The sequence below is a fragment of the Anolis sagrei genome, chromosome 1 (genome assembly GCF_037176765.1).
Source record: "Anolis sagrei isolate rAnoSag1 chromosome 1, rAnoSag1.mat, whole genome shotgun sequence".
In the NCBI taxonomy this organism is placed as follows: Eukaryota; Metazoa; Chordata; class Lepidosauria; order Squamata; family Dactyloidae; genus Anolis; species Anolis sagrei.
In genome coordinates, this window is record NC_090021.1 from 205,260,367 (window position 1) to 205,332,455 (window position 72,089).

The following is a 72,089-nucleotide window of genomic DNA, read 5'->3' on the forward strand; positions in this document are numbered from 1 at the left end:
TAAAATTGTAATTTAGCAAGTGACAATTTCCTTTTTTGGTATCTATATTTGTATCTTTAGTTATATATTTATAATTGTGCAGTCTCGTTAAATGGCAAGGGAGGAATAATGGGTACTGACTTGATCTGCTGGCCCATGCTTTGTGGCAATCAGACAGAAAGGAGAAGAAAGTCTCTTGTGCTGATTGTATTGAGATGGCGGCATTTTAAAAGTAACTAAAATATCTCTTTTAGTTATTTCTGAGAAATGAGAAAGAGACACGATACCTTTAGACTCTGCAACTATAATGGTAACTAAGTTCTTTTTAATCTTGAGATGGTAACTGAAAATACTTACTATATAAAGTAACTTTTCAGTCCTTGAGAACCACTTTATGGCTACTTCACTGGAGATGGAAAAAAGGTTTAGCGAAGGAGACGTGAGAATCTTTGATAACTGACAGTTATGTGACACGTTTTCTCTTGAGGAGAAAGATAATTTTAACTGTCACCAGAAAATGGCAATAAATATTTTACAGGTCTGCTGTGAGCATGTGATGCTTGAATAGTTAGTGTCCAGGGATCTGAGCCTGAAAAGTCTCAGACAGAGCTGCCTAAGCTATTTTAGTATGTTCTTTTATATTCTATAAGCTCTGATTGATTTTTATGTCCATGTTTAATTTAAATGGGGCAGAATGGAAAACTGGCATCCTCATAGAGTTCTCAAGGCTGTCAGGGATAAATAATACAGGTTTACATAACTATTAAAACCTGTCTCGAGTAGAAGTGAGTTTTGTAAATCAGCCCGAGCTTCATGCAAGCATGTGAACAATACTTTTGTCACTATTAGCTTTGTAGCAGCCAAGTCTTTCTACCTGTTGAGGATCAATGCATGTCCATATTAGATCGGTAGTAGTTACAAGGAAAGACAGGAGCACAATATCTACAGAGACTGCCATAGTCATCTTTCAAATGAGAAGCCACAATAGTGTTAACTATTCCCTAAACCAGGGTAAAAAAAGCTGTGTCTTCCAGCTATCATCAGTATAGAAAATGACCACTGTCATTTTCATGACAGTGGTCACCACTAAAGTCAGACTGACAGGGGGAAGGTAAGTGCCATCCTCTGTCCTCAGGCTGCCCAAACTTGGGGAAAGAGGGATGGCTGAGATAACAACTGTGGCCACTTCCAAATAGGAAGTGGTCCAACCCTTCACACTGGCATCACACAACATTTTTTAACATGAGACAATGCTGTGTTAAGTCAACTTCTCCTGTATTAAGGCAAATGGACCCTGTACACCATGTAGATGCCACAAAGTCCATTTATCCCTGCAATGACTCATTTGGCCTGTGTAGAAGGACCCATGGTCACAACAGCCCAGATGGCAGCACTATGCAATGCAAACACACTCATTGAAATTCATGGTTGCAATGGAGTTAAGCCTTCCTTTTTCATATCAGGAATCCAGGACATTATACTATAATCATTTGAGCTGATACATAAATCCAGATATGTTAATCCAAAATGCTTCAAGCATTTTGTCTGATTTTGACAGAGACAAATACAAGTCTGTGAAAAAAAAACACATTTTCATTTATCTAATCTTGTAATTCCTGTAATATCTTGATTTGTCCTGGTTATATAGAGAAATGAAATGTATTTACTAAATGCAGGAACAGCTTTTTCATTGTAATCTTTTATTTGTGGTAAGACCACTTCTTTAAATAAAACTTCCCTAGACCCCTCTATATGGACAACCGCAGGCTAGTCTTCAATCTCCCATTTGTAGGCAAGGTACTGAAGCATGTGGTGGCTTTGCAATTCCAAGGTAGAAGATGGAGTGTGGTGCCATCTATACGCAGATGACACCAACTCTCACTACCTTTTACCTAATTCCAAGGAAGCAGTTCCTGTGCTAAACCAGTGCCTGGCAGGTATAATGAACTGGATGAGGGCAAACAAATTGAAGCTTAATCCAGACAAGACAGAGGTGCTCCTGGTCAGTCATAAGATAGATCTGGGAATAGTGTCAGCTTATGTTAGATGAGGTCACACTCCTCCTGAAAACACAGGCTCTCCATTTGGGAGTACTCATGGATTTGCCTCTGAACCTGAAGGCCCAGGTATCAGTAGTGACCAGGAGTGCTTTTGCATAGTTAAAGCTAATGTGCCAACTGCACCCATTCCTGCAGAACTCAGATCTGGCCATGATGGTACATGTCTGGGTTACATCCTAGTTGGACTACTATAATGCACTCTACATGATGCTGCCTTTGAAAAGTGCTCAGAAACTTCAGTTGGTCCAAAGAGCAGCAGCCAGACTGCTAACTGGGGCTGGCTACAGGGAGTGTACAACTCCTTTGTTGCAACCACTCAACTATGAACCTGGTAGACATCTATGATCTACTGAGGAGGGCCTTCTCTCAGTCCCACCACTTACTCAAGTGCACTAGGTGGGAACAAGGCTTTTTGGTGGCTGCTCCCAGACTGTGGAACTACCTTAAAACAGAAACCAGGATGGCCCCATTCATGCTGGTCTTCTGCAAGCAGGTCAAAATCTTCTTCCAGCAGGCATTTGGGGAAGACTAAGAGGCATGCAGCTGGGGAAGTGTAGGTGGGATTTGGGGTGGGGGGTTGTGAGTTTTAAAGGCTATTTTAAGTGTAATAATTATATTTTAATCTGTTGTTACCACACTTTACTATTTGTTTCTTTTTTAAACTTTTGTATTGAGTTTTTAAAACTTGACTAAAGTGTGGGATCGTTAGGTGCCTTTAGTCCCCACAGGGAGAAAGTCCGGATATAAATAAAGTTAATAATAATAATAATAATAATAATAATAATTTTAGCGAATTGCTGTGACATACTGTAGCTTTATGTCAGTAAAATAATAATAATAATAATAATAATAATAATAATAATCATAGAATCATAGAATCAAAGAGTTGGAAGAGACCTCATGGGCCATCCAGTCCAACCCCCTGCCAAGAAGCAGGAATATTGCATTCAAGTCACCCCTGACAGATGGCCATCCAGCCTCTGTTTAAAAGCTTCCAAAGAAGGAGCCTCCACCACACTCCGGGGCAGAGAGTTCCACTGCTGAACGGCTCTCACAGTCAGGAAGTTCTTCCTCATGTTCAGATGGAATCTCCTCTCTTGTAGTTTGAAGCCATTGTTCCGCATCCTAGTCTCCAGGGAAGCAGAAAACAAGCTTGCTCCCTGTGGCTTCCTCTCACATATTTATACATGGCTATCATATCCCCTCTCAGCCTTCTCTTCTTCAGGCTAAACATGCCCAGCTCGTTAAGCCGCTCCTCATAGGGCTTGTTCTCCAGACCTTTTATCATTTTAGTCGCTCTCCTCTGGACACATTCCAGCTTGTCAATATCTCTCTTGAATTGTGGTGCCCAGAACTGGACACAATATTCCAGATGTGGTCAAACCAAAACAGAATAGAGGGGTAGCATGACTTCCCTAGATCTAGACACTATGCTCCTATTGATGCAGGCCAAAATCCCATTGGCTTTTTTTGCCGCCACATCACATTGTTGGCTCATGTTTAACTTGTTGTCCACGAGGACTCCAAGATCTTTTTCACACGTACTGCTCTCGAGCCAGGCATCCCCCATTCTGTATCTTTGCATTTCGTTTTTCCTGCCAAAGTGGAGTATCTTGCATTTGTCACTGTTGAACTGCATTTTGTTATTTTTGGCCCATTTCTCTAATCTGTCAAGATCGTTTTGAATCCTGCTCCTGTCTTCTGGACTATTGGCTATCCCTCCCAATTTGGTGTCGTCTGCAAACTTGATGATCCTGCCTTCTAACCCTTCATCTAAGTCATTAATAAAGATGCTGAACAGGACCGGGCCCAGGATGGAACCCTGTGGCACTCCGCTTGTCACTTCTTTCCAGGATGAAGAGGAAGCATTGGTGAGCACCCTCTGGGTTCGTCCATTTAACCAATTACAGATCCACCTCACTGTAGTTTTGCCTAGCCCACATTGGACTAGTTTCCTTGCCAGAAGGTCATGGGGGACCTTGTTGAAGGCCTTACTGAAATCCAGGTACGCTACATCCACGGCATTTCCCGCATCTACCCAGCTTGTAACTCTATCGAAAAAAGAGATCAGATTAGTCTGGCATGACTTGTTTTTGATAAATCCATGTTGACTATTAGCAACAACTGCATTTGTTTCTAAGTGTTTGCAGACCACTTCCTTAACAATCTTTTCCAGAATCTTGCCTGGTATTGACGTGAGGCTGACCAGACGGTAGTTGGTTGGGTCATCCTTTTTTCCCTTCTTGAAGATTGGGACCACATTGGCCCTCCTCCAATCTGCTGGAACTTCTCCTGTTCTCCAAGAACTCTCAAAGATGGTTGCCAATGGTTCCGAAATGACTTCCGCTAGTTCCTTCAATACTCTTGGGTGTAGTTGATCTGGCCCTGGGGACTTGTACTCATTTAGAGCAGCCAGGTATTCCTGTACGACTTGTTTCCCAATTTGGAGTTGGATGTCCTCAAATCCCTCATCCACTCCGTCTTGCTGAGGTTGAAGATGACTTTCTTTTTGTGAGAAGACCGAGGCAAAGAAGGTATTTAGTAGTTCTGCCTTTTCCCTATCCCCTGTCAGTATTGCCCCATCTTCTCCTCGAAGAGGCCCTATCGCCTCCTTGTTTTTTCCTTTTTCTACTGACATAAGAAAAGAATCCCTTTCTATTGTTTTTAATGTCCCTGGCAAGCCTGAGCTCGTTTTGTGCTTTAGCCTTGCAGACCTTTTCCCTACAGCTGTTGGCTATTTGTTTGAATTCTTCTTTGGTGATTTCTCCCTTTTTCCAGTTCTTGTGCATGTCTCTTTTGTGTCTCAGCACAGTTAGAAGTTCTTTGGACATCCATTCTGGCTTCTTTGCACTTGTCCTATTTTTTCTTTTTGTTGGCACGGTTTGCAACTGCGCCTTGAGTATTTCACTCTTGAGAAACTCCCATCCATCCGTAACTCCCTTGTCTTTTAGTATCTGTGTAATAATTTGATTTCTCAAGTTTGGTGCAAAATAGGATCTGACTGGATCCATTGTTGGATGGACAGATTTGTGAGTCGGAAATTCCACTCCAGGTTTAATTCAAACTTTAAAGCAGTTATTCAAGGTCCTGAATCTATTTCGGAGGGAGCTTAGCCAAATAAAGCAAGGTACTATGTTCTTCAAACTGCTGTCAAAAGGTGAATTTGCATGGGAGTTATCTGTATTTTGGCACTTTTACTTTGTTTCCTGAAATATACAATATATATTGTTTGATGATTAATAGGCAAAAGGAAAATTCTTCAATATCAACTTTTTCTTAATTTTTTTCTCTTCCTTCTTTCCTTTGTTTTAGGCCTCTTGTCTGATCTCTCCATGCTGGCATGTAGCCCTTGAACTGAAACACTTTCTTTCAGAGAGGAGAATGTTATCCTGGGGAGTCATTAGTAAGCACATCATGGTAGTGGAATATAATAAACCTTTAGTCATTAGGTTAGCTTATTACCAGACAGAACCCTCCCCTATTGATACAGATTACCATTTCACACTAATCAAGGATTGATGGGGGCTGGAGTTCCACGTCAGCTGGGCTTTCTGATAGCTCATTATACAGGTGCCAGATAATTCAGACTGCAGCTGGCTGGCTCCTGACACATACTAATGATGATCAGCAAACGGCTTTAATGGCAGCCTCTCGACACTAAACACACAGTATCATTGTTTAGAATAAATAATGCAGTCCTATTTTGAAAGCAGCAGATTATTGACTCTGGTATCCTTGTCCCTTGCATGTAATTCCCCACCCCAACCCCCACCCCAACCCCCTCCAAGGTTCTGTGGGCACAACAGCTTCATGCATTAGCAGACTTACTCTCTCATTTAAATAGGAGGAAGATATGTTTGCAAAGGAGTGTGTATTCTTCCCATAGATATGAATATTCTTGTGGCTCAGGAACCATTTGATTTCAGACAGCTCCTATGTACCCCTCTCGTTCCTTTTTCAGCTTCTTCTGAGCCTGAAGCAACAGGTATCAAATGGGATTAGGTCACCAACTACAGATGAAGGCTCTGTTGCAAAGGAGTGCCTCCATCTTAGTGGAGCTGTGAATTCACTTTTGAGTTTTTGCCTGGATTTCAAAGCTATCTGAGATTCTGAACCTGTTTGGGGCTTAAGATTTGGTGTCATGGACTGTCTTAATATTCAGTGCAAAGCCTGAAATGAATTAACCATCTTACTGACACTGAAATCATGAGTTGCCATTGCCCTCAGCAGAATCATATTGGACCATACTGTGTTATTTAGGCTATATCAGGAGGCTGCATAACATATGAAACCATATTATGCTTTTCCTACCAGGCACCCATCCTTGTTGATTATATACAAGGAACTTGTGGTCTTTCATGTGGGAAATGAAAGACCAAATAAAATAGAGGAGAACAAATATTTCTGTTCTCTTCTGGTAGCTTCACAAAATCCCAGTGTTTTTGCTTAAGCACACCTTGTCCATTCTGGGGAAATATCCAACACTGCGGGTAGCTCAGTAGTCCTATAAGTTCACATTGCTGCTTAAGATTGATCTAACTCAGTTTCTGATTTGTTCAGGGAAAAATCAGATGTAAGAAGTGATCTACAGTTTCTCAGGAATGCTCTGCAGTTTGTCATCAACATTTTCCCCATAATAATGAGGATTGAAGCATGAGCCTTCAGATTTCTGGGCTCTGCTAGACCTCTGGGCTCTGGTAAAGTTTATCATTATCCTCCATGTAAGAGCCCTGGGAAGGACACCCTCTGAGGATGCCTGCCATAGATGCAGGCGAAACGTCAGGAGAGAATGCTTCTAGAACATGACCATATAGCCTGAAAAACCTACAGCAACCCAGAATTCAAAAGGTTTTAAAGGATTCCTGTTTGAATTTCTGTGCGTGGAACTTTGGTTAAAGAAACTCAAGAGTATAAGTACCATTCTTTGTACTGAAGAAAAGTCTGACAAGTTAACTGCAACTATTACACTTATTGGCTTTTCAAAATAAACAACATTTTCCTGTTTAATTCCAACTTAAGTCTTTGTGTGGCTTCATGAACATCCCAGTAAAGGAAGTGGCCTAATGAAATAATAAATTGGTAGCAGCAGAAGAAATAAATCTTTAATAAATAATTGGAAGGAGCAATGGTTATTTGGGATATAGCTTCGCTATAGACTGGATGATCCTTGTGGACTCTTCCAACCCTATGATTTTATACACAATTGCAGATTTTCCATTCAGGTGAAGAGGCTTTATCATTAGAAGTTTTACTAATACTTCAACTTGTGCCTCCATATGATTAAAAAAAAGATAAGAAATAAAAACCTAGGTTTTGTTAATGAATCAGTCATATGATGAATTTTCACTCTTGAACTATTTTTCAGGAATGCCTTGAAGGAGCGGCATTTTATACCACACTATTACAGGAGTCAAGGAGTGTATTATGTCTCAGTTGTCAAGAACATTTGTAATGTCTGTGGAATTCAAACTGAATAAATCTTTCACTGGACTTTAATTTAAAGTCCAGCTAAAAGATTTATGACATTCCTTCAGTTGCTTTTATTTAGAACTAGTTTCTAGAAACAACAACCTTAAATTTTAGAGCATGCTATAGGAATAAGGCAATGTTGAACTGAATCCATTTTTTAAAAAAATCATTTTCTCAAATTTATGGCTGACTACAGGCTATACTGAGGGAGCGGCAGAAGTGACAACAATAACAATAACAACAAATGTAACTTGTGCTCAAAGAATGTGGATTCTATACAGCTGTGTGGAAGGGGCTTATGTGCTCAAACAACACATAAGCCCCTTCCACACAGCTGTATAGAATCCACATTGAACTGGATTATAGGACAGTGTGGACTCATAATCCAGTTTAAAGCAGATATTGTGGATTATCTGCCTTGATATTCTGGGTTATAGGGCTGTGTGGAAGGGCCCATAGACATCTGGGCACAAAAGTTCTTGTTGAGTTCTATTTCAAAAGCCTCTGTTTTTTTTTTAAAAAAAATGTAGTCCACATCTTATATATGTCTACTTATATCTATGTCTTTTAATATATATGTTTTGATGGTTTTATATTTTTACCTTTGTTGTACCTTGCCTTGAGAAGAGGCCAGAAAAAAATACATTATGATCATCATGATCATCATCATGATCATCATCATAATTGCTGTTGCTATTCAGAAAATTAGAATCTGAGGACTATAATTCAGAATCCTTTTATTATATCCTTATTCCAAAAGGTGTTCAAAGCAGAAAATGTGGGATTTTATTCAGCTGTGTGGAAGGGGCCTGGTTGAAAAAAATATGATCCATGCTACAGGAATAAGATAAGTTCACTACTATTTACATTCCTAAGGATGTGAATGCCTTAGATTGCAAAATGGGATTAGAATTGCGTGGCCTGCAGAAGACATAAACATTTCAATGTCTTTTTTTGTAAGACAATGAGGGTTTAAACATTCATACATCACAAAACATGGGAAAATTTAATGTTTTGGAGATTTGTATGGCTGTAATCTTCTAACTTAAAATTACTTCTAGGATGTTTACTGGAATGAGTGCAGCCAATCAGATAATGTGTGAGTCAGACACAGCTTCTTGTTTGCTTTATAAAAGGAAAGATAAAGTAAAAAAGAACTTTAAGAAAGAGAAAGAAATATTCCTGGGTCTGTGTGTAGAACAAATGATATATAAACCCCATGTTCTCATTCCTGGAAGAAGGAATGTCTAGGGATATTGTTGTAGTTCAGCGTGTTGCTCGAGTTGCTACTCCTAGTAGCAGGGGGAACGAGTCTACTTTGGAGTCAGAGGGAGAATAGCAGCGTCAGCACATTAGAGAAATCATTATGGCTCCAAGTGATACTGACACGTTCCCAGGTTTCTCTGATTGTGAGATGGGGGATGGGGAGGTGAGCAGAGGTGTAAAGAGGGCTGCTCGCGAGCCAGAGTCTGAGGGGGAATTACAAAGGAAACATATTTGGGAAATACTTTGTGCACCAACAGAGGATGAAGATTTCCTTGGGTTTGAAAGGAGTTCTGGGTCTGGGAGTGATATGGAAGACGAGGAGTTAGATTGGACCCGTGTGCAAAACATAAGAGATATCTGTACCCAGCCCACCTCTAGTGAGGAATTTGAGGGGTTCACTTGGGATTGGCAGCCAGGGGACTCTTAGCAGGATCTGAACCCTGATAATTGTTGGCAGAGCTGGAGGGATGGGCATTCAGCTGCTGGTTTGGGAGCAGCTGAGAGTGATGAAGAGAGGGTGGGGAGCTCATCAAGCTCTGAGGAAGAACTTTGAGATAAAAGTGGGTTCAGTTTGGACTACAAGTCACAGAAGGTAAAGTGTCTTCATGGGACATAATTCTTTGTACCTGCCAACTTTCCACCTTGGGTCCTGGGTTACAGCTTCATGTGTTCCTGTACTCCTGTTTCCTCGGTGACTCCTGCATTCCAGCCTTGCTTCTCAACAGAATTGACTATGGACTGGTTTGACTTTGCTTTTGGATTTCTGGACTTTGTATGCTAATATCTTTGTGACTTTAACAACTTTTAGTTTTGAAACCACGTTTTTCCAGCTTCAAAGACTGTGTTTTTGTCCTATTTTGATTTTTAAGCAATTCGCTTCATCTTTTGTTTAATCCAGATTATTAGGCAACGCTATAATCCGGATTATATTTTTGTTTCTCCTATCGACTTATTTTTGGTGCCAAATTGCTCCAGCGGACCTTAGCACTGAAGTTAAGTGCTTTGTAGGTACTTTTGTTTGCAATAAAGCTATGTTTGAACCTTTAATCTGTGTCTGGTGTTGTTTAAGGCTTCTGGGTCTTGACAAATATTTTTACACAGATGGAGAAAGAAATAGCATTGGCAAACATTATAAGAAACTATGACAGTTGTAGTACATTATCTGTATCTAGTCAATTTGGTGATAATGACAATCCTATGTGGACATTATTATACAGCCAGTTGTCTCATGGCATTCATAAAGGTGACATTTTAATGCCTTTTTACACCTGGTAGTACAGGTGTAAAACATGTCCCTGTTTCCTAAAAAATTCTGGTCAGGGACATGTTGGCTTTCAAACTGCAATGATATTTTGTTAACAACTCACAAGAAATTATTGAAGGATCTGGGGTTTAGGGTTTGCAGAGCTTGGAGATACCATGTTACAACACCCTAAGTACACACTATCCAGGCTTCAGAGACATAAATTCTGCAACATCCAATATCAAATCAGTGCTCAGCCTATAGCAACATTATTTAGTTTAAAGTTACCTTTAAGTGTTGCTGGTCCTAAATACGCCCCCCCCCCCCAAAAAAAATCCCCTTTCGTCAGATCTGACGCAAACCAATAGGACCCTGACTAAGCTATGGTGCAGGAGTTTGGGACTCATAGTCCTCTGCTATTTAGTTGCCAGGGTGCATATAAAGCTGTGAGCTTCTCCAGGTGAGAAATTCTACTGTGTAAAATATGTACTATTAATTACAAAAGAGTACAATGTCTTCAGACTTCACATTGTACAATGAATGGCACAGATGCTTGAGGAGAGTGCTTATCTTGCTTAAATAGTTTGCCAAGGACATGAATGACAAAGGTCTGCAAAATTTCATTTTGAACATCACCTTATTTAACATACATTTGTTTCCATTGGATTGATTGAGTGCAGGAGAAATTTGCAATAGATGGTACCCAGATGTTTTGATACATTTCCTTCCAAAGCCTCATGAGAGGGTTCATTGCAATCTTGTAGGAATACAATAAGTTGAAATTAAATTCAGACAAGACAGAAGTATTCCTGGTCAGTCAGAAGGCTGATCAAGGTGTGGGCTTACACCCTGTGTTGGATGGGGTCACACTCCCCTTGAAGACACAGGTTTGCAGTCTGGGGATGTTCCTGTCTTCATTGCTGATCCTGGAATTCCAGGTGTCGGCGGTAGCCAGGAGCACCTTTGCACAATTAAAACTTGTGTGACAGCTACCTCGAGATGCTAGATCTGGCCATGGTAGTCCACGCCTTACCATGCCTTACCCGCTTGGACTACTACAACGCTCTCTATGTGGGGTTGCCTTTGAAGATGGTTTGGAAGCTTCAACTGATTCAGAGATTGGTGGCCAGATTGCTAACAGGAGCTCCATACAGGGAGAGATCCACTCCCTTGTTGCAGCAGCTCTACTGGCTATCGGTGTGCTTCCAGGCTAAATACAAAGTGTTGGCCATTACCTTTAAAGCCCTAAACAGCTTGGGTCCAGGCTATTTGACCGATCGCATCTCCTCTTATAAACCAGCCTGGAAACTGCGGTCATCGAAGGAGACCCTGCTCTCGGTCCCACCCCCATCTCAAGCACAACTGGTGGGAGTGAGAGAGAGGGCTTTCTCCATGGTCACCCCCCCACCTCTGGAACTCCCTCCCTAAAGAAACAAAGCTGCCCCCCTCCTTCCTCTTCTTTAAAAAACAACTGAATACCTACTTATCTTCACTAGCATATAAAGTGGAGGAGAGAAATAGATGGTTGAGAGATCACTGCTGGGCCTCTGGTTGAGAACTTTTTGTATTTGAGCTTTCCTGGTCCATGCCAGCCCATTGACCTCATTTGACCACATAATCAACCCATGCCGTTTTGTGAACCCTTGCTGGCTGTTGAACACTAATGTGGATGTTTTGTTTAGATTTATGTTATTATAGAATTTTGTCTGATTACATGTAATTTAATTTATTAATGTCAGGTTTAATTTACTGATGTTAGGTCTTAATTTGATGTTAGGCTTTAATGTAACTTTTATATGTGGGAGTTTTCTGAGATTTTATGTTAGTATCATGTGTTTTATGTAGGCATTGAATGTTTACCATTTTTATGCTGGAATGCATCCTGCGTCCCCTGGGGAGATAGGGAGGAATACAAATGAAGTTTTATCATCATCATCATCAGGAATACCATTATCTGTGAAGTCAGAAGTATCTTCATATAACCCAGGAGGACACTTACTGTGGTCAGAGACAACAGATATATCAACTTTTTACATTAATAGGAAAAGAACAAATTGTTTTGCTGTTTTGTTCTTTATCAAAGAAATCCCACATACAACAATAAGTGGTACTGCAGTTTACGTACATAGTGCTGTATATGCTTATGTATATTGTATAAGCCAGTCTCATGTGTAAGTCTAGGATGGGTTTTGGGAGCCAAAACTATAAATTTTGATATGACTTACAGAAAAGTTGAGGGGTGTTCTGCAGAAAGGAGAAAGTACCAATGCCAACTCAGGGGAGCAGCTGACATGGCCATTTTCCAACAGTAGATTTTAAAAGGCAGGAAGCAGCACCGTGCCAGAGAGTGGAGAGAGGGATTGGCACTTCTTTAACTTTTCCCAGAATGGCCTTTCACTACTCTACTCAGAGAAGGGGATGGCTCCTTTTTTAAAAAAAAAAGAGTTCAGATACAGTACTTACAATGACCCATGGCTAAATCAGCACAGGTATTTTGGATTGATTTTTAACTGAAATTTCTAGACTTATACATGAGTAAGTATATAGTATAAGTATGTATGCTTATGGGAATAGTATATAATAACGTGGCAAATTTTAAACCTTATTGGCATAAAGAGCTTTGGTTTCAATATATTGTGCTCTGAAATGTTTACAAGCATTTTAACAACTCAGGTTTTTGAAAAAGAAACTTTAGGGAGATCTTATTTCTGAAACTATGTTTTCTAAGGAGCCTCTGGTGGTGCAGTGGATTAAAGTGCTGAGCTGCTGAGCTTGTTGACCGAAAGGTCACAGGGTTGAATCCGGGGAGCGGCGTGAGCTTCCGCTGTCAGTCCCAGCTTCTGCCAATCTAGCAGTTCAAAAACATGCAAATGTGAGTAGATCAATAGGTACCGCTTGGGCGGGAAGGTTACAGCGTTCCATGCAGTCATGCTGGCCACATGACCTTGGAGGTGTTTATGGACAACGCTGGCTCTTAGGCTTAGAAATGGAGATGAGCATCACACCCCAGAGTTGAACATGACTGGACTTCATGTCAGGGGAAAACCTTTACCTTTATCTATGTTTTCTAAAATCATTCTCAAAGTGTGATATGCATTAGCAAAAAATTTAAATCAGCCCTCAAAATTTAGTCAGATAATGCTTTGGCAGGGAATTTTTGAGTGTTGAAACAGCATTACCATATGTCTGACATTTGCATTTTCATTTATGCATGACATGGAAGGCGATTTCTGTCTGTGTATTTGCGAGCCTTTGCAAATGTGCCTAATAGTATAAAACTTCTATTGAAACATTAATATTATTTTGTGAGATCTCACTGACTGACCTTTTTTGTTCAGGCTGGCAAGGTAATTTTATGCATGTCTACTCAAAAGTAAGACCAAGTCCATTGGCACTTACTATGAAGGATGGCAACTTCAGTGAGTAACTACCATATCTGTTTTTGCTTAGTACATAAGAAAGCAAGGCAATATTTTTAAAATGAGTACAGTATTTAAGTAATACAATCTAGCTTTCAATTGTAGTTGAGGGCAATGGTTATCAATGACTAAATGATGTCTGGATTGCATAAAATTCATCTTAATTAGGTCACAGCGGAGCAAGAATGTTATCCTTACTATGATATCTTTAAGTTGGCACAACGCATCAGTTTTCAGGAAATGAAACCTGCTAAAATTTCATTGCGTATGCACATTTTAGCTCAGTTGAGCAAGGAAGTTGAAGACAGTTGCTGATGCAGGTACTTAAGTCGAGTTATATAAACATTATTTTTAGACGGAATCTAAACTATAACTAATGCATTTTCCTTCGCTGGATTTCTCAAGTTTAACACTTGTCATGGGAGGACTTTATTTTAATTTATAACTGCCTTAGTTTAAACATATATGAGAGATCTTATCAGGGTTGGATTAACAATTAGGTGAAGTGTGCTGTGGAGAAGCCCAACAACTAGGAACTTCTTGCAGTGCAATTGCTTTCCCAGGTGGGAAAGGTGGGTGCATTCCGGCACAGCTGAGGAAAAATAGTAGTAGTAATTCCATTATCACGTGACGAAAGTGAGGTTTTGATCGCCTGTCAGTATTTAAACATGTATGTTAGTGAAAAAGTAGAATAATGATTAACATTATGGCATATAAGTGAAGACATTGTAGTATATTAAAAATCTAATTGTCTACATATAAACTCACAGACAGGACGATATAAGCCTTAGTGAAGACCTTTGACTTTAGGCTGCAATCCTACATACTTGTTTCTGGGAATAAGACCTCTTTAACCTTCTGTAAATGCCCCGTTATAGTCAGCCCTCACCTTTTACAGAAGTTACGGGAAATCCCTGCAAAAGTGGAAAATGTTGTTTTTTTTTTAAAAAAAAATACCCCACAAAAATACAATTCTATGCATGCTATGCTTTATTGCTGCAAAAATTTCCTGCAATGTTATCAGTCTTCTCAAGGAAAAGGAAAAGAAGGATGATGATGATACAGAAGATGATTTCTGCAGCATCTGTGGCCTTTGTCCTCCTTCCACTGTTGGCTCAAGTGGAGTAGAAAAACTTTAACTGCCATAGTTCAAAACTATGTAATCATAGGAGCTGTAGTTTGAGGAGATACCAGCACTGTTTGGCAGAGAAGGCTAAAGACCTTGCAAAACTACATCTCCCAGGATTCCATCGCATTCAGCCATGGCAGTTAAAGTGGTGTCAAATTGCATTAATTAACACTGTCAAGGCATACATAGTACCCATGGAAAGCTGGGTTATTTTGACACCCAAGACAGAAATCCCCCCTCTCGCAGTTTCTGGCTCCTGCCAATACAAATACTGTAATAAAATATTGTCTAGCAATAACATTGCTGGGTTGTTGTAGGTTTTTTTCAGGCTATATGGCCATGGTCTAGAGGCATTCTTTCCTGACGTTTCGCCTGCATCTATGGCAAGCATCCTCAGAGGTAGTGAGGTCTGCTGGAACTAGGAAAAAGGGTTTATATATCTGCGGAATGACCAGGGTGGAACAAAGGACTCTTGTCTGCTGGAGCTAGGTGTGAATAATATTGCTGCCCTTTCAGGTCCTCCTTCCCATTAGCTGTTTAAGGCTGGTGTCCTGTTAGTTTGTTCAATCATTTGTTGATGACTGAACACATAAGTAAACAGATAGCTGTAATGCATCTGCTCTAAAGAGGACTAAAAACAGGAGTTAAGCCAGTGTTGGCCAACTCATTTTGTTTGATGTTAGGTATAGCGAAGATGTCCCATGAAATTGGGGATATGCCACCAGGTGCCACCAATTATAACAAACAATGGAGGAACAGTAGGCAGAATTTGATTCAGGCACAACCACACACACAAGATGGAGGACAACAAGGCTTGGCCCAAGGTGAGGCCATGAGGGAACCAGTGCACACACACATCCTCACTCCAGAAAACTAGTCAGTGGGAAGCCACCACTGTATACTATATTATTCCTTTGCTCCTTTCAATTATTTATTAAAAATTACATTAGCTGCCACCAATTTATTATTTTCTTAGGCCATCTCCTTTATTGGAATGTTTAACAACATTCCAATAAAGAAGACTTCAGTTGGAATAAAACAGGAAATGTTGTTTATAGGCTTGGTTGGTTTAAAAAAAATGGTTCAAAACTCGTTTCGGATGTAGGGGGTGCTGGCGGTTCGATTCTAAAGTGACTTCTGAATTTTTCCGAAAAGAAGTCAGAACTTTTCAAAACTTCCGAATCTTCTGAATTGATTTGTTAATGGTGGACATAATTGCGCAATATGTGGAAAACAGCACTGGCACGGGGGGAACTCCAGGGCCTTCTCCCTCCCACATTTTTACACCAATCTTGATGAAACTTGATATACCGCTACAGCACTTCCTCCTTTGTCAGCATACCAAATTTCAACATGTTCAGACAATCCATCGATATTTAAAAAATTTTAAAACAATTTTAGAAATAATTTATTAAAATAAAAATAAAAGAGCTACCTCCTTGAATTTTTAAGGAAATGACAAAAGGTTATAAGGGATCACCCCCCCCCCCCCCCAACTTTCAGACACCTGCATACTGTTGGAAGTCACTGATTATGCAGCTGAGGCCCTCAAGGTTGAGAAATGTAGCATCAAGGTTGGTAAAACATCCGGGCGTCCTCTGGGCAATGTCTCTGCAGACGGCCAATCCTCTCACACCAGAAGTGACTTACAGTTTCTCAAGTCCTTCTGACATGATAAATAAAATAAATTTTGCATAGATGTAGAAATACTGGCCCAGTTATTTTGTCATAGATTGGAGGAGAAACGAGTAATTAAACTGATGGAGGGAGAGAATGCAATTTGAACAGCTTTATTTAAAATAAATTAATGTCAACTGATTTCCATCAGTTTCAGTTACACCATAGAATTTTGTGTTGCTTAACATGGTTCTGTGTATATATGTATTAATTTTTATTTTTGTTTATTTTTCTGGCTTTGGATATGAACATTTTTGGCTCTCTGTATACGGTTAAAAAATGATCACACCTGTTAAATTGAACCACTTGTTTTGAGGGGCAGCTGGTGACATTTAATGGAAAACATAAACAGACCTGTTAAAACTGTGAAATATTAAGCTCTGATGGAGAAAAAAAGAAACCAGTGGAGAATTGTGCTAGCGGGTCAGCAAAATAAATACTCCCCCCAACCCCCCCCTTCCAAGTAATCGAGCTGTTATAATGCTCTGAGCTAAGAACCCAGCTGCGCAACTGCCAAGCAGCAATATGTCAGCTCTTAATCTCAACTGTAATTATTTGTTAGAAATTATTTTTATTCATGCCACCCACAAATATTTATGGCTAGTTTAAGCAGATTCATGCTCCATTAAAGGAAGCTGTTAGCATTGGGGTTGCTAAGCTGCTGGTACAGTTCTTCATTATATCTGAATGGATGGAGAATGCTATCCGAATTGCCTCCTTTACAACACCACAGTTAAATAAACGGATTGCTCACAGGGCTTGCTAGATATAAACCACTGAAGAGCTTTGTCTTATCAGCCAGTGTGGTCAAATCACACGGACAAAGGCCATAATGGAACCACAGCTTGAAAAGTGTACATGCTTTACCTGCAAAATAATCCCGATTTATTTCCTGGCATCGTGTATTTAAATGTAGTGGCCAAAGGTAGCAGGAAGCATACTATGATGTAATACAGTTGGTCCTCTACATTTGCAGACTTCACTTTTGGAAATTTGAGTATTCAATAATTTGGTTAATATGTACTCTCTAAGAATCTCTAGGTTCTCCAGTGTGACTTTGTCAAACTGCATCCATGTGAGACTATGATCTATTAGGCCAACTGGGGTCGGGACCCCTAGGGGGGTCATAAGGGGGCATCAGTGACTATCAGAAAACACAGGTTTTTTTAGGCAATAGATCTGCAGTACTGTTCCCCATTAGCCCCATGCAGGTTTGTCTGGTTCATCAGGAGGAAAGAGAATTTCAAGAACATCTTATTTTTTTCTCCCTTAACCACACTTATAAAAATGCTAATTTCAGCAAGTTATATTTCAGTTTCAGGAGGAACACAATCACATATTTTACAGCTGCCAAAACAAATTGCGGAAAGGTTTTTGAACCAATCTGATTCTTGTGGTTAAGTTTAGCTAGTAGCTCTGCAGAATCTGATTGCAACATCTGATAAAAAGAAGTTTCTAACTTGCAAGCAAAAAGTGCTGGTTAGTGAATTTAGAAAATAGGATTAATACACATTTTAAAAAAGCTGCTTATGCCATTTCAACATTCTGGACAACATTCAAAAAACAAAAATGCAACACATAAAAAAAGCATTTTAAATGCCACTGTACATTATCATTTTCTCCAATCATGTTTTCCTTATCTAAAAGCAATTGCATGCCATGGAAACTGTCCAATTTCTTTAGTTTGGGGATATTTTAGAAATTATCTGCTATTCCTTTAGATCAAGAATGGTTGCTGAGTATTCAGTGTAAAATGTTCACCCTCCAGAAAAAAAAGTTTTCTTTTTCTCTTGCATTTTGTTTAATTAGATCAATGGGGATTGGTGGCTTCCAAGTCAGTGGGCCAATGCATCTGCACCAACTTGTAATTGAGACTTTAAATGAGCTGACCTGGTGATAAAAACAATCCCCCAAACATGTTTGCCATCCTTTATAGCTTCTTTAAAGCTTTGTCTAAAATTTGGAATAGGTTTATTGCCCAACTAACATAGAAGCCTCTGCTGCTCTGGCTTTAGGCACAATTGAGAAGAAAGTTGTTTTTTGTGGTTATGTATAGTCATAACAGTTGCACAAACCACATGCAACCATGTGTTCAAGATGTCCTCCAGAACTATGAATATCACCCTGAGGGGGAGTTTAAATACCATAGCCCTGACTATAAGGTGCACCTACACTATAGAACTAATGCAACTTGACATAACTTTAGTAGCCATGGCTCAATACGATGGGATCATGGGAACAATAGTTTCTCAAGGTATTTAGCCTGTACTGCCAATGAATGCTGGTGCCTCAACAGACTACAAATCCCAGATTTCCACAGCACTGAGCCATGGCAGTCAAAAGGTCAAACCGCATTATTGCTACAGAATAGATGTACCCTCAGATGGTGGATTACATCTCTACTATATCGAGGACAGAGGAGAGAATTTAGCCCTGCTGTCGATGTACTGTCAAAAGCAACTCGCCACTCATGTAATTTAGAGATCCTTCCTAATTAAGAGTTTCCCCAGTATGAGTTAGAACAGGTCTATGCTGTTAGACTTTCCCATCCACTGCTGTGCAGTAGGTGGCCATTGATTACTGTACTGAGCAGCTGCTCTTTTCTGATATCGTCCTACCCCACCGAGCTGATTGAAAATGGATTGGCACATACAGATAAATCATGGCAGATGTGCTTTGTTGATGATGCCTCACTCAGTCAGCCCCAAGAATTCATCTGCTCTCCTGCTTATAAGCTGCTTCAGTGTGATCGGCAGGTACACAATGCTACAATCATGTTTTGTTTCAAAGTTTCATGATTGCTTGAGAAGTATCTTTGCTTCTTAAATAGGCTTGTGCAGAATATAAAGGTCTGAATCCTGTAGTGGTTACATTTCCTCCAGTATCATAAGGCAGTAGCAAGAAAAGGCAATCTAAATCTCAAGCCTTTGGTGAATCTGCTTCCCAGAATCCGGCTGCTTCTCCACATTCTCTCCCTGCCCTTTATTTATGGACGTATTTGAAACAACAGTGGATGAATTGATAAACCCGGTCCCTAAGTGCCTTCGATTTGCTTTCACAACAGCCTCAGTGTTCATTGGGAATTGTGTAAACATTTGCATTAAATAGTGGCCAAAGGCAGAATCAAATTGTTTTGCATGTAAGCATAAATGCTTGTGAGTTTACAGTGGCTGACAAATGGTCCACTTCTGCCTGGGGCAACTTGTATATATGAATGGCTCTCCACCAGCTAAGAATCACCACAATATGGCATTTCAAACAGGCATAATAGAGCTCATGTTTTATCCACAGTATTATTTCTGATGTAGAGACGGTGTTGTGTAGTGATCGTGTGTTGGACTAAGGATATTATCCTACATAAGGTGGGGGGGGGGGGAGTTGTATTACCGTGCCATTATGTCCCATACCATTATAAAGGACATATTTTTGTTTCTCAGATCCCATCACACGTTCCTTCTTGTTTTTTCTCCCAAAATAATCCATTTTTATTTTCAGATTCATCACATGGCCAGTTCCTTCCCACCCCATTAAAAAAAAGGAAAATCTTGGAAAAAATCTTTGGAGATACTGGGCTATCCCCTCCAATCCCGCTACTCTGTAGTAGACCCAAGGCACTGATCTCAGCAAAAGTATGCTAGCTGGGACCCTATGCATGGGGGTATTGGGGTAATGATACAAAAGGTTTGCTAGTGTAGACCCTCATTCACTCAGTCTCAGCCCCCCCCCCCCGAACCAAACTCAGCCACCCCGAACCAAAATCCTGGCTACGGGCCTGTCCCTTCGTTAATTCTGATGCGAGTTGCACAACCAGCGTACAGGTTTCAGCTGTGCGTAGGGTCCCAGCTATCATATTTTTGCCCTGATCTCAACCGAGACACCACTTAGAAGATATTCGGCTTTCCCCTCCAATCTCGCTACTCTGGAGTAGACCCAAGGTACTGATAATAACCCAGGCACCACTTTGCAGGTCCTGGGCTTTCATCCCTCTCAGCAGTACCACAATTTGAAACTTAAAAAGTTAGCAGTACCACAATTTCAAAGCCCAAGTATACTATGAAGAAGAAATCACAGAAAAAAACAGAGTGGTGATATTTTGACATTTTGGTATTTCTTGTGATTGAATTAATTTAAAAAAATTACCATGCCAGGTTCATGAAATAGGATTTTGGGAAAGAAATGCCAATGTTTGGTAGGAGACCACTCATAGGAATGCCTCTTACTCCATGTCACTAAGGCAATTCAACTTAGGGAAATTTGATAGTTCCCATCTCACCTGTTTTTCTCCATGTTCTCCAGTTTCATAGTGATTCCTTGAGCTCAGAAGACAGTCTCTGACCGACTCTCTTTCTTAATGAGACATGACTAATGCAGGCAAGAAGTACCCCTTTGATTGGCTCAGTTAAACATAATTTATTTCCGTTTTACAAGTGTTTAGAAATGGGGAGAGGGGACAACATCCTAGGACTCTAGAGACCAGAGCTCAAGTCCCTGATTGGCCTACTAGGTGCCCTAAGGAAAAGACTCACTCTCTTAGCATCAGAGGAAGGCAAGAAAACATTGTGATAGGATCTCATTAGGGTCACCATAAGGCTTCCTTTGCATTCTCCACCTAGAAGTTGCCATTAACCACTTTAAAGATTTGGTAGAATACACATTTTGGTCTCTGGACTTCCATTCAGATGTTACCACGCTGTATCAGAAAGAAGAAACCAACTGCACCTGGCACAGCATTTGATGTTGCTGAATAATGAAAGAAAGAGGCCCTGTGCAAGAACACTGAATGCACATGGGAAGGAGCACTAGGATCATTAATGCAATCCTCCAGAACTTAAAGAAGTGTTTTATTTTTTAAATTACACTCTATGAATCCACCAGCCATGACCCAAGCTTAGTGGATAGAAAGCTATCATGATTTATATTATGGAATACCACTGAGAAGTTCAAGAGCAATTATAATGCTATATTTGACTTTTAACTGCTATGGTTGCAGCCTACGAAAATCTAAGATCTGTAGTTTGGTAAAGTAATACAGCTCTCTGGTTGGGGATTCTTAGTGCCTTTTCTTAATAAATTCCAAAACAAATTCAATAGGATATTGTTTTGACATTCCAAATGGAATTACAGCTTATAAAGTATGAAAAGGATCCAGAACTAACAGGGGCACACTCCCTCTATTCAGTTCTTCATTTGGATAAGAAATGCTCTTTGTGTTCCAAAATCAGGGTAGAAATCAAACTGGAATGGATAATTTATTTGCTTAGATAGTAAATAGTTTATTATAGTTTATAATATAACATTATAAATGTACATAGTAAGGGTTTTCCCCTGACATTAAGTCCAGTCATGTCCAACTCTGGGGATTGGTGCTCAACTCCATTTCTAACCTGAAGAGCCAGCATTGTCCATAGGCACCTCCAAGGTGGCCGGCATGACTGCATGGAGCACCGTCATCTTCCCGCCAGAGTGGTGCCTATTGATCTACTCACATTTGCATGTTTTTTGAACTGCTAGGTTGGCAGAAGCTGGGGCTATTAGCAGGAGCTCACGCAGCTCCCCAGATTCGAACCTGTGACCTTTTGGTCAGGAAGTTCAGTAGCTCAGCGCTTTGACCCACTGCATCACCAGGGGCTCCATAAATGTACATGGATCCAAGAAATCAACTTCATTCTAAAATTATGGAATTATGCTGCTATCACTAACCCTCACTCTAAGGCATTTATTAAAATAAGGAGGAAAGGAGATTGGCTAATAATGAATGAGGGTGATAGGATGCATAACTGCTTGTTTCAGAGAAAGTGACTAACAACCTTTTTTTCAAAGAAGCTTTCCTCCTCCTTCCTCCTAAGCAGCCAGTTATCCTCGGGTAATTCTCATTAGCCAGCATGAACACAGGTCTAATGCATGAACAGATACTTTTACTCATTAAAAAAGTTTATTCACATCATTAAGTAAACCAAACTTTAAAAAAAAAATCAACAATCAATATGGGTGCTCCTCTTACTCTCCAGAACCAACTTTTATTCCGGAGTCTGTAGTTTGTCAATAAAATGCTTTCCAAATTAATTGTAGCAGGCTGTGCTCCGAACTACATTTCCCAGAATTCTGCAGGAGCAACTTGGGTGATTGGTGGAGAACAGCCTCCATTCTGTAAAGCTTGTGGGAAAATGTCCTTGCGGCATCATGTTTTTTGCAGTACGGCTATAGAAAAAGAACAGCATATGATAAAATCCTATTACAACTTCTGTTTTTGTTGCTGTTGTTGCTGTGGTGGCGGCGTGCCTTCAAGTCATTTCCAACATATGGTGATCCATCACTAAAAGACTACTCTCATGATCTATAGTTTGCTGTCCATCTCCTACACATATTATTGAATAACATTAGGTTAAAAGTGGAATTATACCAAGCAGAGCAAAACAAAACAAAAACCCTACCATGAAAATTAGATTTTGTAATGATTTTGTGTTTCTCTCTATAGAGTTACTGGTAGCCAGTCAAAACATGTTTACTACTTGCATTTAAATGCAATTCTACCAAGCAATTCTGAAAAATGTAACAAACACCCCCATATTCATGAATTTCCTTTTTCTTTTACATTTTGGGAGAGAGGGGAAAAGATTTCAGAATAATTAAGAGTAGCTAGGGGATGAGTCAGTAGCTTAGGGCTGCAATTACTGCCACTGAGCTAAATAGAACTTCTCCCAAGAGATCTTAGGTCTGCTGAAGCCTTGTATCTGGTTTAAAGGGGAGGGGGAAATGATGTGTCCCATATAAAGACAGGCTTGCTTTCTCTATTGAGGTCATTTTTTTCTGCATCCCTTTTTAGTTTGGCAGCACAAGACTGCATTTAAGTCAATTTTCTCCCATTGGTTGTCATTCATTACTAAATCATTGTACTATATTCCTGCTTTGTTTTACTGTATCATAAACACCTTTCAAGATCTACCGCGACACACATTCTTTTCTCCTTAAAGTAATTTTATTAAGTAATGTGTTCTTTGCTGACACATTCTTTCTCCAAAGAAAGGAATCCAATTTTTGATGATTTCAGGAGCATCGTACAGAGGAGGAAGGTGCTATGGGAACCATTAATTCACATTGTACATTTGATTTGGGAGGTTTTGTTTAATCATGAAACTGACGAGGTATGAGAAAGAACCAGATTCTAGTTTGAATATATTTCACACAAATTCTTCAGAAGCCACACACTATAAAATTTCAAATAATAATTGGAATCCCATTGAGTACTTTAGCCAGACATAAATATCCATAACTCTTTGGTATTTCTCTTTATGATTGTAGTACTGTGGACACAATCAAAATGGTCCCCAACCCCACAACATACTTTAACAGTCAGCAGCCACACCAAGCAACAGAGATCTCTTCTGCTGACAACTAGGCCACAGTCGGATTATACTTCCAGCCCCACCCCACCAGCCTTTTGAGGTGTGGCAATCAAATGCAGGACCATTTATCATAGCTCCTTGTTGCACCATAGCTCACCATGGATAACTGGTTGGAAATGGCTGGAAACAACATCCTGCTGTGTCATAATCATCAATAGATTACACTTACTCCTTGTGGCTCCTGGTTGATAAGGCTGATGTTGCTCTCCAGGCCAGGAAAGCACCATTATATGTTGACCTTATGGTTGCCACAAATCACAAATTAATTGAAGGCACTCAACAATAATATGGCAAGGCCACAACCAGAGTTATATCAGTCATTAATTCTGTTGCCTGAGTCTAACTATGGGGCTTCACATCATTTCCTAACACCTTTCCATAGCCTCCTTCTGGAAATGATTTCTCTTAGGCTTGGAATGATTGCTGAAGAAAATTAAAGAAGAAAGTGCAAAGTTAAGTTTACAGGTGAACATTTTAAAAAATGCCACGAATAATTTACATAACTTTAAAGGAGATTATAATGTCATTGAAATAGATCAAGATTTTTAATACACATCTACACTGACTACTTATGTTGGTGTAGATACAGATCAGCCCAATGGCAGCTAAATGCAGATCTGTAAAGCCACCTTAACACAGCCTTACCCTAGGTTAATATAATGACCTAATCACAAGAAATCTGGGCCCCATCCTAGGACTCTTCCAAGACAGAGCCAGACAGAGCCCAATGGACCCCATCACATGACACAGGGATACTTCTGGGTCAGCTCTGTCCTGACTCTGCCCTGGACCACCGTGACAAGGAGATGGAGGAAAGATACCTAGGGTGGCTGCCCATTGGTATCCAAACTAGTTCGGCATGGATGGGCAATAGGGATTCCCACCTAAAAGGCAAGTGAGGGAATCTAAGTGAGGACTCCATATGGGTCCTTTCTGGGCCCTCAGCTATTAGCCAGAATTGAGACTGCAAGCAAGAAATAACAATTTCAGGAAATGGAAAGGCAGCTATGAACAAACTAGAAAAGATTTCTGAAGTGTCAAGATATAGAATTAAATACTAAAGTTAGGATTATCCAAGGAATTGTATTTGCTAATTTTATGCATGGTTGTGAACGCTGGATAGTGAAGAAAGATGAAATGAAAACAATCAACTATTTGAAGTATGATGCTGGAGAAGTGTTCTAAAGATATCATGTAATGCTAAAAAGGTAAATAAATGGTCCCAAAACTAATCAAGCCTGAAGTCTCCCAAGAAGCCAATATGACTAAGTTGAGACTGTCATATTTTGGACATTTCAACAGTAGAAGTGACTCTCTGGAAAATATAGTAATGCTTGTTGAGGTAGAAAGCAGCAGGAACAGAGGAAGACCACAATACAAATGAAAATATTAAATCAAGAAAGCCATGGCCCTGAGTCTATAAGAGTTGAGCAGAGCTGTTGATGTTGAGGGACATGGAAGTCTCTCAGTCAGGACCACCATAAGTTGGAGTCAACTTGATGGCAGTTAACAACAAGATTTTCTTTTGATATTGGAGTTCAGCTGAAGAGAAAAATAAGTCTGTTTATGTGACAGCAATCTACAGCAAGGTGACCCACAGGGAGGGAGAGCATTTAGGAACTGGAAGCCTCTTTGGGACCTCCCCATTGGCCCAATCAGGTAAAATTGGGAAAGGTAATGGCAGCAGTGGCCTACGGTCCAAGGAAGGAAGGGTGTCTTATCCTGAAACTTCAGTGTGAGCCATAGTGTGGTAAGAGGGTGGGAGCAGGGCCTCCTGGTCCAAGGTAGAGAGCCTCCCTGTATTATCATTGGCATTGCTGCAGTGTGTAACATTTGGAAATAGTTTGGATATGGATACTCCCATTTCAAGCCAAAGGTTGTATGATGATCACTAGTACGCAGAGGAATTTTCTGTAAATCCTTTTCTTAAAATCCTTAAATTTGTACAAGTCCTCTTCAATCTAGTCAGTTATGAGAACCCCTCAGCTGTTCTCATTTAAGTTGAAAGCACATATGCAAGATATTTTCTAAAGGAATAAAAAACTCTCTTGGTAGTTGTCTCTTAAACAAATGTGACCTACATTTTAGAAAATGATGTTACGTTCTCTGTTTCTCATTTAGCATTTTTCTCTTCTCTAATTTTCTCCCTGGAGCTCATAAACTTTCATAATGTGATTCCCACTTTAGAATCTAGGGGATCAGTAATCATATCGACTTCGTTTGGAGACACACAAAATTCTTTGGTAAGATAGCCTAGTAAGATAAACAAAGATGGGAAAAACCCACCCATGAAAGGGGTGTCAATAGAACTAGCAGCAACTTGACTAATGAATATCAGGCACAAAGTGTTGCTACTGGCTATGCAGACATCACAGCCACCCTAGCAAAGAGCATACATTCTGCTAAGGAATTAAAATGTTCAATTTGAATCAGCAGCAAAATAAAGTGACATTGGGTGAAGCTGTAAAACTTCAGTGCTGGTTTAGTAAGAATGCTAGTTACTGAAGGACATAAGAAGCTTTCATTTATATATGAAAAAAAGTCAAAGTTTTATACATGGCACTACCATTCTGCGATATTGGGATTGTATGATCCTGTGAAAGAGACTGTGCTGACTGCAACAGTGCTGCCAAGAGGTTTCCCATCTCAGACAAGCTTTGCTGAAGAGGCAGAGTCAATGGTCCAAATGGCTATTGGGCAGCAGAAACAGGGTCTATGCACATGATTTGGGGGGGGGGGGAGCACCAATAGAGGAACTTTTGGAAACAATGGCAGTAGCACCAATACCTTCTTAGTACTCAGCAGAATGAGCCACAATCAGCCCCTTTTGAATGTCTTTTATCATGAAAATCCAAATGAAACAAGAAATAGTGACAGAAGATGACATGCCAGTCTCAAAAGGCACACAACAAGTTACTGGGGTACAGCAGAAGGCAGCTATGGTTTGTGATGTGGCTAATGGACTCAAGACAGGACTTTCAGATGTTGACATATTCCAAGGCAAAAGGAAAGTCTAAGGCTGCACAACACATTTCAAAGGAATAAGGAATGGGAGAAGCATTAATAAAAGGAAATGGGAGAATATTAATTAATGTCTTGATGTTCTGCCATTGTCGTTATTTGCTTATTGTTGATTTGCTTAGTTATTGTGGAGTTATGTTATTTTGCTCATTGTTTGATTTGCTTTGTTATTGTGATGTTACGTTCTTTATTGTATTGTGTTTTGAGGCTTCGGCCTGTGTAAGCCGCATCGAGTCCTCCGGGAGATGCTAGCGGGGTACAAATAAAGATAATAATAATAATAATAATAATAATAATAATAATAATAATAATAGAAAATGAAGTGGAAGTTGCACTCAGGGCGCTAGGGAGAAATGAATCACCAGGGACACGTGGTATACCAATAGGGCTGCTTCAAGCTACAGAGGTAGAATCTGCACCAGTTCGACCTAAAATCTGTCAACAAATATGGAAAACAAAACAATTACTCAGAGATTGGAAACACTTCGTATATATTCCAAATCCAAGAAAGGGGACCCTAGGGATTGCCGTACCACAGGAGTATTACATTAAATTCCCCATTCTACAACAAATACTTTTACCATACATGGAGTAAGAAATGTCATATGTCCAATCTGGGTTTAGGAAAGAAAGAGGATCAAGTGATTCAACATATATTGAACAATGGAGCACACCAAAGAATTTCAGAATAAAATCATTGTCTTGATGTTTAACTCTACTCAGAATCATAATTTGACCAGTTTGGCCCCATCTACACTGCCATATACAATCCAGATTGTCTGATTTGAACTGGATTATATGAGTCTACACTGCCATATAATACAATTCAAATCAAGTAATCTAAATTTTACATGGCAGTGTAGATGGGGCCTTACCAACTTATCATAAAGCCCAGGCAAAGTGACCCACTTGACCTGGCTTCCAGGGAGGAAAGAGGGAGCAGCAAGGAGAATCTGTTGCCTCACACAGAGCTCCCTCTCACAATGCTTTACCCACCACATGAGGAAAACGTCACCCTTCCAGGAGCCAGCACAACATGGGAAACCTCCTGTGTTGCTGGAGAAAGCATCTGGTGGCACTATTATCCCAGTTGAGGGTAGAGCCACAGGTGACATCATCTGATGGCTGCCGTGGAGCTCCATTCCCAAAGCTGACTCTAAGGCCCCTTCCACACAGCTGAATAAAATCCAACATTATATGCTTTGAACTGGGATGTATTGCAGTGTGGACTCAGATATTCCAGTTCAAAGCAGATATTGTAGGTTATTCTGCCTTAATATTCTGGGTGATATGACTGTATGGAAGGGCCCTAAGTGTCTTAGGATGCTTCTTTTGAGCCATGTGATGAGGTTGTTGGTGTCTCTGAACTATAATCTAGCAAGTGAAGAGTGTCATGTTTCATTTTGTTCTAATCCAAGATGTGAACAATCTCAATGTAACTGATGCCTTTCCACATATGTAGATAAAAACTTACATTTAGATAATATTATGAGGAGGAAAACAGATTGAAATTCCCTTAGTAATAACAGTAATATACTAAATTGCACTTGTAATATCAATAAAGTTTGCTTAAATATACATGGTAAGAACTTGGCACACTATAGTCCTTTGAGGAAAACCCAGTGGATGGTTTGAGAGATACAATCCTCACTGACTTTGATAGTACATAAAATCCCAACAATATTGATGTGTTTGTTTGTTTGTTAATCATTGGTCTTTGTATCTCTCCAAAAATTCTGTCTCATTGTGGCAATCTCTATGTAATTTTCTGTGGTATCACTGGGATTATTATTGTATCATCTGAGCTATATTACAGAGTTAGGGCAATGAGATACCACTTTAACTGTCAGATGAAAGTCAGGAATGTACTGAAATATAAAGGTAGAAATTAAAATCAGGTCTCTCATTACTACCAGAAGGAAATTAGGTTAGCATTATAGCCTTTTCTTGTTTCTGAAGACAAATAATGAAGAAGACCAACTCAAAACTGAAAGATGGGTAAAGCTTTTTTAAAAAACAAAACCCAGGGGGATGAGTTGCTATAATATACATATAATTCATCTACATGGTTTTACACTGTATTTTATGTTTAGGCTCACACATTTTAATTATGAAATGCTTTGGAAACAGGCTTCATGTGAAACAGAGAAAGCTTTCATCCCTTTTCTGTAAATAACAAAAACAAACCTAATCCACCTATGGAATAAACATGGATTTAAATTAAACTCCATGTAGCCTATACTTATAAAAGTTCTTTCATGTTTATAAAGAACTTCACTTCAAAAAGCTTACCCATCCATCATTTCAATAATTCTTCATTTTGTAAATATTCTGCTAGACCAAAGGAGAGCCCTTTAATAGCTGTGGTTCTCTTCAGGAAATGACTCCTTTACTCCATATGCGTTTGGGGATGGTAATAGTGGAAAAGTGGCAATTTCACAAAAATTGAGTTTATAGCATAATTACAAGCCCATATGAAGGGGTTGTATCTGACTGTCTATGCACCGGGACTGTGGTGCAGCTGGCTGGGAGTCAGCTGCATTAAGATCACTACTGACCAAAAGGTCATGAGTTCGAAGCCAACCTGGGTCGGAGTGAGCTCCCGACCAAAATTGTGTAGCTTGTTGTTGACCTTTGCAACCCAAAAGACAGTTGCATCTGTCAAGTAGGAAAATTAGGTACCACTTTGTGGGGAGGCTAAATTAACTGATTTACGAGGCCATAAAAAATATCCAGGAGGTATGCAAATATGCAAAGAATGAGGAAGCGACAGCTCCCCTGGTGGCCAGAAGCTGGAAAGTTAATAGCTTCTGAGTGTCTGTCTATATATGTTGTGTGCCTATGGCATTGAATGTTTGCCATGTATATGTACATTGTAATCCACCCTGAGTCCCCTGCGGAGTAAATAAATACTGTAAATAAAATAAATAAATATGCGGCACCTGGCGAGGCCAATATCTTAACAGGATGGCCACTAGGACGGAGGTGAGACTCTAGACAAGATGGCCTCAGGCAGATATCTCCTGACTAGCCCCACTCAGAGTAAATCTAGACAGTCCCTTTAATGTGGAAACTTCTGCAATAAAAAGGAGGCTGTCCATATGACGTCCTAGATGAAACAGAATTAATCTGCCACAAACCAGGAAAACCCTAGTTAATTTGATAGTGGGTTTATTGCATACCTTCTTGGAAGGTGCAGGACAAACCCACTACTTCCAGTTTCTGCATTGCAGAATAGTATTCCCACAGACAGTATTCCCACAGTTTGAACAGCACCAGTGCTTCAATTCTCTAGTTTTTAAATAGAGGCTAGATAGCTATCCTTGGGTGCTTTGATTGTGCTTTTCATGTTTGGCTGAAGGAGGTTAGACTAGATGCCTTTTGAGGGTGTCTTCCTCCTCCTCCAGAGGTAGCTAACACACTCCCTCCAAGTAGCTGCCCAGTAGGCTTTGTTTGTGGGGACTGGGTGGGAGGGGAGCATTTTTCATGTAACACACCTGTGGATTACAGGTGACACACTAATGTATCCCAACACACAGTCTGAAAAGCTGTGATCTAGAGGGTCACAAGTTGCCTACCCATATCAGATAGTTTAGATGCATTGGCACCCCATGGGATATACTGATGTTTACTATGCCAATTGCCAGACTTTCTCAGACATTAAATACAACACAAAAATAATCAGGACTGCATAGAAAGGAGGACGGGGACATGCCTGTTATAACCTTATATCCCACATGAACTTGCTTTTTCTGCACCAACACTTCATGTGTCATGGGATCACCAAACACAGGGGTCCTTTTCTATGTGGGGTTACCCCCAAGACAAAGCCACATGGAAAGAATCAATTATTCTTCACACACACACACCCCCACACCACCACCCTATGAAAACTTCATCCAGTGAGGCTCACATGGAAAGGTACTACAATATTAACAAAATAGTATGAAAAGGAACCATAGTCAGGGTTCTCATCTCTTAGGGTCTGGTTCTATAATCTTAGAGCCTGGCCCCTCTTATCCAGTCCATACGGCATGGGGAGAAATTTCAAGGCAAGAACATGCCTTGAAAAGTGAATATATTTTCCTCATTTGTTAGATGGTGGATTATTGTTGTTATTTTAAAGTGTATTCTGTGCAGTTGCAATTGAAAGTTAAGATATCCTGTTCAATGACATCACTAGTGTCCACCTCCTGTGACATCGTAAAGGTTCATTCTCAGAACCTGAGTCTAAGTACATTGGATAATTCTGACTTGGCAAGCCTAGCTACATTATGCTATTATATTATTTACTATATTTGTATTGTTATGCTCATACAGCCCAAAAAAGCTACAACAACCCAAAGATTTGAATATCTATGTGCAATTACTTGTCACCTCACAATATTTTAATTTCATATCAGGTTGGAAAATTTCATCTACTAGGAATAATTTAGGAAAATTATTTATGTGTTCATGGCAAAGAGTTGGGTTTTCAGATGCATCCTGGAAAATAAATTCATGTCATTGAATCATAGAGTTGGAAGGAACCACAGGGACATCCTGTCCAATCCCATACAACACAGGAATACACAATCAAAGCAGTTTATTTCTGATCTAATTCCAAAGCATCTACAATCCTTGACCTAACATTGTTCTTCTTTGCTCAGTAATTTACCCTGACTTTTGAAAAAGCTTAAGGGCGAACTTCCCCCTCTACTATATTAAATAAGTTCAAAGACTTTCATTTATCTCTGATAATTCAGTTATGTAGATGAAAATAAAGAAAGAACACATGTTATTGCTATGTGGGCCCCAATAGAAAGTAGAAATCTATGAGATATAAAGATGCCAAATACTGCAATTTAAGTAAAAGAGTCTAATTGTGAAAGTTAAAGGGTGGAGGCATCTTTGATGAAACCATAACTTCTTCTGCCCTTTTGATGAGGTCTCAAGATTGCAAAAACAGGAAATATTTTGTTTCCTTTACTGTTCTTTGAATCTAGTTGGGAGGCAAGACATGGGTAATTCATGGAATGTTCTAAAATCTGACAGTGATCATATGTTTTCAGTGATGGAACTGTGTGAGAGCATTATATGTCAAAACTATTGCTATTGAAATCTTTTGTTGTGCAGCTGTGAAATATTTGAAATGCTAAAGTAAGAAAACAGTGAAAATGGTTTACTGCCGCACGGAAAAACACTGGGTTCATATATTAATTCACTTTATATCATAACTCTCCCATGGCTGGTATGCAAAATGGTTTCCAACACAGTTTTTACAAAAATGTGTTAAATCATAGCAAACCAAAATACAACCCTAAACTTGGTATTAAAATCCAAAGTTAAAATACTTTAAAATTCCTCAGTAATAATAAACCAAATTAAAGTATGAAGAGGTCCCACTCCTCAATTTAAAATCAATCCAGATTATTTGGTCCATTGTTAACTTTCTTCAATATTGAAGTCTTTGTCTGTGGGCAGAAAAACAATAGGGATATAAGCAAACCTTATTGTTGTGTGCTTTGTGTGTTTTTCTAACCTTGGGCTGTGAATGTGTGACACTGGGTTTCCATGGTCAAATGAGTCATCCAAATCATTGTCTTCAAAGCTGTAGCCCAATGTTCAAGTCACTTCATCACATTGGCTTTGGCATCCCTCCAAAGGGAATCCCAGGCCAGTTCCTCACAGGCCTTTAACATGTGCTCATTGAGTTTAAGAAACCCAACTGGGCATGGATTAAAGTCCATACACCTTCCCCCAAAACCCACAATTTTGCTTGGGGGGGGGGGGTGTCTAGATGCCATGCTGGGCCTACTGGTAGGGCACCCAGACACCAGACAAAACCCCTCAGAAAAAGTGATTTTCCTTCTCTCTCCCCCACTCCTCCACTGGAGCATCATTTCTACGTGCCAGGAGGACTACTTCAGCAGTTTCATAGTGGCTGGGTGAGTAATTTTTAGGCTGTTTCTGGGGGTTTTTTGGTGTGGTGATTGCTGTCTTGGGTTTTCCAGGCTCCAGCAGCTTAGAAATCCTGAGACAGTTGTGCAGATTGGGCTTGGGGATCATGTGATGTGATCCCTGGGCCCAATCCACACAGGGCCCACACCTTGGAAAGATGCGGATCTCTCCAGGTGTCAGATTAATTTGGGACAATGTAGAGATTTCCTGCTTTGTCTCAAATTAATTTGATTTTGTTTGAACGCCTCTGGTAAAAGCGTGTGAGTTTGTGCATCTTGAGCCCTGTCTGGATGTCTCTTGTGCCCTCAATAAACACGACTCTGAAGGAGGTGAGAGAAAAGCTTATCTCACAGAATTTACAACTGAGTAATGATGCATTAATAAATGTATTTCTTCAGATAGCCTGGTCACAAGCCATATAACACCACATGGATCATAACTAATACTTTCAATTTTTGCTCGATAATTGACCAATAGCTACTGCAAATGTTGTAAACAAGGTAGGTGTAATCAGAATGGCCACAAGATCTTGAACCAACCAAAACTTCTAAGCACTCTTTAAACTCAGCTCCATGTAGATTGAAAGAGGGCACGTGTAGGTCATGAGTTAGATTAGACATCACCACAGGTAGCTTTAATTACAACAAATATACTTCTCACTACCACACAAACATGGTTCAGTGCTGTTTCCAGGAGTACACATAATTTGTGATTTCATTCAGTATAGATTGAATCCCTGTTTCCTGAGCTGCCTTTTGATTGGGCTCAAAATTGCATTATATGGATTAAGATTCAGTTTATTCACTGATTTAATCCTGTGGTTTAGAATCAAAATAGCTTATTTAGATTTTCAATGAAAGGAGAAGGAGACTCCACTATTACGAGTATGAATTGAACCTCAAATCTTTGAACAAAACCTCCCACAGTATAGTCTCACCCCAGAAAGAAGAAGTAGTCAAGAGGCCTTACGTGTCATCAACTAAAGTGTCTAAAAGGAACTTCTCAGCACAAACTTCTGAACCCATCCCTCTGGGAGGGATCAAAGCACACCACAGGAAAGTGCTGACCACTCAAGCTGTATCAGCTACAGTGTCCACATCAGGATAGATACAAGCCATTTTATTTGCAAAGTGCTATATAAATTGTTTATAGTGAGCTGTTAAGTGGGCTCCATTTTCCAAACAAGGACCAGAATGTAATAGGACCTTGACTTTTTAAGACAGCTTAGCTACATAACTTTCAACAGATGTGATGTTGGCAAAAAAATTATTTTCCCTTTCTTTTTCTTTTTGCAGCCAGCAGCACCATGAAATAAGCCTTTCTGTGTGCTCTAGCCTGTTCTTACAATACAGGCCCTGGGTTTTCTGCCACTGTTGCCCTAGTCATTGTCCTATACATTTCATCACCCACATCTCCTTACTAAGCCAGGAGATTGTTTGACCACATACTGTTGAAGGGGAAGCAGAAATAATTGTGTCTTCCACCTTAAAAGCTTGAAATGAAAAAGAAGTCAGAATGTTGGGTTCCAGAAATCTTCTCATAGTTTCTACATTTCATAAAATGCATTTTTCCATTGGACAATTTATACTGTCTCTTCCCTGCCCATGTGTCAGGTTAAATAGTCAATTGTTACCTCATTGTTATCGTTGGGCTCCTTCAAGTCATCCATGACATATGGAGACTCTAAAGTGAACCTACTGTGGAATTTTCTTGGCACGATTTGGTCAAAAGTGTTTGCCTTCTAGTGAGAGTGAGAAATTGCCACCCAAGGGCACCCATTGGGTTTCCATTGTCTTTACTTCATTATCCTTGTGGCAAAAGAATGTTGGCAAAGATTTCATATGTCAAATTCCAAGTTACCACATCTCAAGGCAAAAGAAAAATCTTAAAGGATAGAAAATTTAAGGTTTATTATGAAAAACCATTTCACAAGGCATTTTAAATGCATACAGGAGATGAGTGGGGGGGGGGGGGTCAGTTTTGTGTGAATATATTTTCCAGACAGATGAAGCAAAGTTCAAAACATCTTGCGATGAATGAGGTAGAAAGACTCCTATAGATATTAGTGAGAGATATTAGATAGCTTGTGCCATTAGTAGCCACAAATACCTTGTGAATTCCAGATGCTTGGTGGTGCTCCAGACCTCCCATGGGCAGCAAGAAGAACCCCATCAGCTGGTATGAATCAACATAGGTCTTTGCGGTTTGTATGAATCAACTTAGGCCTTTGAAGTTTGGCAGAAATTTGGGGAGTTGCACCAGTTCAAGGTTTGGCACTCCATATTAAACCTGGTTCCTTTTCCATTGTACATCACTGAGACAGGATCATATGTATATAATTTGGAAAGGACTTAGATTGTAGAAAAAGCATATTAAAATCCCGAACATTCCTTAAGGTTGCTCAACTTTCTTTTCTGCTTGTGGGGATTCCCACACAATTTTGGAAGAGTTGTTTTAGTCTAGAAGAGAACATCTGTATTTCATAATTATATTAAGTATTGATTCCAGCTGTGAGATGTTGGCCATCCTGCTAGTATGTATGAATAATGAACATAATTACTTCCTATGGGTGGGAGGAGGGAGGAGAGAGAAAAAGAGAGGGAGATGGAAAAAGTTAACTAAGGTCAAAGTAAAGCAAAAAAAAAAAAAATTCTCAAAAGATTTTTAAAAATGGCACCAGAATATGAAAATTGAGATGTTGTTTGCTTGTCTGTATACAAAGTCTATAGCATACATTTAGAGATGGGACAAAATATAGATGGAAATAAAGGCAGACTACTAGTAATAACATAAAATTTGTTACTAAGATGTTGATACTGACTTTTTATAAAGAGGACTACTGTACAGAGTGTAGTTTATATCATCCCTCAATAAATACAAGGTTGTAAGGCCTCCATTAGAAATATATTATGGGGAGCCCATTGCTGGCTATGGAAATGAACAATCTGCCAATGTTGGAGGACATGGGACACACATGTATGCCCAAAAAAATTCTTATGCTGCCTATGATGGTACAGGTGGATTGTAATTCACCCTGCCATTTTGGAATCAGGCACTCTCCTTCTCAATGGATGATGTCATCTGGATTGTTTTCCAAACTCAGTGGGTGGTCTACTTATTTCATTTTGGCATGCAAAGGCACATAATTTTACTTATATATTTACTTTAATTTTATCCCATCTTTCTATTAATATAAACTTTCAAGCCAGATAGCAATAAATGTAAATCAATGATAATCCAAACACATTGAAATATAAATATTTGTTATTTAAATCATTTCAAAAGTTACCCTGTCACAGCAAGCTTTTCTGAGAAGTTTTGTTTAATAAATGTTGGTATTTTGGGATATATATATATATATATCTGAATGAAATCGATTTATGCAAAGATGTGTTTTTTGTTAAAAAGGTGAGTTTTGGAGCAGAAAGCCTGGATTTTTCACAAAAGCAGCAATTTTTGTGAGCCACCCCTAGTCCTTTCAGGGAGATTGGGTGGGATAGAAATAAATTATTATTATTATTAATAATAATAATAATTAATTAATTAATTTCTTCAAGAAATTGTGTATTGGTATCAAATACACAGTTTTTTGTATTTCAATTTTTTCTCGTGAAATGACTTTTCTTGTAAATAATAAGAACAATTATAACAAAAGACACAACCCATCTTTTGCACAGAAATATTTTGACATGAAAAAATTTGACAACCATGCACCATTTTTTTCATTGGGTATCTTGATGGATTAATGCCCCCCTTTCTTTCAAAAGTGAAAAATATATGACTATGAGCATAATGCTGGATTACATGTTTGGTCTGATTCAGGATGTCTCTTGTTATGATCTTATCCAAAAATAGCATGCTTTTACTTGGGTCCAGAAAAATATATGATGTAAATATTGCTTTTGAACACAAAGTACCGTGAATTTCAACCGGAAAGTCCTATACAACTTTTCTTTAAGGAAGAAAAGCAACGGGGGGGGGGGGGGGGGTGCCAGCACCAAAAGGGTTAAGCAGTTACTACTTTTCATCAGTCTTCTATTTAATATTCTAGCCTCCCGTGGGTGCTTTCCAATGGGGAAAATAATCCATTGGAGTAGAACTTCATTAAGTATGGCTCAAAGCCTATGGCTTTAATCTTATATCCAGAGACAGATGCGCAATTCCAATAAATGCAATGAATCTTGTGCTATCCAAACTGGATGTTCCTATGATATCATATGTTCCTCATCTGTGTGCACTATTAATGTTAAAGTGCTGATTGGCTGGGAAGTAGGCTTATTGCAAAACTATAGTGCGTACTTGATACCTGATATATAAAATAAAATAAAACAGGCAACATCTTCCAAGCATTTTCCTTCAGATTTGTGCCCTGTTATTAAATATTTTAAAACAAACTCATTCAAGCACATTTACATGGCCAAGATAAACTCGTGGAAATGTCACTTCATTCCTTAGGGTTTACAAGGAACGGTCCACATTAAATTATGTAAATTAATACCTGATTGGATCCAAATGGTAAAGAATTTCTTTGAGTATTCTGCATCTGCTTTGTGTGACAATGGCCTGTTTGAGGGTTTCCAATCACAACACATCTGGTTATGAAATGAACTATTCCGGTTAAAATAAATACTTCTGTCTACTCCTCCTTCTTGCCTCACCCACTCTCTGCTCTGTTGGGGCTCACATTCCAAGAAAGCAGAATATAATAAATCAGCTTCCAGAGTTTAACAGTCTAACTGATGGTTGCTATCAGCAAGGTCATTCAGCAATTCAGGCGGGTACATAAATAATCTCAAGCCTTTGTCCAAATATTATTTATTATGGATTTGTTACACTGGATTCTGTAGGTAGAATGTTTTAATAGTATGCCTAGAGACATAGTTGCACCAGCCTTTCTGACTTTCCAACTAAATGAAGAGAATATTCAACAGAAATAGAGAGTATTGTATATTCCACATCAAGCTTTACAAATTCCCAGGGGGGAAAAGTGTGGCATTTTTTATCATGAAGTTCATTTATACATTGTGACATCATTTGGTAAGGCATATTGAGCAGAAAACATAAAATTAAAAGCCTAAATAGTTTCTGTGGGTTATTTTATATTTTCCCCATGTAATTTGTATTAAGGAGAGCTAGCTATTTAAAATAGGGAAAGTATGTTTTAATGTAAACACTCAATTAACTGTTTCCTGTTCCTTGCTGCTAACAATTCTACTTTAGGCATAGCATACAAAAGCCAACACTGTTGAAACTGGCCTCAAAGGTGCCACTTGACTCCAACCAAAAAGTGTTTGGGGCACGATCCATCTACCTCCCACCAAGGTCAATGAAATAACAGCTCAGTTTTCTATATGTGTAGTGAGATATGAGTCAAAGGGGACTCATTTCCAGGTAAGTGGGTAGAGGACCGAAGTCTTAAATGCCTACTAAACAAGGGCATTTGAAATAAGTGGAGATCAAAATGCATTAAAATGTGTGTCTTGGTTTGAATGAAAGGCCACAAATATTTTTGCTGAAGTGGAGTAATAAGGCAGGTTTAGCTTAGCATTGTTGCTATTATACTATTGGTATTTTAGTGTATTTCTGTGTTTTTGGTTATACATGCTTTTACTGCGACATAACAGTATGATCCTGCACATCTATATATATAAAAAGCTACTGTTCGTCATGAGTAGGCTAAAAACAAAGTAAGGGGCCAAATATCACCAAATTTGGCCTCCAAACGCCTCATACCCCAAGGTATGAACAACAATAAAAGACCCCAAAACAGTGAAAAAAGCTTTAAAATCCTAAAAAAATTAAATATACATTACAACACATGTGCAAAACCTGGCCCCGCCCCCTCCTGTGCGAGACAGGAAACAAACAGCCATTCATAGCAAAGCAGCTGGCCATCCCTGCTTTGGGAGCCAAGCCAGCAGCCCTGCAAACAGCCAGCTGATAAGCCAACCAAGGAGAGCAGGAGAAAGGCCCCCCAGGAAAAACAGCCTGGCAAAGTTGCTCTGAAAAGCAGCCCGTAAATAAAAGCCTCCACACCAACTCAGAGAAAGAGAGAGAGAGAGAGAGAGGAGGAGGAGGAATTATCCCTGGCTCCTTCCTCCGCCAGTCACCTCACATGCGGCTACTTCAAGGAAAGGAAATGACCTTCTGTAGCCATCAAGCAAGGAAGGCAAGAAGGAAAGGGAAGGGAAGGGAAGGGAGGGAGGGAGGAGGAGCCACGCTAGAAGGAGGCCACACAGGCCTCGAAAGAGACACACGGTTCAGTAACAAATGTCAGACTCCAGGCTTGGCCCTACTTGGGCCCTCCAGGCGTTTTGGACTTCAACTCCCACAATTCCTAACAGCCATTCTGGTCTGGCTGTTAGAAATTGTGGGAATTGAAGTCCAAAATGCCTGGAGGGCCCAAGTAGGGCCAGGCCTGCACACATATACAAACAACACACTCATGCACATATACACACACATGTACACTCATATATTTATTTATTTATTATTTATTTATTTATTTCTCGCACTTCTACCCCGCCCTTCTCAACCCCCGAGGGGGGACTCAGGGCGGCTTACAAAAGGCACAATTTGATGCCAGCACAACAACAAGGTAAAAACAAAACATATATAAACAGTAACATATACATACACATATATAAACACATAAATACATATATACATAACACACATATATACATATACACAAGCACACACACACAAATATACACATATACACATATACACACATATGCAGATACATTGCCCATCTTGATAACTTTTGAAAAGCCTTGCAGCCTAAAAGCCTGATTTCTTCCTCCTTACAGGAAACCTTTGTGAGGAGGTGTTCCCTAGCCCACATTGTTTCATGTCTGGAATTCCTGTTTTCTGAGAGCCACAGAAACGCGTGGCCAGGGTACAGCTAGTATCTACTAAAAAATGGGTGAGTAGTCATCAAAGTTAAAAAAGCATAGTTAGGACTAGAGCTGAAGTCCATTTATAGGTTTACTTTTGAGCAGGTGGGGATATAATTATACTGTAATACTTGGAAGCACCCTTGACAGCCCTTTTAAGAACCAAAGGATGGTGATAGGGGAAATAATTATTCTTTAAAATTAAATAAAAATAAAATAAATACTATTAATTATGCTCCCACATCCTTGCCCAAAAATGAGTATTATTACTGCATTAAAATGTAAAAATAGAATAAGAAGATGCTATTTCGTTGATTTTAATTCTCATTTTTATATGCTGCCTCCATTAAATTTGCAATTGTACACCCTATTTACTTTCTCTCCTTTCCCACGTTTGAAATTTGTCTAATTATTTGTTTAATCATAGTGTATTCCATTTTATTTTAAAACCCCAGTAGCTGTTTGGCACATGTCATGAACTAGATGAAATCAAGCAGACAATGGAATAGGATGCAAACATTGATTGAGTTGGTGCTGTTAACTTGGAATGGAAGTGCAGGGAAATGGAACAATATTTTATTTCCTATGTCACTAAAATGGACATTTTGCATGATGAAATGGTATGATATAGAGAAGGAGAATGTTTGGAAAAGATGAGACACTGTTCCTAATTTTGTTGTCATCAACATGCATCCCTAATCATCTGGAGATCAGCCCATGCCAAAACCACTTAGGTTAAGAATACTTTTAAAAATCACAGCAACCCTACTGCATCAGACCAGGTCTCGTATTATTTCCCCCAGTGGCCAAATGGATGCCTGGGGGGAAACCACAGGTACAAGAAGTTATCATAGCCTTCCACTTGTATTTCTCATCATCACTTGCATTCATTCTTATTGTCTATCAATATGTCTCAACTCATTTTAAATGAATCACTTAAACTTGTAACAGCAAATGTTGCTATTAACTTCACATATATTTTTGAAGTCCTTAGTTTTGCTTGCCACTATCTATTTTCTCCTTGTATACTTTTTGATACCTCCACTCCCTGCTTACTTGTTCGCTCTATGACTTGTAGTCCTTTATCTGTCAAAGTAAAGAATAGTCAACTGAAATTACTTTTGATAATAGCATCTGAATAAAGTATACATGTATTTATTTAATTAGTTAGATCTCTTATTTATGAAGAAAAGAGGTTCTACCCAGGACTTGAGTCTGTGAGAAATACATTTTCCCCCATTATTAATGGGTTTTTTTTTTTTTAGAAAAATGCAATTTTGTCATGGTTAACAGCAGTGGTTCTCAGCCTTCCTAATGCCGCAAGCCCTAAATACCATTCCTCATGTAGTGGTGACCCCCAACCATAATTTTTTTCATTGCTACATCATAACTAATTTGACTACTGCTGCTGTTATGAATCGTAATGTAAATATCTGATATGCAGGATGTATTTCCATTCATTGGACCAAATTTGACACAAATACCTGATACACCCAAATTTGAATGCTGGTGGGGTTGGCGGGGATTGATTTTGTCATTTAGGAGTTGTAGTTGCTGGGATTTATAGTTCACCTACAATCAAAGAGCATCCTGAACACCAACGATGGAATTGAACCAAACTTGACATACAGAATTCCCATGACCAACAGAAAATACAGGAAGGATTAGGTGGGCATTGATGTTGAGTTTTCGAGTTGTTATTCACCTATAGCCAAAGAACTTTATGGACTCAAACAATAATGGATCTGGACCAAATTTAACACGGATCCTCAATATGCTCAAATGTGAATACTGGTGGAGTTTGAGGAAAATAGACCTTGACATTTGGGAATTGTAGTTGCTGGGATTTATAGTTTACCTACAGTCAAAGAACATTCTGAACCCCACCAATGAGAGAATTGGGTCAAACTTCTCACACAGAATCCCCATAACCAACAGAAAATATTGTGTTTTCTGTTGGTCTTTGGCGACCCCTCTGAAACCTCCTCATGACCCTCCCAAGAGTTCTGACCCCTAGGTTGTGAAACACTGTTTTACTTAATGAAAGTCACTACAGGAACACAAAATGTATTAGGTATATCTTGGTTTGGCATAGAATTATCAGATTTGGTGCACTAAAAGTACAGATTACTTGGAAAATAAGTAGAATTAGTCTTCATTTTTCGTTTTTTTGGGGTTTTTTTCTTTCAAATGAAACGACATAGTTTTGAGTCTGCCTTGAGTCCCCTTGGGTGAGAAAAGTGGGATAAAAATGAAGAAAGTAAATAAATAAATGGTCTTAACAGTAAGAAACACATGACCGCTATGAGACTTCCTTGGTTTAGTCCGCTTATGAGTACCAAGCAGGAAAAAAACAGGTAAGAACATAAGAAACCGTCAAAATTCCTAAAATAAAGAAATTAGTTTGTCTCTTTTACTCCTTCATAGTTTCAAGCTGAGAGATAAAGCACTCAGTTCAATTGAAAGAAATGAGAAAAAGAATCCAAAGTAAGGAATGACCCCCCCCCCCCTTTCCCCAAATGTGTTAGGACTTATTGCCATATTTGTACCATTTGGGTGCAACTGTTTCTTTGCTTCTGGAAATTACTTGATCAGTCTCTGCTATGAGGAATTGTGTCCCAAATTCTGATGGATTAACTTTAAGGCCACTAGAAGTCATAAATGGCTTGAAAGCATACTTTATCAACAAGATAATTAGGTTAATTTTATTACAGTGACTGTTCAGCTCCTGTTTCCATTTTATTATGATGTATTTGTTTTTATTTTATTTTATTTTATTCTATTCTGGTTTTAAACAGAATTTTGAATGATGCCTTGAATGGCCAGTGTTCGAAATTACAAATATGCCATATGAATGCATGGTTCCTTCACAAGACTTTTAGTTGGAGTCAAAGTTGGCTTGTTTAGTACTGTAATATGAAAGCTATATGGAAGAGTTCTCCTTTTTCCCAGAAGGGATGGCCAGCTCACTGAAGCTACCAAAACAACTGCTTTGTATTATTATTTGATGTCTCTGTGATTTGGAATCATACATTTTCTGCAGACATACCCATTAAAAGCAACCAGATTGTGACAAAACAGCATTATGTTTTATTAGCATATCCATCTTCCAAAACGGCATTGTCACTTCCTTAAATTTCCTTCCTTTATCATGTTGATATACTTACTCGAATATTGCTGTCCTGGTCTGACAAAGTGTCTCTTCAAAAAAACCATGGAATTTTTTTTTGAACTATGGAGCCCACTGAATAGAATGTCTCAGGGCATTTGTGGGGAAGGGGAAAGTATTGATTTTTTTTTTATCCAGCTACTGTGCAGAGTGAATATGTACTTCAGGCTTTAATATTGGCAATCACTCATCCTTCCTCTTTTTCCTTAAGTCAGCAGTGGCTGCCTTCTTTCATTCTCCAATGGTACTGCATTTGTGTCTAATGTCTAAGGAACTGAATTTTAAAGTCACTTCCCACTTTTGCAAATTGCTAGTTCTTAGCAGTAGAAGGCAAATTCTGCTAAATTATTGTCACTTTGCAATATTTATTTAATGTAGTGTCTGGATTGAGTTTGTATATGCTCTGTAATTGAATACGATGGAGGTTTCTACCTCAACTCTGGGTATTGAAAGTTGTTTTGTTCTGTCAGTGTTGTTTTAGATTTTACTAAGTTTTACACCTAACCCCCGTCAACAAACAATTGGCTCCCTCTGTTGAAAATTATACATACAATATGAATTTCATCCTCTCATATCCAATACATTTTATTCCATTTGGTGAGTCTCAATGCATTTTTTTGTAAAATCATGCATTACCAATACCACTGAAAGGGAGGAGACAGGCCTGTTTCTCAGTAGACTTCAAGGATGCCACAATCATCACCCTTAAAAAAAAAGGGGGGGGGGAGAGAAGACTGTGGAAATTATCGAGGTATCTCCCTTGTAACCTCCACTGGGAAAATCCTCGCAAGAATCCTTGCAAACCACCTTTTATGTATTACAGAAGACACCCTCCCAGAATCCCAGAACTGCTTCTGGCCCTCTAGAGGAACAGTGGACATGATCTTCACTGCATGACAGCTCCAAGAAAAATGCAGGAAACAAAATCAGCCTCTGTACATGGCACTCATTGACCTTGCAAAGGCATTCGATGCAGTTATTTATTTATTTATTTAGAAGTTTTATATACCGGTCTTCTCGACCTCCAGAGAGGGACTCAGGCCGGTTTACAGCATGTACTCAAATACAGTAATATAAACAGTAAAATACATCATCATTAAACATTAAAAACCAAAAAATACAGTGCTTCCTGGACCATCCTCCAAAAAATTGGATGCCCTGGCAAATTTGTGAACATCCTGTGGCTTCTCCATGATGACATTATGGCAAGAGTCGTGAACAGCAATGGTTCCCTAAACGACCCATTTAAGGTGGAATCGGGTATCAAATGGGGATGTGTTATTGCCCCAACCTTATTTTCCATCATCATCTTCACTATGATACTTCATCTTGTTGATGGGAAGCTTCCCACTGGAGTGGAAATAATCTATTGGACAGATAGCAAGCTATTTAACCTCAGCAGACTGAAAGCCAAAACCAAAACAATGTCTGTTTTAGAACACCAGTATGCTGATCATAATGCAGTCTGTATGCATTCAGAAGAAGACCTAAAAGCCACTCTAAATACCTTTGCAGAAACATACAAAAGCTTGGCCTCTCACTGAACATTGAGAAAACCAAAGTGCTCTTTCAGCAGCACCAGCCAATCCTTCTGCAATGACAGGAATACAGCTTAATGGTGTAACATTAGAAAATGTTGTCCATTTCCGCTACTTTAACCGCCACCTCCCCACAAAAGTCAACATCAACACTGAAATGCAACACTGTCTGAGCTCTGCAAGTGCAGTATTTTTCCAAATGAAGCAGAGAGTGTATGAGGATTGGGACATTTGTAGGAATACCAAGATACTTGTTTATAAAGCTATTTTCCTCCCAACTCTGTTATACCCCTGCAAAATGTCTACAGACGTCACACTTAACTTCTGAAATTATTCCATCAGGGTTGCCTGCAAACAATCCTGCAAATCTCTTGGGAAGACAGGAAGAAAAATGTCAGCATTCTGGAAGAAGCAAAGGCCATCAGCATTAAAGTGATGATCCAGCATTAAAGTGATGATCCATGGATGGCCACATTGTCCAAATGCCAGATCACTGTCTCCCAAAGCAGTAACTATACTCTCAACTCAAGAATGGAAAACTAAATGTTGGTAGACCGGAAAAGCGATTTAAAGATGGGTTAAAGCTAACCTTAAAAACTGTGGAAACGACACCGAGAACTGGGAAGCCTTGACCCTCAAGAGCTCTAACTGAAGGTCAGCTGTTACCAACATTGCTGTGGAATTCAAAGAGGCATGAATGGAGGGCGAAAAGGAGAAATGTATCAAGAGGAAGGCATGTCAAGGCAACCCCTGTTGGAACTGCCTTCCACCTGGAAACCGATGTCCTCGCTGTGAAAGAACATGCAGATCAAGAATAGGTCTCTTCAGTCACCTACGGACCCACTGCCAAGACCTTACACTTGGCAGGAAATCATACTCTGACACAAGGGATTGCTGCTGCTGCTGAGGTCTGTTTCCACTGCTTCTTCATGCATTCACAATTGAACAACTGCATTGGGTTCCCTGTTGTGTTCACAGGTGGCATCTGTGGTAAAACCAGGGCAGTTCATCAATTAAAATAGCAGATCTATAATGCCTGGTTTGGAAAGGAGAGTGCCAAATAGTTACCCTCCAGATTAATTTTATAAAGGTAGTTGGTCTATTCCAGCATCTCAAATCTGGATATATGATTTGCATATCATGCAAATTACTATAATTATGTACAGTATTAATTTGCAGTTTAATTATGCAAATTCAACACATTAATGATGGTATTTTTCTACTACTATATTTCAGTTTTGAGAACATTTTTATAGTAACCATTGTTCTGAGAGAACCATTATACAAAATGCTCGACCCGAGGAAGGGAGATCCAAATTAAATTCCCTGTGTAATTTATCATGACACTTATGACTATCACTACCTTCTGGAAAATATTTTATGCTGGGTTATTGTGTGGAGAAATACCAGGACAGAATCCATAAAAAGTGGCCTGAACCTCCTCCCTGACATCTACTGCTTAAGGACACTGCCTCACACTGACTTACAGTGGGACTAGCTGGCTAGCTCTCACTGAGTAACTGACTTTGAGTAAAGGCAGGTCATGATAGTTCCTGTTTAAAATTATTATTATTATTATTATTATTATTATTATTATTATTATTATTTAGTAGTGCTATTTCTTATTTTTTCAAAAAAAATGTCACTTAGCTACTATTACTATATAAATGCTATTGTGCATTATTGTTCCCTCAACACACATTTCTCCACCAGCAAGCCAAGCCAAGAGTCATTGATAATGTTTGATCAAGTGAGAAGTAACTTTCTCTACAATGGTTTATTCACCTGATTTTTGGGCCACCTTCTCCATATGCCTCTTCCACCTTCTTTTCCTCTCTCTCCTGGTACCTCCTCCAAAAGTGAGGTCAGAGGGGGAATGTGTCACTCTTCTCTCTTCTCCGTCTTCTTAGCATTCCCCACTGTCCAATGCCCTATTTTTCTAAAGGTTACTATTTTGTCTTTTCTTTTTTATCCCTTCCTTTCATATGAGCATATTATTAGAAAGTTTGTTGAAACATGATGACAATTAATTACTCAGGGATTCCCTCCCGCCACCTTTTTTTTTCTTTTTCATGTTGCAGCAAAGAATCTAAAGCTCTAGCCTTGGCATATCCCTCCAACTGCTTGCCTCTAATCCTTTAAACGGTCATCCACACCATAGAATTAATGCATTTTGACACCACTTTAACTGCCCTGGCTCTACTGCTCAGTGCTACGGGATTTTGGGAATTGTATTTTCATATGGTCTTCCTTTCAAGGGAGCCTGGGTTTGGAGCAACATCAGGAGATAAAGTTATGGAAATATAACTACATTTCTGTAGCTGTATCCTGATGCAGGATCTCAGCCCAAATTCCCCCTTAGTCATCCCCAAATAGTGTTGGTGTTACCAACATAGGCTATCACTTGTGACCAAATAAGGTCTTGGCGGTGGGTGCCTAGGTGATCTATTCTTGATGATCTGCATGCTCTTTTGCAGTGAGGACATCAATTTCCAGATGGAAGGCAGCCCTGACAAGGGTTGGCTTGATGCTCCTTCCTCTTGACAAGTTTCTCCCTTTTGCCCTCCACTTGTACCTCTTCGAATTCTACAGCACTGTTGCTAACAGCTGACCTCCAGTTAAAATACTCAAGGGCCAAGGCTTCTCAGTTCTTTGTATTTATATCACAATTTTTAAAGGTTAGTTTTAAGCCCATCTTTACATCTCTTTTGCTGTCCGCCAACATTCCGTTTTCCATTCTTGAATTGAGTGTATGGAAACTGCTTTGGGAGAGGATGATCAGGCATTCAGATAATGTGGCCAGTCCAGCAAAGTTGATGGCCAAGGATCATCACTTCAGTGCTGGTGGTCTTTGCTTCTTCCAGCACATTGACATTTGTATGTCTGTCTTCCCAAGAGATTTGCAGGATTTTTTGGAGGCAACTCTGATGAAATCATTCTAGTTTTGGTGTATATCTGTGAGAAAGAGAGAAATCTGTATGAGAGAAAAAGGGAAGTCAAGGCTATCACCATTTTCAACCATTCTTATCTCTGGGATGCAGTGTTCAGTAACCCATCATAGTCCCCAAGAACAACTTAGCCACCACTGCTCCTCAAAAGCTCATTTCTTTACAGTTCCAGCAGCCATTGAGTGAGCATAAGAAATGCAATGTAAAGTTAATTCTACAAGAACTATTACTGAATCAAATTAAATTACAGATCATATGACCCTCATTGGCACTCTCATCTTGACCAAAGGAAAGAAAACTTCTAATATTGTGGGGAAAAGACTGACAGCATAGCAGAAACTGGTTAGAAAGCAAAACCACAAAACCACCTCCCAACCTAGCTTAACAATTCTAATGTAATTATTTTACCTAGTCCAATGAGATCCATGTTCAGGATTTAAGCAGTAGAAGCATTACTCTAACAGCTTACTCATTACAATATGCCAACTGGGATTACACCATGTCAAATACAGCAAGCTCTCAACTTCTCTGTGGCATTCAATTTTGCTGGAGGAGCCAGAGTAATACAGCAATGCACAATCTTGCTGACTGCAATATATAAAAGAAAATGGCTAACAAAGCAGTCTTTGCTTCACACTCTTTCCTTCTGATAGCTCACTAGGAAAAAAAATAAACTTTAGTGTACCCTATACTAAAAGACCAACAGTTTTGGGAGGAAACAAGTTGTTTATTTTGGTCCTGACCTGACATGAATATATTGCAAAGGACTTAAATACATTTGTGTAATGTCATGGTGCTATTCACAATGGCTTCTTTGCAGACACCACAACAGTTTCTGCAGCATTATCAAATTTATTGGGGGAGGGGGACTATACAAAGCCCATGTCAAATGCAGTTCTAGCATTGGGTGAAGCACGTGGATCTTTATTGCATAGAGGCAGAAACCAGCACAGAAGTAGTATCATTACCAAAAGTCCTATATCACAATATTGTATGATGCCCATTGCTGGCCTACCACTTCCAGCTATTGATGGGTAAAACCCATCAATAGGCCCTGATTGCACCGTAGTCCCAGGACTTACCTGTTACAATAAGGTCTGGATGCTTTTGTGGCAGCATGCTGGTGACATCAGGGGTGCTTGTCCCCCCCTCCCGGCTGAAAAAAGTAGGATTTTACTTTTAATTATTTTAACACTATACATTGTATAATTTCAAGTTGTATTTTCAAAATTAATAAAGTGGGACAGCAGGAAGGCAGATTTACACTTTTCATCTGGATGTGTAGCATCACAGTGCCAAAATGCTGCACTTACTTAATGCCAGCAGAGATGAAAAGAAGAAGGTGACAAGAACAGTAAGTTGTCATTATCCAGATCATGGGAATGCCATGAGTTAGAAGCTTGTCTAGCGTGTCTCCATACACCTATACTCACCATTGCAAGCTCAAAAGAAGCTTTGACAGGAAACTTTTAGTGGTGTTCAGAAAGGGCAGAAAACCCTCATGTGTTAATAGAAACAGCCACAGACAAGTTAAATGGAAAAGGAAAACTTCTTCCTCCACCCACCCTCCTCTGTGCCCACCTTGCCTAGATGCATTGAACATATTGGGCATGCACACACAGGACTCCTAGATGATCTGTTTCAGCTTGTATGCTGTGAACTCTATGTGCATGCCCTCTACATATTAAAACCTGTCTGTAGGGGAAAGACAAACTTGGGGCATTGTGGGTGTGTATGGACTGATGGCTTCAAAGCACATCGTTTGTAATGCCTGTTTACCTCTCCGAACGTATTCTTCCCTATGTACCATCAAGATTACTAAGATCGTCTGGAGAGGCCCTGCTCTCGGTCCCACCGGCCTCACAAGCGCGCCTGCTGGGGACGAGGGACAGGGCCTTCTCGATGGTGGCCCCGCGACTCTGGAACTCTCTCCCACCAGAGGTCAGAACCGCCCCGTCTATCCTGACATTCAGGAAACGGGTGAAGACGTGGGTGTGAAGACAGGCTTTCGATGAATGAGACAGCACCCTAGGATTGTGGATGGAAGATGAGGTATACTTGTTTTTAATATGACGGCTGACCACCGTAGTTTTAAATATAGTTGTTATTTTAAATGTGTTTTGTAATTATGAACTATGATATTTTACTGATTGTATGTTTTTATGGCTGTAAACTGGGCTGAGTCCCTCTAAGAGGTGAGAAGCTTGGTATAGAAAACTTTGAAATAAAATAAATAAATAATAAATGATGATCAAATGAGGACAGAGCACTTCCATATACTGATACATAATTTTCACGTTATTTCTTTCTTTCACCATCACTTTGAGTGAAATCTAAAACATTTATTTGGTGCAAAGAAACAATTTGGTGGGATATGTTAGCTGGACCCAGGTCTGCAAATACCATATTTATATCCCTCCTATGGGTCTTAAGGGGCTTTGTCCAGACACAGTCTTCTAGTGGTTCAATTTCTGCATTTTTGCTTGAAAATCCTAGCATTTGTAAGCTGTTGCTGTTACCTGATTCTTCGATATCATATTGCTATTATGGATAAGATAGTTTATTTGAAACATATTTCCCAATAAACCTTGTTTTGAAAAGAAAATCGGCGAAGAGAGAAAAGGAGGTGAATTCCCACTGCAGTTTGGGAAAAATCTGTTTCCAATCATTACTGTTAATGCTTAGGCATTTTGAAATATTACTTCCATCAGAGACATAAATAATATCATATTTGTGCATACCAGGGGAGAGGGGATGAATACAAGGAGGAAGATTGCTTGTGAGCACAGAAAAGTAATAGAGGTTGTGTGGCCATGTATACTTACTTACATATACTTGGTTTTTCTTTCTCTTTCTTCTCTGTTACATAGCATTGTTTCTCCCCTTTTTATTCCCACAACAATCCTTTGAGATAGGTTAGGCTGAAAGAGAATTAATGTTTCTTTTTCTCTTTATGTTTTTCATTCATTTTTCCAGGACATGGTTTTTTTCAGTTGGAGAAGCAAAATATGCCCCATCGTTGTCATTGTGGGCCTTTATGTCATTTCCAATTTATGGGCACTCTGAGATTGGGCATCTTGGCCATGGTCATGCACTGGGCTTCCATGGCCAAACAGAGAATTGAACCATGGCCTTCAGATTTGTAGTCCACATGGCCACAGCAAGCCATGGTTAAGGTGATGCCAAACACATTTTTTACAAACAATGAACAACAAGGCTAGTCCTATTCTGTAGCTGGCTGTGCACTGGAGCTACTTTCTTGTTGTTTTTCCTCTATCTTCAGATTATGTTCAAAAGCACACACATCCTTATGATAGAGAATGGGATATAAATCTTGAATTACTCATAAATGTTTATTAGAAACATTTAAAGATTGTCCTTTATGTACATAAAGAAAAAGAGTTAACAGCAATCCAGGATCCCTACAATGTGCTTTTCAAAATGTTTTTGTTTAGATATAGCTGTTGGCTTCCATGACAATTGGGCAATAAGCATCCTTTGGTTTTTATTCTGCTATGCTGGGTGCTGAATCCTGTCCTCTAAGTAGGCACAACACCTTGGGCCACTTCTTTAAAGTCAGGACTGAAAGACCAAGTGAATTCATCAACCATGTGTCATGGAGGTCATAATTTGCTACTCTTGGGCTCAGGTTTGTTACTGCAGTGTCAACCTCTAGCAGTGAGCACCCATTCACTACTATGATGGGTCTTGCTCCCTCATCTTCCTTTGTAGGCCAAAACCTGGGGTTCAATAACATCAGCCTTGAAGATACACAAGAAGCTGCTGGTGGAACCAGGCTTCCCACTTGTGACTTCGCTGATTTAAATTAATCTTTTGTATCTTAGGTCACCTTCTGCCTTGCTTTCTGCATAAGACAGCAAATCTATAACACTCCTAAAGTTTTTATAAGTGACCAGAAGGTCATAAGACTTGATATTCAAGGGCTTAAAATTCTGACATACCTATTGGTGATTCTTCAGACAAAATGTTTGAGCATATCGACAGAGAGGTAATTCTTAGGCTAAACCAAACAATGTGATGGAAAAGTGATAAACTTGCCAGTTTTCCTCTTGAATTTTCATATTCAATCGGCAAAGCTGGCATTTCAGCCCTGGGGCCTTTTTGGAAGACATTACCTAATATATCAGGTCTGGTGGAGTCGTGAGAATGACATTAAAATAGAGCAGCCACACATGCTTTTCAGACAAAAACCCCACACTTTGCCATAGTTTAAGCAAGAAGAAGTTGTTGAGGAAACCACATATTTGTATTCCTTCCATCAGGAAATAGAACATGCACTAATCTCCAGAGCAAAGCTTGGACTGTTGAATTAATTTGTTAATACTAAGTGTTAGAGATTGGAAAATTAATTCATTTTTACCAACATTAACAGCTAAAATCACTCATTTAGCATTGCTGTCCTTGATTAACTCATTATGCAAGATGTGAGTTTCCAGACGAGACCACAGGATTCACAGGGAATGATGTACAGGTCAACATAATTGAACCTATGGGCACAGGTTCAACTTTGGCACCTTTGAAAGAACTCTTGTCATTATTTTAAAGATGCTTTCCCTTCATCTGGAATTTGTATCCTATATCAAGCCCATGATACATCTGTAGCCTGTTGATAACAGAACCTCAACACATTTGGTAACTGCCAGGTTGGAAAAGGCTGCCTTAACATATGAAAAGTTAGCTAAACCTTGTATAATTACATTTTCTCACTGATATGTATTCTTCCTCTTTTGTATCCCTTTCCACATTTGCCAATATGTTCAAAAGTGACCATTATTATAAAATTAAAAGATTAAACATAAAAGAACAATTAATCAATTTATAAAGTTAAACCTATAGACATTTGTTGAAGTACTATCTATTAGGGCTGGTCAATTCGTTTCGTTAATTCGTAATTCGTTAAAAAATTCGTTAATTTTTGAATTATGAAACGATTACAAAACTTTTTTTTAACCTGGAAGTGTTTTTAAATATCAAAACGGCAGGCGCCAAAAATTTTTGTATTTCCGTCCATTTCGGAAATACGTAAGATGGCCGCCTGCCGATGCTTGCTGGGAGCTCTCCTCTCTCAGCGCCGGCTGAGCAAGCGAGCGAGAGGGCGAGCGAGAGGGGCGAGCGAGCGGCGAGCGAGAGGGGCGAGAGAGGCATTCTCTCCTGGCGTTTTGCCTGCATCTATGGCAAGCATCCTCAGAGGTAGTGAGGTCTGTTGGAAGTAGGAAAAAGGGTTTATATTTATGTGGAATAATGACCAGGGTGGGACAAAGGACTCTTGTCTGCTGGAGCGAGGTGTGAATGTTTCAACTGATCACCTTGATTAGCATTTGATGGCTTGGCAGTGCCTGGAGCAATCTTTTGTTGAGAGGTGATTAGATGTCCCTGATTGGGTTGTTGTAGGTTTTTTCAGGCTATATGGCCATGGCCTAGAGGCATTTTCTCCTGACTTTTCGCCTGCATCTATGGCGAGCGAGAGGGGCGAGCGAGCGGCGAGCGAGCGGCGAGCGAGAGGGCCCGCCAGAGTGAGTGCCTGCCTTCCCTCCTTAATAATAATTTTAATTTCTCCTCCCTATTCTACTAAATTAATAATTAAATTAAAAAAAATATTTAAAAAATATTGAAAAAAAAGGGCGCCATCTTTACAAAATGTTTTGTAAATATTTACAAAATTTCGTAAATACCGAACTTTTTTTTTGGAAAATTTTGTAATTATTTTAAATATCGAAACAAAAAAAACCCCCAATTACAAATCGATTTTAGAAACAAATTTTTGCGTTGTTACCCAGGCCTACTATCTATAAATTGCAAAACAGCACTGCACATCATTGAGAGGCATCCAATCTATTTCAGCAAAAGAGTGCTGTGACTCAATATTGCTTTCAGGAAACACTGAGCCCAGAGTTTACCTTCTCCTTAATAGAAAAGTATTAGTGTTCACAAAAACCATGATTTGTTAATGACCCAGGGGCAATCTGTAACCTCAAAATCTAGCTGAGACAATAATGGCAGCCGGCTTACAAACAAAGCTTTCCAATGGAGTGAGCACAATAATGAATTCCTTTAAAGCATAAAAGAAGATTCATCCAACTGTGTTCACTGGTAAAGCACACAGACTGTTCTGTTTGTTGTCATTGTTTTTCTTTTTAACCTTGTTATGCATTATGACTTATATTTAGTATAAATCCATCTGTGAGAAGAACAGGTTTTGACTTAGCTTCAGAGGAAGCCACCAGGGGCTTATGGAAAGGGGCTGCCATCTTCTTTTCCCCAGCCCTGTGTTCTCTCAGGCAGCCTCATGCTGAGCGTCTGGTGTTTCCACCTTGATAGTTGGATTATATCTTTTCTCCTGTCCACTCAGGAAACATATAGGGACAATTGGCCCTATGCTTCAGATATGGCTTTAGCTTTCTTCAGGTTGTTGAATTCTAGCTCCCACCAGCCTTTTGTATTGGTTGTGTTGGCAAGGACTGATCAAAGTAGCAGACTAACAATATTGAGGGAAGCACTTCTCAAGCTATGAGATGTGAAGAACTCCATTTTTTTCACCAAAGGCCAGGGACAGGCACCCATTGATTACATTTTTTTTCTTTCTTGCATGGAAATTTACCAGATACCCAAAGCAATGAATAGCAATGACATAGGAGAAATATGTGAGAGGAAGCCACAGGGAGAAGGGAGCAAGCTTGTTTTCTGCTTCCTTGGAGACTAGGACGCGGAACAATGGCTTCAAACTACAAGAGAGGAGATTCCATCTGAACATGAGGAAGAACTTCCTGACTGAGAGAGCCATTCAGCAGTGGAACTCTCTGCCCCGGAGTGTGGTGGAGGCTCCTTCTTTGGAAGCTTTTAAACAGAGGCTGGATGGTCATCTGTCAGGGGTGATTTGAATGCAATATTCCTGCTTCTTGGCAGGGGGTTGGACTGGATGGACCATGAGGTCTCTTCTAACTCTTTGATTCTATGATTCTATGAGGCTGCACATTTCTGATTCTGGTTTGAATGCAACAGACACGAGTCCCAAATGTCATGCAATATGTCTTTGTTGAACAATAGTCTTGGAAGGGACCTTGAGTGAGAAAGGATCTCAAAGCTTTAAGTGGAAAATTTCCTATTAATATTTTTGCCTCTTCAATCCTCACCTCTTCTGTTATTCCTGTGCTGTTGTTGATGTAAAATGGTAATTAAAAATTCAGCTCTGTGTTGATTTTTTTAGTGAGACTGAACAACTTAATTCTGACAATAGCTGATGTCATGCCATGGCCTGTATTGCTAGTTGATCTCTGCCATTTGTGTTGTGCTAGAAATGCTCTAACTACAATATCATGTGCCCAGTCAACAACCTGAAGTTATGGTTACACACTGTGCCAGAATATTATCTTCAAAAATGAAGATGCTCTGGTTGCATACTATGTTGGTCATATAGACCTCAGATAATGATTATTAAGTATGCATTACACATTAGCTCATGTGCACCTTGTTGTTATCTGAAGTTCTATAAAACACTGATGCTTAAAGTAAACTCTATCTCAACTCTTGCTGTGTGTAGGTGATTGGAAGTAGTAGTGCTAGGGCTTGGTTGCTCCTTTGGCCAAAGTTTTAATTTTTGTGGGTTTACCTTCCTGCTCAGTTTCAGAGTGCATTCCAGCTCCATTTCAATTGGGAAATACAGTTGGCCTGCTATTTCAATCCTACCTAATATTGTCATATGTTCTCCACATTTTACACAGTTAAAAGACTTTAACCCTAGTCCTGCACTCCCATATCCAGGTTCTCATCTGTTTCTCTTGTGGAAAGCATTCAATAGAAGGGAACTCTCCGTTCCACAGGTATTCACTAGCACACAGCTTGGGAAACCTTGTGTCAAACCAACAGAGCTACTAAATAATAATGCCAGCCCTTTCATTCCACTCCCAGGGGTCTTGTTCTTTGAGGCTGTTGCTACTCAACATTGGTTTGTACTCAGCATGTGTACTATGTTCTGAGGCTAAAAGGAGTTGGAAAATATGTTTTATGTTACACTACTACTAAGCACAGAGTAGACATTTTTCTTGATCTGATACACAACCCTCCCATGCAAACAATGCAGTAAAAGCAAATAAATTGGCTAATAATGTTTACCTCTAGTAAAGTCTGCAAGAAAACACTCAACAATATTGTCAAATCCTGTGAAGTCATTTATCAAACTTTAGACTCCTATAAATAAGTCATTTCTTTCTCTTCCTATTTTGAAATTGCTGGAGACTGTCCAAAAACTGACGTCTCTTGCACTACCAAGTTTCAGCCCAATTTAGTAAGGTGCTTGGTGAGTATAAGTCATAACCACCCCCAGGATGAGATCCATCCATCTTACCTGTCCCATACCATTGTCAGTGTGACTGTATAATCATGTTTTATCTATCTCCACTGTAGCTGTTGCAACAAAAGTGATAGCAACTCTAATTGGAATCACACACATTGTGAAGTATATCAAGATTCAAACTCAGCATTTTAAACTAGGCCTGTAAACCCTCTGCCCAGATGGATCTATAGATCAATTTTGTTTTCTTCAACATTCCAATTATTATTTTTAAAATTTCAACTTCTTTCTATTCATTTATAAATCTTAGAATAAAAAACAACCAACCAAAATCCTCCCTCATCTCAAAGTATTGGTGTAGAAAACAATGGCATTATCCACTCACAGTCTCTTTCCCTCAAAATAAGCAACCTTTTTTCTACTTTGGCTCTGTTATATGCCCACATTAATTTATCTTTTTACTTATTCATGGGCAGCTCATCATAATGTGGTGCTTGCATAGGTAAAAAATGAATTGCTGGCAGAACTTTAAGGTTTTGTAAATAAAATTGGATGTCTTAAGTTCATATTGCTTTGTTATAGTATGTAATGGATTTAATTCATTTTGCCTTCTAGCTGAAATAACAATGAAAACCATATTTAGCCCCTTAACATAATTAGATATCCACTTTCTCTTCACCATACTTCCTGCTTTCTATTTCTGCAATAACTGAATGATCTGTAATCAAATCAAAACCATTTCGAAGATGGTCTCTTACAATTCCCTGCCCTCTTCACCTGTGAGTAGATCAAACAACAATGAATCAGACATGTATCGAATGCTGGATTTTTCTGGGGGAGTTACTTCTCTACAAGTTTTTAGAGGTGGCCTATTGACAAGGCAGTTCCATAGGGCTCACTTCTCATCTTCCCTCCGAATGTTGTGATGTAATTCAGTCTTCTTTCTTTCTTTGTGTCCAGATTGAATCAAATATCTTGTATTTATTCTTGTTCTTCTTGTATTGCCTTCCCTCCATTTGTCTTTTTATAAGGTTTTGTACTAAATTCATGACAAGGAATCAGCTTTGAGCTAATGACACTCTTTAAAATATTTCCTGCAACAGTGCAACAATAAATAAAGTGCAATATCCAAATGGCCTCATTTATTCTTGAAAAAGAGTGTGAAGTTCAAGCTCAGTTTCAACATTTAAACACTCAGTTTTAAACAATATTGGGTTTATTCCCAAGTTTAAATTAGTTGATCAAAGTACTCAAAATAGGCCCCCAAATAGGTTCAGCACCCTAAATAGTTCATTTAAGATTTGGACTAAAATACAGATTGGAGCCACCAATCACTGCTCATTTCACCATGAAAGGCAGAGTCATATCTTGAGCATGCCCCCTAATGTTCATTTGAGCATTTGAATCTTATTGCCATCCATCACGTTACTCCTTGCACTTTGTTTTAGTCATCTCTTCACCCAATTATCTTTGAAACAGAATATGGAAAATGTTTTGGTCTCCTAAATAATATACTTGAAATGTAGAACAATGCCTTTCATGTGTATTTTAGTTTTTAAGCCAATATTTTAAAGTTTATTGGAGGAAAACAGTATGAAAAACAGACCAAAATACACTGTGTACATAAAATACAGGTCTCCATTTCCCCCTGCCACATTTCTCAGAATATCAGAACTCAGAGGTACTGAATAATCTAAAGAGAAGATGCTAGACTAGTAAATTATTCCAATGTCTTGCAGTGTTGAAACTTTCCTACTAAACATCAGAACGTCTCATCTTTGTCTTAAAATTTGAGATCACCAAGAGACTTGCTAATATGGCACAAAGACAAGATCGTATCTCATATACCGAATGAACTGGATTGGCAATTGAATCTTACTTTAGCACTGGTGGTGTGATAGAACAGTGTCTTCTACCATAGCAGGCTATTTAGGAAATATAGGAGAGCCCACAGTTCTATTCTCCAGTGGAAAATAGCCATTCTCCAGAATCTGACACCTCCGGCAATTGCCTCAGTTTGCTATTGTTTGCTTTCAATTTGTGGAAACTATATCATGGGGTTTACTTGGCAAGATTTACTCACATTGAATATAGTATGACTTGCCCAAGGCCACCCAATGGGTTTCCATGGCTAAGCAGGGATTCAAACTCTTGTCTTTACTTGTATACATACACTACACTGGCGCTCTGGCTAATGGTTTGTAATAACTTTCCATTAGAAATCAAAGAGCAATTTTTGGCCCTAGAGAAGCAATGGCAGGAAATGTTAATTCTACTCTACAGTACAGCTGACATGGGTAATACAATACAAAAGCTCTCACAGAATCTCTGCATCCAAATCAAGAAACAGAGACGATTTCCTGACTAGCTCTGCATTAGGTCCATGAAATCCATTTGCTTCATTCTTCATTTTCTGCAATGAATGGCTCCCTTCTTCCTGATAAAGTAACAGCTTCATTGGATTAGCTACTTGATACACACAGACCCAAATCTTCAACTGGATTTTATTTCCAACCATTCAAAAATATAAGCAAAGAATTAAAATGAAGATCACATTTTTACTGTTGGGGCCCTGAGAAACTCTGAGAACACAAGGAGCAATGGAAGGCATGTGAAAATGCTGAAAATGAAACAATATATCCATGAGTGATTAAAATGCAAATATTTGATTTTGTAGCCACAACAAACTATTCTAGCCAGCAGCAGCAGACGTGTATTGCACACATGGGAGGTCTGGAAGACAACTTGCAAATCTCTTTGGTTGACTAATGTTTTCAGATATTCCTAAAGCTTTAATTACTTTGTTGGCAGGATAATGTGTTAAATCCTTGTTTTTCCTCCATTCCCATTTATTTGTTTTAGGACCACGTTATGTATCCAGCTCCACATTCAGGGGTGGAGAACAGTTGGCCTTCCAGATGTTTTCCATGTCAACTCCCAGTTAGCATAGCCAATGGTATAGGGTTATGGAAGTTACACATCTGGAGAGCTGGAAGAGTCCCCATCTTTTTGTTAAGAATTACAATTCATACAGACTTCCTATTTCCCTTGTGTTTTTCCATGTATTTTGTGCACATGCATTGATCTGGAAGTTGTAGAGATGCACACATCTGCTGGGATTATGGAGATCTCACAGGCTTTTTGTTCAGAGGAAAGGAGGGATGTGTGAAAATGGCTACCTTGTTTTGATAGCTATTTTAGTCTTTCTTATATAGTGAGTGATATAACAACAACAACAACCATTTTATTTCTTACACACCTCTCCTTGTAGCTTGAGGCAGGAGTGATATCAGACCACATGCAGGTGATACATGCTTCGATGACCATCACCCACACAAATTTGCATTTAATATCTATAGTTGTAGTTCTATGCTTAAAACCTGCAGACATTGCATGTCGTCTTCTTAGTGGCTTATGCAGGCACACATTCCCTTTATGCTTACTTATGCCTCTTTGCTGCTGTTGTCAGGATTAATATTCCTTTACTCTCTTCTTAATGAACAAAGGGCTCATCCAGGCTCACTCTCCATGGCCATTCCATAGCTGATGGAGTATTTAGGGAAATTGGATATGTGTCTATTTCCCTGAATCAAAGATCAAAGAAAGAAACACAAAGGTGAAACTTTCTGTTTTGCTTTCTAGAATTCCCGCTCAGTGATCACTTTATGCAAGCACTGATGCCTCATTGTTCCCAATAAGGACCCCCTGAAGGAGCAGCACCTTTGCATAGTTCAATCCTGGTTTATTTTCCTAGCACTTTCTATAGCATTATCTGTGCCCTTCACCAGCTCAAATTACTGCACAGGCAGACCCCAAGTTATAAACAAGATAGGTTCTATAGGTTAGTTTTTTAATGAATTCTGTTTTTTTTATTTTCAATTTACATATTCATAAAAATAATGAAACGGATGTGTGTGTGTGTGTGTGTGTGTGTGTGTGTATACATGAAGCAATATAATGCTACCTAACATCTATAAATTATTTGTATTTGGTTATACCCTTCCCATCCCAACCCTCCCAACCTTGTCCCCTGAGTTGTAAAAAAGCAAGAGAATTCCTGGGTAAGGTAGAATTTTTTTTAAACATATGCTTGGAGCCCAGATTATTTTTATTGGGAATGTCAAATAAAGAAGCAAAATTGTTAAAATTCAAAGTATTGTAATACATGATAATAGCAGCAAGGATATTGTATGCACAGTTTTGGAAGAAGGCAGATCTCTCAACAATATAAAAATATAGGTTTGTTCTTAAATTGACTTTTTTAAAAGTCAGAACAGATACATTTTTAATTGTAACTCCATCCAAATATGTGTGTGTATTTATGTATACACACACACACACACAAAACTTTGGATAGCATAGTGAAGGGTTAACACCCCGGTGGTGTTTGTTTTTGCTGTCTGTGCCCCTGATTTTGCTTCACTTTCTGTCCCTGATGATTGGATTTTGAAAAATTGAGCTTGTTGTTGAAAAACTGGTATTAAATCCTCAGTAGAGACCCCTTTTTCTCATGATAAGTCTTTCAGGTGTGAATTTCTCTTCCAAGAGGTAGATTTCTCACACTTTATTTTGTCTCACACCTGTTCTTAACTATGAGTCATTTGTAAGTCACATGTTTGTAACTCGGTTGCATACCAGAGTTGTTTGATCCAGATAACTGATTGCACATATTTTCATTTCGAGAAAGAAACACCTAGACAGCCGAAAAGCAATTTATCATCTTGCGTAGCCTGTCTTCCAAACAGAATCATTTGCAAGACCACCCAATACTGATTAATTATCTTTTTCTATTCAACCCTCACCCTGGAATTCCAAACTAGTTGTGCAAACATATGTATAGGAAATTTTCCCACTGTTCCAAGACATATTTAAATGACAAACCTGCATTTTGAAATGATTGTAATACACAGGATATGTATACGTTACAGCTCTAATCCAGCTCTAATCTTTCCCATCTGTGTTTTTCACTGTATTAGGTACTCATAGGCCAGTCGGTATGAAGCCTAAGCCAACTGAACGGTTCTTGGAGCAGGGAGGGTGCCTTTAATTCTTTTCCCACGTTTCTCTGGATCTTTCATGAAGGAGTCAAACACAAAGGAAGTGTTATTATGAGCAGAGAGTCCTTGAACTATGTGAATGCCCGGGGAAGGCACAAACTACAAGCTGGAAATAGGAGGGGGAGGTGTTCCCATCCTAAGCTAGCTGATCTGCAATGACAAACTCTCCCTTCTGCAGTTGCATCTCTTTGCTCAGCGATGAGACTTTTGCATACAATTTATGAGTTTAAAACAAATTCAGAATGGCACAGTTTAACAAGGGGTTAAAGTTTCCAAAGATAATTGCGTTATTTGGAAGGGAGAAGTAGAACATTGCTGTTTTCAATTTTGGAGGGCTTTTGCTGTCCTCTTTTTGTCAGTGCACTGCTTTCCACCCTATTAAAAATGGAAAAGAGCAAACTGTAATGTTTGAGAGTCCTCATTTTTAATATCGCAGTACAATTATTTTCTGTATTTTCTCCTGCCCTAGCTTTTGAAGTTCAAACAAAGAATTATATTGTAAATATACATACTGAGTGATAATTAAATGCCCAGAAGGAAGACACACTATCTTTTGTGGCTGAAATCTAAGCACTCAGGACCAAACGCAATGTGCTATCCAGTGACCTGTGACCTGAAATTCTACAAATTTTAAACTGCAGTGGATGTTTAAGTTGGCTTTTATCTGTCATTTTCAACATTATAGAAATTTATGTTGATATAGCAATGACTTTCTAAAAACAATTCCATGCTCTGCATTCTCCTCATTACTGTTCATCTTCATTCCCACAGATCTGCTTTTTGCTCCATTCAATATGTACACAGATACTAGCAATATATTTGCCACAGCTGACAAGCCATTATGGGAAAAGTTGAATTGGGAAGACTGTTTGGGAACAACTGTGTTTTTTCAAAAATATATTCCCTTCTTTGTTTGTCCCCCTTCCCTATTATATAATGGCATGTGTGTGTGTGTGATGACTAGTGGAAATGGATACTGGAATATTTTAAATTCATTACTACTGTTGAGATCTGAAACACAGATAGTAATGAATTTATCAGTGCACAGCGGTCAAGTGAACATACAAACAGAGAGTGAAGTGCCATTATCCCCACTCTCTCCTTCCTTCTCCTACCAGATATTATTTACTTGGCATCTGAATAGGACTTTTGTTAATTTTATATTACTAGCGAGCAATGACTACTTCTCCCTTTCCACTTATGAAGGAAGGTTAATGCTTAATTGGGGTGAATGAATCAGGCAATTTCCTCTCTCACACATTTGATTTAAAAACAAAAAAGCTCAACTTCTATTCATGATGAAAATTATGAATGTCAGCTTGTTCTCATGATAAGATGACTGAAACATATATTTGTTTATATCTTTCCAACTGTTGACTGCTTTTATCCTTGATGGATTGATGGACTAAGATCTGTTTCAATGTTGTTAATACGAATAATAAAGCTTGCAATTGCTCCATCATTTCTTTTTATAACCATCATCCATGTCAGTTGATGCACACAGTAACAGAGTAATTTTCTCCTATCTGCTAGCATCTTACATGCACTGCATACAGACTAATTTGAAATCAAATAGCATGTGGGGAGTGGTTGTAAGGCAGATGGTTTGGGTACTCTACTGTTGTCAACACAGGAGGAGAATGGAATGCGCCACCAGCAAGAGGTGTCTTTTTGCTGCTTCAAAGGCAACTACCCAATATGACGATCTCCAACAGAGATCAGTTGGAAATGATCAAAGAAACTCTAGGACCAACTTCCTCCCTTTCTTTTTTATGAAGAGGCATTCTTCATACCCCAACTGAGACCAATTGTAGGTAAGCAAATAAACTCATAGCAAAGCACACACAATTATCTGCAAGATACACTTATTAAACCACCACAGAGTTTTGAAACAGAAGTTTCGGAGCTGATGGCATCCATTCTGAATGCTCAAGTAACGTATAAGAAAAAAAAGAATGAATAGAAAATATATCCCTGAACAGAATGAAATTATATTCTCCTTGGATTAGGAACCTGTCCTTTGGGGGCCATGGAACGGCATAAAACATCATGTAAACAGAGGGCACCTGCTAGCTTGATTATATATATATATATATATCAACAGGAAATTAATTCTGGATTCCGTCACTCCAAAAAAAAAAAGGTTTCCTGCCTTCAGTAACATTTTAATGAAGCTGGTGAGTTTCTGGGCAACAAGCCCAAGATGTTTAAGTATATAATATGTCATTGGAATCATAACAGTTCACCCCAAGAGCCAGCATCGAAGAACTTATCAGAACAATTTCTTTGTAAATATGTTCACTGATTCCCAGTGCAGTCCTAATCCATGTCCTCAAACTCATGAACTATACCTAAGAGCAAAAAGCTGGGATTGCTTTTGCCTGCCACCTCCCATCTCCCCCTTTGCCTTCTCTCCTTTCCCTGTTCTTTTTCACAAGGCATTTGGTGAGACATGGCACTTTGCCAAAGGAAGGGAGTTGTCCAGCTGGTTTGGGTTAACACGAGCACGTTGAGAGCTGGTTTTTATCATATCAGGTTGAAGTCTACTTGTGGAGTTCGGCTCTCGCCACATGAGCCCTCATTCAAATGAAATAATGAACTGAAATTGCCTCATTTACTGCATTGAGAAGGAAGCGTGAGAAACTGGGGCAGGTTCAGACATGTGAAGCCATTCTGCCCTTCCTGGGAGCTTAGCCACATAGGAGGAGAAATAATGTATCAATGAATTACAGATGGGGAGGTGGGGGGAAGAGAACCCTTTCCATTCTACTTTCTTGATATGACATTTGAAATTGTGTATATATTTTTTTTGTAAATTCTGATAAAAAATGAATGGAAGGAAATTTCTCGCTTCTTCATTGGATGCTGTTTCATACTCATGAATCACCCAGTACTTGCTAGTGACTTTAAGGATACATCTACATCAATGTAGAATCAATGCAGTTTGACACCACTTTAACTTCTATGGCCCAATACTATGGAGTGATGGGAATGGTAGTTTTATAAGCTGCTGATGCCTCATCAAACTACTGTTCCCGTGATTCCATAGCATGGAGCCATGGCAGTTAAAATGGTGTGAAACTGCATTAATTATGTTGGGTAAATTCACCCTAAGTCAGTGTGACAGTTGAATTACACTAGGCATACTCAAATTGAGGCACTCCAGCTGTTTGGGCCTCTCCCTGATCATTGAATAAGCTGGCTAGGGCTTTTGGATGTTGGAAGCCAAAACAGCTGGAGGGCTGCAGTTTGCGGATGCTTGATCTACTCTTTTAAAGGAGCTACTCAAGATGTTGAACTGTGTATATTCTGCAAATAGATTCAGTACCTGAGAATCATAGAGTTGGATGCGACTGCATCTAGTCCAACCTCTAACATGCAGGCATCCATTGCTAAAGTAGCCCCCATCAGACCACTGTGCAACCTCCAACATGGTCCACCACCATTCCACTATTTAATTGCTAAACAAGTCTTGAACTGAGGAAGTTCCTTTATTTAGTCAGAAGCTTTTAGTTTGCAATTTCAATCCATTGCATCAAATCTTATCCTGTACAACTCCAAAAAACAAGCAATTAAATTCATATATTCAACAAAAATGAGCACAAACATCTTTAGTCAGGAAAGTGTGCAAATAAATCTATCTAAAGTTTCTGACAAGATATGCAGTACTTTCCATGCTGGAAGAATGGGGGGAGGGGGCTGTCTTACTCAGATACCAAATGTACACAAGATGAGAATTTTTAGAAGTACAATAGATAGCACTGCCAGATTTTCACATACTTACTTCAGAAAAATGCAGCCATGTAGTTGGTTGGTCTCAACAAGAGCAAATGTACCAAATGGCTAGCCCTTGATGCCTATTCCATGGGTGCTGTATTGCGCCAAATCCATGAGGGCTGTGATATCACTCCTAGACCACTCCAAGTGGCAGATACGGGTAGACCCAAGTCTGAATCCCAGAATGAGATCTGATTCTTGGGCAGGCCTATATATAAGTGTTGTGGCAACCATTTTCAACCAAGCCTTCAGTGCAATCCACACTTCCACCCTATACAGCATCTTGCTTCCTTGGGAATCAAATTTGTGCTTTCCCATTGCTTTGGTATCATCTGTCTGAATATTTGACTGCTTTGTCACAATCAGTAGATAACAAAGGAAAAAGGGGACACTGTATATGAGTTAAATTGAGAGGAAGGAAGCTCGGGGGTGGCCACAGAGTTTTGGGCAGATGTCTTACCTCTGGTGGAATGTTTTGGTTCATCCCACAGTTTGGACAATATATATGCCTTGCCAGATGCTTACCAGACTCCTGTGACTTGATGTCCTGCTTAAGCATTTTGCCTACACATTGTTTACTACAGTGGTTCTCAACCTTTCTAATGCCATGACCCCTAAATATAGGGCCATCCAATCCAATCCTCTACCATGTAGGAATACACAATCAAAGTACTCCCCACAATGAAAGTTATGGCTGTTCCATTTAACCCACAACATAGTGTTCAAAACTCCTCTGTCTCAGCGCAATAACTTGTAGTGACATATCTAGTTAAATCTAATTGATCCAAAGGCTCTAACTTAGTCAAGACTAAAAATGAGATTTAGACCATTTTATGTGTCTAATTGGTATATAAATTATCTTGCTATATAAGAACAATCACATGTGTGGGAGTGAGTAGAGTGGGAATAACCAATGTGACCTTCAATGCTTCAAGTATTCAATAATCATATGAACACTATCATATGAATCATAGACCTTCCTGAGCAATGGTGCAATCCGGTATACAAACACTGTAGTCTACTCATGTGCTACTCCCAGTGGCAGCTCAACCCATTACGCAAAGTAAGCATTTGCAGTATAGCTGATTTTGCCCAGGGGCACTCTTGAGGTGCTCTTGGGGGAAAATAGATCTTGACATATGCGAGTTGTAGTTACTGGGATGTATAGTTCACCTACAATCAAAGAGCATTCTGAACTCCACCAATGATGGAATTGAACCAAATATGGCACACAGAACTCCCATGACAAACAGAAAATATATATCAGTGATTGGTTGGGGGGGGGGGGTGCCAAAATACCGTTTGCTTACCGTTGAAAATTACCTAGGACCGCCTCTGGCTACTCCCATATAAAGATATATAGCTACACTGGTGTATCTTCATGTTACACAACCTTTCTACTAAATCATGCCTATGATGATATCTAGTAGGATGTGTGCTTCTTTCATTTCCAGAAAGGTAAGCATTGTGTGTGCGCGTGCACGTGCATATGTACATTCAAAACACTCTTCAGCCAATGACAAGCCCATTAATTTCTTAGTCAAGAAAGACTCAGAGGTGGTTTTGCCCATTCCTTCCTCTGAAACATAGGCTACAGCACATAGTATTCATTGGTAGTCTCCCACCTAACTAGAATTGATCCTGCTTAGCTCCCAAGTTCATATGAAATCTGGTACCTTTAGGGTAAGCATTACATCATTCTTTGTCTTTCAACAAGAATGAGCCCATTCTTAAAAAAACAGAGGTCATAACTTCTTATGGAATTGAGCCCAACAATGAACAAAGCCACTTGAAGCAGACAATGCAGTGCAATGGAATCCTCCTCTGTCTCTCCTTGAATTGTGTGTATGTGTGTTCATGGTGTGTATGTTTCAGCTATGCTGAAGTCCAATTAGGAAATTATAGCAGCCAAGGCTACCAATTTGCCCTGGAGGAGTTTAGCCCTGCGGAGCAAGCAGCGTAATCTTCAGCTTCCATGCTGATGTGCAAGAGAAAAGAAAGGACAAGGCGGGAGAATCCCAGATTTATGTGCATAAATTGGCACTCATTTCTATGCCCTTTCACAGTTAGTGGGAGTGGAGAGCGCTCACTGGGGAAAAAGGAGTTATTTTGAAATTCAGTGGTTGCAAGGAGTTCAAGAATGCGGATTCTTTTTTTCATCACCTGTTCATTTTTAATTCAAGGCTGCTCACAGATGAGGAAGGTGGTACGACACTTCAAACAAACCTGTAGAAATCATGAGATGCTGTGTATACTTTAAGTCCCATGTGTGGATTTTAACAGATTGCAATATCAGTGTTTGCCTAATAAAAACCACTAAGATGAGGGGAAAATATTTCCACACTGACTGTTCACAGGATTCTAATAGATGTGACCATTTTTAAGTGCATGGAACAAAAGTAGTGGTCAGAATAGTCTTCCCTAATCTACCATCTTACAGATACATTTGACTACAACTCCCACTATACTTAATTAAGGTGGTCATGGCAACTGGGGAATATGAGAATTGTAAGTCAACACATCCGAAGTTTGTTCATTTCAGAAGGCAAAGTTGGAAAATGAAAATGTATACAGTTGCTTGTTCAAACCCAAAGACAATGCCTGGAAAAAAATTTTGGCAACTTTATAATTCTATTCACGAGTAACTTGCATTATTTTCAATGGGATATTTTCTCAGGTGGTTTGTACTTGTGTGCTTGGAGTTCAAAATACTGTCACAGAATGTCAGAGACTGCAATAATGTCCTGCAATAATGTTTGGGTTGCCCAACTAGCAAAGCCTTCTAAAACATACTTTTTTCTATTTAAGACTGCTTCTGATGCAGATTGCTTTTATAATCCAGGCATAAGTGTTTCCAGTACATAAAGAGAACTAATTGCATACCTATACCATTTCTTTTAATGTCAGGAACATTTATTTTGTCATTGTTAACTGTCTTCAAGTCAACTTCAACACATAGTGCCCTGTGAATGAGATAACTTCAAGTCACCCAGCTCAAGTCTTGAAGATTCAGGGTTGTGGCTTCCTTGATTGAGTCTGTCCATCTGAAATGCCTTTTTCCTCCTTTGCTATTGCCTTCCACTTTACCAAGCATTACTGTCTATTCTGCTAAGTCATGTCTCCTCTTTGAACTGGCCAATGTACAATAGTCATTTTAGTTTTTAGGGAGAGTTCAGGCTTAATTTGTTCTATGATCCATTTATTTATCTTTTTAGCGGTCTGTGGTAGTTGCAGAATTCTTCTCTAGCACCACATCTCAAATAAGTTGATTTTTCTCCTATCAGCTTTTTGTGTTTTTGCCAGTGGCAAAAAGTGTTTTTGATGGTGAATCCGTTCCAGGTATTAGTCCAAATTTCAAAAGACCTGTGTCCTGTATCTGAGCATCTTGGATATTCCTTTTAAAGTTGAGCCCAAACACTGAAGAAGATTCACTCCCTACTGACATGGAACCCGATGGTATCTGCCAAGGTCTTCCATCTGTACCAAGTACATTTGAAGGTGAAAAAAGGCTCAATGCTGGGACCTCACTAGAAATGACTCCCTCCTTTCCTACCAGCAGATGGAAGTCTTCTGCAAATGAAAGAAGAACTTTGGTCCTCAGGAGTCAAATTATGAAGTTGACTCAGTGAATTTCACATATCCACACTATGGACAGCCATAGCTGTATAATTTTTCTTTGTGTAACCCCAGTTAACACATTTGCCTCCCAAGTTCGTAAAAAAAAAATCCCTGAACTCTTCCTTCCCCGCAGAGCTGGATGTTGTCTTTTGCTTTTTGTCCGCTACTCTTCTATTCTTCACACAATCAAATATATTTTAAAGTAATGATTAAATAGGAATAATATATGTCTTGCCAATATATATGCTGTTGATTCAATGACATTTTGAAGATTAATGATATTTTATATAATATTTTGCATGTTATTGTTAAATATGGAGTAATATGAATAATGAATTTAAGAAATGGAAAAGCAAATACAGGAACTAATCACATCCAAGGTATTTGTAAAGGTGCTTTACAAATTCCTTTCTAATAGTAGTTTCCTGACTAGAAAGGTTGAGTCTTACCACTATTGTTTACTCTGACATCACCTGGGTAATCAGCCCATTTTAATATAATTACAATTTTCCGGTCTGACAAGTTTCCTTGTGAGATAAGGAATAAAGGGCCTGTCACCACTTCCATAAAAACAGGAGAGTTTAAAATGAAAAATACTGACCCCACAGCTTGGCTTCAAAAGTGTTTTTAGTCATGCTGACCAGGAATAGTAGTCTAAAATTCTGGACTATTACTCTTGGAATAGCAGTCCAAAAGGTTCTGCCTGATCCAACACAATGCCAAAATACTTATAATACAAAAGTAATATTTTCTAATTGTTTACGTCTTAAAAGTAAGGGAAATTTGTGGGATGCTTTGTGTCATCTGCTCCCACCTTCCTTGGAAACAATGAAAAAACTGACTATGTGAAAACTAAGTAAAAGAGTGAAAGGAAACTAGGCTCCATATTATTATTATTATTATTATTATTATTATTATTATTATTATTATATTTTTAAAAGAAAGCACAATGTTTTACATTTTTTCAGAGATTCATTAGTTTTCAGACCTTTCCTTTAATATTCAATGGTTTACTTGTATAGAGCAAGCATATTGTAACTCCAAGTTTGAAAAGCTTCTGAAGAAGGCCATGACATTTTAAAAAATAAAGTTTTTGACCATTGCTGAAGCATATAGCACCTTAGGTTTTTTTTATTGTTTCACTTTGATTACATCATTTCCTCTTTTTCATATGAAATCTAACACAGACCCTATTCAGCCATTTAACTGACTGTGTGAGAATGCAAACTAGTGGTCTTCCTGCTATTGATCAGCTATGTCTCGACCATCAATTTCCATCCATAATCTTTTAGTCAACACTGGATGGAGTTATAGCATGTTCAACTGCTGAAAATGCTTAGAATGTCTCTTCTGAGTTTTGCAATCATCCATGAAGGATGTGAGTGAGAGGTGTGGGACAGGTTGTTGTGTACATCTGTCCAGTTTATGGCCTTAAATGTCCTTCTCCTGAATGCCTAAACAGCAATATTTTGCAGTCAAAAGCATTTACGGTTCTTAGTGAGAGATAATATGTAGTGTACCATGCTACAATTTGATAGTTTCTTCTGTTTCTGTCCTAATCTTATGTTCGCTAAAATGGGTGAATTGGAACAGTCATTGCTGCAGGAGCAGTGAATTTTCTCTCAATTTTACAATCGTTCCTTCTGAAGCTGTTCCAGGTTGTATAGCTGCTATTTGTGATAATCTCTGTTGGGAACAGGATCTAGCACCTGGGTGGCTCTTGTACAACATGAGGCAGCTGCAGCAGGAGAAGTCATAAAACTGGGAAATATTTGTTGTAGTCTGCAAATGGAATAAATTACCTTCATGGTTGTGGTTGATATTCTCTCCCATTCATGATGAAACTCTTGAGAACAAGCTGGACAAAATACTCTCTAGTAGGCCCCTATATTTGTATTTTTCACTTTTGTATATTTGATTATCCAAAGGTTTGATTAATATGTTATTTCCTCTAGCATAATTATTGTCAAAGTCTCAGTCCCCAAATACCAGCAGAGCATACATTAACAGTCCAAGGTCAAGCCGATAGTCCAATAGAGATGCAAATATTAATAACACAAGAGAAAATCCAAATGTCCATTCCAGGGCTGTGAGCGTCCAGAGGACAAAGTTGAATTAAAGTCCACAAGCTGAGGACCAATGTAAGTTCTGGGTTCAGGAAACACCAAGAGTCTAGCGTCATGGTTTCTAGAACTGATGTTACAGCTAGCGACAAGGTGTCATCCTTGAGTTCCTTAAATCCTAAGTTCACAGCTGCTTCCTGTTGCTGGCTCTTCTCAGCTAATCTTAAGGGCCTGCACAGCCAAGACCTCTCTCTTCACAGGTCCATGATAGCTAGAACAGTTAACTCTCCTTCAGCCTGCTCAGAGGAACTCGCATTTGTTTTGCAGGCTAAAAAGTAGTAACTCCTTCTATGGATGTTGCTTCAGAGCTTGGCTGAGGGAACGGCTGGGCACTGCTGACTCCAGCTCGACTGCTGAACCTTCCATCAGCATCTGCTCATCCATGCTTTCCAAGCTGTCCACTACAACTATGGTCAACCTCCTCCATAGAGCTGGGATGGAGAACCTAGAGATTCATAAAGAAGTGCTCTATCATGTAAAAAATAGTGATTTTTCATTCATGGTTTTTCCACTTTTGCAGGGGTAATAATAATAATAATAATAATAATAATAATAATAATAATAATGATACTTTATTTGTATTCCATCCAATCCCACAGGGGGACTCAGGGCAGATCCCAATGTACCATGTGAAACATTCAATACCTCCATAAAGCAAACAAGTACCAACATTATAACCCCAGAAAAGCCCCACAACATTAGAATTTAACATCAATAAATTAAACCAATAACAATCAAACAAAAAATATACAATGATGTAAAATCTGAATGTAAAGCATTTACATTGATTTACAAAAACCAACTATCGTTCACAAAATTGTGTAGGTTGGTTTTGTGGCCAGAGTGGTTGTATGGTCAGTGATGGTAACGGCTAACATAGACTAGATAAGCTTTATTTCTTTAGGAAGGGAATTCCAGAGGAGAGGGTGACCACGGAGAAGGCCCTCTCTCTCATTGTCATGAGACGTACTTGAGATGGGAGTGGGACTGAGAGCAGGACTTCCTCCGCTGACTGCAGTGCCCAAGCTGGTTTATAAGAGGAGATGCAATCAGTCAAGTAGCCTGGACCCAAGTTGTTTAGGGTTTTAAAGGTAATGACCAGCACTTTGTATTTAGCCCAGAAGGGGACCGGCAGCCAGTGGAGCTGCCGTAACATAGGAGTAGATCTCTCCCTGTATGGGGCTCCAATTAATAATCTGGGATCCTGCTCCCTTAGCCCTAGTGAATGTGGAGGGCTGACTATATTTCTGGGTTTCTTGAAGCTGGAGTTGATCAATGAGTAGCATAGCAGGAAACTGGTCTATGGCCTAATTGTATGAGTTTTTCAGCTATATGAGTACAGGGACTCAAGTCTTCTGGATATGAAGCAAAACTATGGCAGTGGCACAGAAACTACAACTATGCCGAGAGACAAACTGCAGAACTACATAATACCTAGAATAAGATGATATGAAGGAGTAATCAAATTCAGTGTTACACTACTTAAGGCTTCAAGGCAGAGATCATAGCTTCTAAGGTTCTGGATGCCGCCTCTGTCCCTTCCCCCATATGCTACACTAGTACATCAAGTGACATACAGTTCCCAGAAATGTGAGTGAAGATTCTTGTGCAATTCAGTTATAAGGAAACTATGCACTCAAATGACTACTAAGTAGAAGTGGTTTTGGAAATTTTACAAGACTGCTTTGGTTACTGTAGCTGAGAAGTACAGCTCTTCTGTCTGGTTTCCTGTTACGAAATATTAGGGCAGAGGCCCATGAATTTGCTTCTGAGTATCAAAAGTAGGAAAGAGGGATAATCATTTTAACATTTAGGTCAATCTTAAGCATCACAAATTCAATTTGAGCTACATCTTCCATATTAAATGTAGGGCTTCAGGACTGACACGTGAAAACATTGTTTCTTTTAAAATATATATATAATATTTAGTGGTTGCCCTAATTTTTGGAAGTCACACCCTTACATTCTTTTGCAGACTCTCCAGTCAGACAGGAGCTCCTTACTCTAAACTGGTAAATATTTCCTGACCCCAAAGCTATGCTCTAA